Below are 72,089 nucleotides of genomic sequence, written 5' to 3'. Positions count from 1 at the left end.
AACACAATAAATATGTTATCTCGAAACTAACAACATTATGTGCAAAGACTGACCTACACGTACGTCATTACTGCCTAAAGTAGTCATATAACGCCACAAGGAATTTCTAGGGAAAAACGTTTTTCAGCATCAATTAAAATTTAATTTCATTCAGAAATACATGTTTACCAAAATCATTCAGAAAACAGCAATTGAATTAAATGGCTATCACTTAAAAGAAGGTTACTATAAACCGTCAATTAATACCGAATTGGTTTTAACAATCTCAAGACTATGTAATGTGACTCTAATTAATTTGAAAATGTTAAAATGTGTGTAGATGCTTATGGGACTAAACTGCTGAGGTCTTCGGTCCCTAGACTTACACACTTTTTAAACTAACTTACTTTAAGGACAACTCACACACCCATGCCCGAAGGAGGACTCGAACCTCCGGTGGGAGTTGCCGCTCGATTCGTGACATGGCGCCTCTAACCACGCGGCACTGCGTGCGGCCTCTAATTAATGTCATCTAAGTAAAAGTTCAAAGGTTCGCTAATGCTAGAAATTGACTGTAAATTATTTTCGTTTTCTTTTACAAAAGACAAATCATATTCATTTACCAATGGGACCAGCCCCTGAAGGACAGCTGACTGAATAAAACTTGATCAAATTACTGAATTTAAGTGGATCAAAAATACTAGAATAATAGATATTTTATCAATGATATTGCCTTAGTGGGAAAAGAGTCAAAACAAGACATAACTGAGAGAAGCTTAGGCGCGTAAACCTGTTCTTCTGCACACTAACACAGTACAGTAAACAACTTCGTGGTACATGGAAAACAAGTAAGTATCAGTTATTACAAGGGATATTAAAGGCTGAAGGCCTGTTTTCCAACAACATCGAGCAATAACTTAACTTTGCCATTTAACTGGTGGACTAGTTGCAGCAAGCACAGTATACAGACGAAGCTCCTCAGGAATTGTTACACATAAGGTGTTTCACGCGATGTTCCGTTATCCTTCCTGAATCTCAGGTGTGCCGAATAAGTAGTTTGGCCTTGTCAGAGACACAAGCGTGTGTGATTAACGCATTCAAGGTAGCATCAAACAAACTAGTATATAAGACTAAGATAGGAGGCAGACCTTGGATACAAAAACTTATTGTTGAAGATACAAGAGGGAGAACTCATATTAACTGCACAAATGCAATGGTCAACTTTGGAGTACAGTATAAACCTTGGACCAGGCCACCACGTTTGGGACTGACACAAATTTAATCAATCGCCTGAAATACCTGGGCCTTACTACCTTGACATCTCAAAAACATGAACATATTTACAAACACGATAAAATGCAATTAATCTACTGAGTAGACAGCACAAAAAATGGCAGAAATCTTAAATATGTCTCATACAGTAAACTAATAGCTAGGTCACAAATCTGCAACACCGTGTGCGGCATTGCTGCGCAGCATGCTACATACCAACTTTCAGAATTTTTAGCAAGGCATGTTAGGCTTCCACGGGCTACAGTTTGCCACAGTCTAGCAGTGAACCCACGAGTAGATAGCAGATGTATACACCCAGCAGAAAAACCGTACAGTGACATATCCGTAGTTTAAACTTAGTAGCCCAGGTTAGCAGTATAGGAACACACCAATATTTCCACCAATTTTCAACACAAAAAAATGAATGAATCTAAAGCAAGTTGTTCACTGTAATACAAATGGCAGAGGTAGAAGTTCGCGTAGTCTGGATCAGTAATGCTTCCAGACGATCAGCTTTGGTGTCTGCAAATGTGGCTTGAATTGACTAACCGAAAGGCCTCAAAATCAGTTCCGTCCGTTTGCCAAAGTTTAACAAAATACGACATTGTCACCAGGTCCAGGTCAGTGACAACTGAAAAATGCAGCAGCACCCCACATCTCTAGGAGATACCACCTATCTTCTGCACCATGCCCAATAACACACAATTACTCTTAAAATACCTTGCCAAGCTTGAGGCACTCGCTTCGTGACCTTTAACCAAGATTCTCTCGCTTTGCTTACCTCCCGGCCCCTGAACGGCACCTACCCACACGTTGCGGCAGAGAACGAGATACGCAAGCGGTGATGGATCGACTTCCACGAGCTGCCGTTGTTCACGTAATGAACTGTCGTAAAATTCATCGCGAGATCACAGATACACTTGGACAGATATGCAGTTGTAATGATGTAATGAACTGATTTATTAAGCGTATGGGTGAAGATAAGTTATTTAGTTATTTAAATCTCTCTCTCTCTCTCTCTCTCTCTCTCTCTCTCTCTCTCTCTGTCTCCGTCCTCGGAAGGTTCAACCGCAGCGTCCTCTTAGTGGCCGAAGCACAGTGACCAGTTTCCGTCCAAGGCACTCACTGGGCGAGTTCATTTGTTTGCTTGAAAGGCGAGGTCTTCAGTGTTTGCCACCTTTCGGTCTGTCGGCTATGACAGAATCGACACGTCCACCTTGCAACCTTTCTCGGACTTCATTACTGAAACTACTGGTTAAGACAAAAATCAGTTTTAGTTAATTACAGCTTTATATGTCAGATTCATGATGATTTGCCCATCATTTCGATAATGGTAATACTTACTGTGATATTTACGATGGAGAAAGACATTGCGTGAATTTCGAAGAAGTTTACAATGAAAAATACGGTTCGTTATTTTGGTTTTTGGTGCATACTATAAATATGTAGCTGCATATGGAATTTATCTAATACACTGAATTTTTCTTAAGACTTAGGTTGGGGTCACTGTCTGTGACCCTGTCGCCAATCTCGAGAAAACTGATCGGATGTAGCACACTCATTTACCATCGCGCCGCGCCAGCGATGAAGCCACGTGAAATATTCACAATATTCCTAATATTTCATAAATGGTTTGAGATGTTGAAATTAGATTTTAGCAAATGACAGCACTTTAAGTGGAGAGTATTGTGCCATGTGATTATTATGCAATAAAATTATCTACTGTGGTACTCCACCGGCTTTTGACTTTTTTGATGAAAGAATGTAATTTTTAAGGACCATCGATATACAGTCAAACGAGAAATGCTATGGATTTTGGAACAACGTAACTGAAGACCAACTCATTTAATTTCCACCGAGGATGTGCTTTTTCATAAGATTTTGACCTTACTTTCTCTCAGTTTCTCTCTTCATAAACTTAACGAGCCGCTGTTTCAGAATATTTTTGCAATTGCAATGCACATCATGTTAGTGACGTGACACTGGGTAAGCTTCCCTTGTTATGCCAAAAGAAGTAAATTTTAACATGACAACAAGAGAAACATGTAAGGGCTTACTCAAAATTCGCTACTTATGACGCTTCTCTGGAAGTTAAAAATGTTAATGAACTAGGCGAGAATAAATCGCTTCATTTTCAGCGGAATTCTTTTCAGATGCTAACCAAATCCAAGATGACACATCGTTTCAAATGACCACTACGACAGTGAGGGCGTAGAGGTGTCCACTTAATATTTAGAAAAAATGTGCGCGCAAGTTTCTGTTTAAATCGACACTTCCCCCACAGCGCCTGACGGTAACCGCATCAATACCTCTCTTCGCACGTGTGCCCTGCCAGCAACGGCTTTCTTCATGTAATACCGACCGACCGCCGTGTCATCCTCAGAAGACAGCCTGGGTATGGATGTGGAGGACAATGGGGTCAGCACACCACTCTCCCTGCCGTTGTCAGTTGTCATGACCAGAGCCGCTACTTCTCAATCAAATATTCCAGTTGTCCTCAAAAGGGCTGAGTGAAGCCTGCTCGCCAACAGCGCTTGGGAGACCCGTTCGGTTACCCATATAAGTGATAGCCAAGCCCGACGTTGCTTAACTTCTGTGATCTGACGGGAACCGTTGTAATCAATGAAGCAAGACTGTCGGCTACATTTATTTGTTCTAGTCACATTATAAAATACACCAACTACAAGGAAATTATGGAAAGAGAAGTTTCGTTGGAAGACTCGTAGACGGTAAGTTCAATCGAGATTGAGAACAATAACAGATCTGACAAGGCTGGGAGTGGAAAATGATGTCCAATTACAATAAAAACAATCGAATAAGGACATTTGTTCACAACAAACTCTTATTAATAGACCATTTAATATCATAAGAGCAATCTGTTCAAATAGACAACTGTGAGGTTTTAAAGAAAATTCATTTGGTTCATTACCATAAAAATTTCTAAAAATACGTTTGTCTTTACTCATTTCCATAAAATCTAATGACCATAAGAACAAGCCAATATACTAGACACAACTCACACAACGTCTGGTAGCGTAATTTTTTTAGATTATTCAGAATTAATCAACTGACAAATATACCACAAGAACATTCGCATATAAAATTAAGTCATTAATTCACACATAAGCAAGTTCCATAAATGTTATTAAGGCGGAGAGCCTCTAACAGTGTAAAGTAACGGAAGGTGTTTCCTGAAAATAATTTTAATGACAAGCTCAGTAAGGTATAATAATACAAATCTGGTTTACAACGAAAGATTGATCTATATTTTTCTCGCGCGAGAGAAGAACTATTGTAACGACAAGACCTAGGAGTAAAGAAGATGAATTTATCGGTGTAGCTGATTGCCGCGAACTTATGAATAGTCGGATACTAGAACGTGTATCAATAATAATGTTTCGAATCACCAAACCTGGCATGCATAAAAATGTATTCGTTAATGATGTAAAGACAATGGAGGAACATTCTTTAATTGATCATGCAAATTTGGAAATAGGCGGCTATAATGGTTGCAGATCAGTCGCATCATCGGAATAAGACTTTCACGTTGTCGCATGTTAAAAATACTGAAAGAGATAGGAATGGGTTAAGGAAATGTAAATGTAAGTATGTTAGTAGATGTTAGTACTCCCTTTATCGCATATATTGTCATAAAATGCAAAAACATGAAAAATACCGCATCTTCTAATTACAGTGTGCGTCTTCCGGACTACAGAAGAAGAGAGAGAGTGGAACTTTAAAGAAGACAAAATCCATCTCTAGAGAAATCAATGTCATCATTTGTCTCACGAAGTATAACGTTGCGTTATTAGATTCCGAGCCATGTTGTGTAGTGCCACTAATTCTGAGATAGGGATATTACACAGCTCCCTTGAATGACGTTGACATAAATCATTGCTTCACTTGGCGACACCGTTCAATATGTAGTGAGATGGTTGCTGTGAACTGTCTGTAACACTCACGCTCATTTACAACAAACAAATATTTACGCTAACAATTCAACAATTTAATTCACCAGCTATTGTACAGAATTCCATTCTACATATGTGTAAGGTGAACGATAACAAGTAGTAGGTTTTCTTTTCTTTACATTGGTATGGCCTTTTGCCCACACCAGATAGTCATTGTCTTTTTGATTCTAGTACAGCGTTTCATTGTTAACAAAATGAGCTTTTATATAAACAATAACGGCTGCAGTTTCCGATTTCTTAGTTATTCTGTGTTACAGTATATTATGTGAGTACACGTAGAAACATTGTCAACATAGAGACCACTTGTGGCGAGTGACTGCCCAGCATGAAGAATTGTACCAGTCCAGGAGGTGGGACCCAAGCAAGGAGTTGTGTATCTGAACCCAACGAGGCCTCAGGCGCTCAAAATGTTCATAAATCACGAAAGAATCAAACAAAAGAGGCAGTAATGCCTCGCAAGAAGGTACGATTATTGTGCTAAAAGAAAAGGATTAGACATAAAAATGCATTGTCGTTCGGGACATCAAGTTAAATACACGTAATTAAAACGTTTTTTATATGTATTTGTTTTGAGATCCGTTAAGTTTTCTGCCAAGTGACACCACCTTTCGTATTTTGTTTACTGTTTCTCGCTACGGCGTACATAAGCAAGTTCTGCGATTGCTGTACAGCACAAAGCAGTGTTCGTCATCTCAGTTCACTAAAAATATTCATAACGGGCACTATGAATTAGCGTCCATGTTATTCATTCTCTTTATTTTCATTGGTAACTCACATTATTTGACACTACAACTTGAGCTGCGCTGTAGCTCGACAGTCAAGTATGTAGCTACGACTGTCGCCCGGCGTCCAGGCGCACCGAACAGTTACGTATAGCCGCGAAATGAATAACGTGTTCCTGAGTGAGAAATGACAGATGATTCCACTACGAAGAGAACATTGGCACCCAACATTTAACATCATAGACGAGAACTAGCCAACTGCTCACCGGATATAGTTCACGTGAACAAAACGTTTGTTCTTTCTTTGAGTGTCCACTTAATAGTTCTTTCACTAGTAACTACTTACACTAAACACTCGACTCTGTCTAGGTTCTAATATTTATTTTCATGAACACGTTAAGCCAGACACTTCAGCTCACGTATAGTACTTTAACTTTGCAGCTTGTGCCTGGCACAATAACAGTTTATCTCTGTAAGGAACAGATTTACTTATTCTGCTAGTCCTACATTGGAAGTTTAACAGTTTTCCTTTACATTCATTACTCTACCCTTGTTCTTCACAGAAGCATTTAATTTGTACATAATTACATCAACTAAAGGTCAGTAAACAGTACTTAGGTCTCTACGCATTTCTGAATACTCATTACGATACCGGCACTACATAGTTTAAAATTCAGACGTAATGAAAATCTCATATCACGTAAGAAACATCTGGACACGGCAGAGCGAGAAAAACTGAAAACATGTTTATCACATGTAAGCTAACTCAAATCAAAGAAAAAAGCTGAAACATGGAGTGCAGATTCAATTAACTACACCAAAAATTTCGTATACAAGACACTATTAGCTTTTTATTCGATATGAAGCTATCACAATAGTACCTCTGTTGGACTTCGAAGCTTGCATGAATTACCATAAAAGCAACTATATAAACTTCAAGGACTGCTTCAGTGCAACATATGTACATTAAAAAAATATTTTCGGCCCCCACAGTAAAAATTCGTGCCACATGCATTCAAGGGCGTATAGCAGGTTAGTCACCATTACGTTGGATAGAAAAACTTACAAACTAATATGTACTATTAAATTCATACTACTTTTTAATATGAAAGCGTAATAATAAGTGAAGACTGTTAGTTCACACCTCCCCCTTGTCCATGGACACCAGTACTCTCCTATTATTCAGATAATTTTTTTGCTCAGAGTGTCCACATGTTTAACTCACATTAGTGTTATGGTGACAATAAACCATTTTATTATAGAAATCCCACTGCTTGCCACTGCTTGTACCTTGATAACCCAAACGAACAGTTAAAATGACGTTGCTACGTCAGCTCATAAGAGCATGTTCCTTTATGGTAAACAAAATAATTGAAACACAGACTGTATGTTTACACATCACATTACTCTTAAGCCTTTCGTACGACCAATATTTCAATCGACTTTACTAAATATTCCCTCATCATAACGATTTGTAGTATGTAGCTACATGTACAAAAACCTGAATCCGTCTTAACATTTCATGATATACAAATACGGTACACCCCCTGCAGTGCTCGGCAATCACCTACGGCGCCAGCCGGTAGGCGCCGTGATGGGCGCAATCTCATGTAATAGCCCGAGTCGTTAACTTCTTCTGATCTTAGGAAAGGCCGAAACATAACTGCCAGCGTTAGATACACTAATGATTCTACATCGATCAGTTTAAAGATACTGCCTTTTGATGTTGCTTTTCTTCTGTTCTTTCTGTAGTTTGGCGACAACGTATCGCCTCAACCCAGCTGGATCAGCCAATCGAGGTAGCAGCAAATGTCGTAGGTTTGGTACTTGTCCGTGGCTGTCTCCTAAATCTGGTATTTGTCTGTGGCTGCGCGCGGCACCATTTCACCAGAATGAAAAAAAAGTCAGCGAATGGTGATGAATTTGAATACGTTTTTCGAAAATCACAAAGAATTACTTCAAAACTAAATGTAACTAATGAAACGGTACTGAAAGCCGTAGATACATGCAAAAAATACATTCAGTCCTCCTCTATTTCTGAAAGCCACTCTGTACAAAACTAATTTTTTCGTATAATTCTCCTGATTATCTCAGAGAATAACTTATACTAACTGTGCTGCTCGAAGGACTTCAGACATGATCCTGCTGCTGATCCACAACAGAATCCTATTAACTGGAGAAATAATGGTTGTTGGGTGATTATAAGGAAAGACAGGAGGACTAAGAGGATCCCGTTTGTTCAGCTAAATGCAAGCTGCCTTCTCTTATGGCTCAGTGCAGTATATTTTCCATGAAAAAGACATTTAATTCGGTGGTAACCGATTATTTGATTGTTGGTTGATAATTTAAATATTTGAAATGGACTTCATTAAAACAAAGACCTTTTCGTTGGTGTGGAATCTTCTCACGAAATTTAAATCACTAACTTTCTCCTCCGAATGTGAAAGCTCTTTTTTGACGCAGACCTAGATAAGGAGTAACTATCACCATAATAAAATGACGGAAATAAGACGTCGCACAAAAAGATATACGTGTTCGTTTCTTCCACGCGCAGCACGAGATTGGAGTAATAGAGAATTATTGTGAAGGTGGTTCGACGAACCTTCTGCCAGGCAATTAAATCTGATTTGCGGAGTATCTATTTATATTTAGGTGTTGCAGTATTACTAACTGTTGGTATGAAGTTGAAAGAATAAGTGATCTTTGCAGAAAGAAGAAATAATCTAATAATTGTGGAAGAATTCTGTGAACGCACAGTGCAACTGTTTTACAATCACGACTTTATTTTCCAGTATCTGGCGTTCTTACCAAATAAATGTCACAAAAGGTATTGAAGCAAAACAGACGTGCCTCAATGATTGTATAGTCAGAACATAATTGTGCCCAGAATGAGATTTTCACTCTGCAGCGGAGTGTGCGCTGATATGAAACTTCCTGGCAGATTAAAACTGTGTGCGGGACCGCGACTTGAACTCGGGACACACTTTTACTCTGCCAGGAAGTTTCATATCAGCGCACACTGCGCTGCATAGTGAAAATCTCATTCTGAGCACAATTAAGTTCTGACTATACAATCTTTGAGGCACGTCTATGTTTTGCTTCAATACCTTTTGTGACATTTATTTGGTAAGAACGCCAGATACTGGAAAATAAAGTCGTGTTTGTAAAACAGTTGCACTGTGCGTTCACAGAATTCTTCCACAATTATTAGATTATTCCTTCTTCCTGCAAAGATCACTTATTCTTTTAACTTCCCCAGGCTGTGGCTAAGCCATGTCTCCGCAATATCCTTTCTTTCAGAAGTGCTAGTTCTGTAAGGTTCGCAGGAGAGCTTCTGTAAAGTTTAGAAGGTAGGAGGCGAGGTACTGGCAGAAGTAAAGCTGTGAGGACAGGGCGTGAGTAGTGCTTGGGTAGCTAAGTTTTTAGCGCACTTGCCCGCGAAAGGCAATGGTCCCGCACACAGTTGTAATCTGCCAGGAAGTTTCATAATTGTGCTCAGTTCACGTAAAGGAAAGTCACTGATTGAATGTCGGCCTTTCCGTTACATAAGCCTTTCGAATATCTTTTTTGAACCATTACACACCAGGCAACGCAAGGGAAATCAGCGATGTCTATCGTATGTATCTCTCACGTAAACAGGACGTACGCACATTCTTCTCTCAAGGATCACGAAGACACGGTAAGAGCCATGAGGGCTCGTATGGAGGTGGATAGACATTAGTTTTCCCCTTTCTCCCTTAATGAATGGAACAGAGAAGCGGGTGTAAAGTGAAGGTGTGTCATTACTGTCACGTGCATTGGAACATTAAGCGGAATCAGCGGCGACGAGCGAAAACGCGTACTGGTCCGGGATTCGAACCTGGGATCTCCTGCTTACTAGACTGGTGCGGTCACCACTGTGCCATCCGGGACAGAGTGTTAACGCACCTGCACGGACTGTCTGGGCACGGCTCACGGCCGATCCACATTCCCACGGAGCGCCTCAAATCCCCAGTCCCCGTCCGTTACACTCCCGTACGCTACTTCAGAGGTTCCCACAGGACATCGGACGTATTTGTCCATTCGCAGCGAAGAAAGTGAATCTATTAGCCAACCACGCTTATCAGTTATTTGAATGCGTGATGTCTGTCGCTTCGAAAGCACAGACACCACGCAGATCCTGCATACGCGAAACACTGTATGTAAATTGAAGGGGGATCACTTCTACCAGCTGCAGCGGGACATTAAGCGGATTCAGCGGTGACGAGCGAATTGTATGCTGGACGTACTGTGTTTCACTGCGGCTGGATCTGCGTGGTGTCTGTGCTTTCGAATAAACGGACAACACGCATTGAAATAATTAATAAGCCTGGCTGGGCCACGGATACACTTTCTTCTGTGAGAATGCACGAATACGTCCGACCTCCTGTGGGAATCTCGAAGTAGCGAACGGGAGTATAACGGACGGGGAAAGCGAATAGGTGACGCTCGGTGAGTGTGTGGAAGGGCCGTGGGGTGTACCGAGATGACTGGAGCGGCCCTAATGCGGTGTCCCGGTTGGCGCAGTGGTTACCGCACCAGCTTATTAAGCAGGAAATCTCGGGTTCCACTCCCGGTCGGGTACATATTTTTGCTCGCCGCCGCTGATTCCGCTTAATGCCCCACTGCAGCTGACAGCAGTGACCCCCTTCAATTTACATATAGTCTTTGACAGCTCCGGGATCTGCGTGATGTCTGTGCTTTCGAACGAACACACACCACACATTCATATAAGACAAGGGGGTGACTAGCCTTGGCAGAAGGTATCGTCCTCCAGGGACTGTATAGTGGCTCACGGGATGTACACAGCCGGGGGCGGTGGGATAAGTATGGAAACATCACGTAACCGTATCAAATAGCGTATAGGAAGACCGTTGGCTTTTAAAATAACTTACAGTCGTCTCGGAATGGAAAAATACAAGTTCTGTATGATGTTCAAGAGAATTTTATACCATTTTTCCCAAAAATTAGTGACACGTTTAGGTAACGATGATGGAGAGGGATAGCACGCTACCTTTCCATCAAAGTAGACCAAAAGGGCTCAATACTTTTGAGACTGGTGACAATAAATATCAGCGGAGGTGTGAATATGAATCCTCATGCTCATAAAACCAGTCCTGGATTCTACAAGCTACATGAACAGGGGCCCTGTCATCTTCGAACACAGTTCAAGTATTGGGGAACAAACATTGTACCATAGGATTGACCTAATGAGCCAAGATTGTCACATATTCCTTCCTAGTATTGCGACAATGGCACCCAATAAATACCACCATATGGCTGACCAAATAATCACCTAAACCGCACCATCTTACACTCTTGGAAGTTTAGCGCGGCCAGACGTCTGAAGCTATGTGAAACAATATACATCCTTCCTGTCTCTCTTCCATTGTTCCACATTCCAGGTTTCATGGCTTCGCCACCACGTTTCCCTGTTATAGGTATTTCAATCACTTATGATAGTAGCCGCTGTTACGGAGCAGAGAGGGTGCATGTACCAGTACGTTTGACCGATATACATTATTTTAGCTTAGTGTCTGTTTCCCATGTATTTCCAAAAGGAAAGCAGTTGTCTGCATTGTAATGTGTAGACTAGTGTTTACTAACTTAATCTTTTTTTTTTATTTTGCGTAAATTTTGGTTCACATCTGTGTGAGGCAACCACCGCCTAAAGAGCCTTGTCACGTTACTCCTTTTAAATACCGTGTTAGTGCACAGTGTATAGTCTAGATCACTACAATAAGGATAGCATATTTATTTCATGCAGTAACCTTTGCGTTTGACAAGTTTCTAGCAAAAACTAACTATTGATACCTTTTCTTTTTCAGCAGAGAAATTTATTTCAATTTCAAGAGCTAGCGGGTCTTGTAAATATAGGCTTTAGTAAGAACTCCGCACAGCAGAATTTAATGTTTTTATTCTCCTCCTTTATATTTTACGTAAATTCCAACCTCAGTAGAGCCACAGCCGGGTTATTTTCTCTTTAGCGGCCGTGTATTGCTCTGTCACCCCTCACAGCTTTCGTAGTATGTTTTATACAGTTTTTAACACTGTACGATACGGGTAAGCACTGTGAGTCTTGTGACAGGACACAAGGAGAATTGGCTATAGAGACTTGGAGACTGCATAAGCCATGGTCGACAGGCCTTTGGTCACTGCTCAAAGCTGCACTGAGTGCAAAGCGCCAGTGACGGGACCTGTGTCGGCCCTGGTAACTGAGTGGTACGTAAAAGAGGAAACAGGTGGTTTGGCTGGCTCCTTCCACTTTAGCAACAAATACAAATGCTGCCCAGTGTTCATAATAGACACATCAAAAAATGTGTCGCATCACCCCGGTTCCCAGAACTCCTGAAGACGGACGTGGAAATTGCATCGTAGACACAGTCCCTTTGACGGTCCAATCCTCGTCACTAAACCCACCCAAAGATGCAAACATCTATGCGTAAGCAGATCCAATTAGACGGAGGTCCAGTCATTCCACCAGGAATGAGGTACATCTCTCTTTTTGTCTGTAGGTCAACCATTCCTAAACGGTTAATAGCGCGGCTGTGTCACATTGTTACTTAGTGCGTGTATAACGCCGGAAATGCATATATTCCTATTTCCCTCCATTGGACTGCAAACGTTTTTCCTTAATTTGTTACCTGAAGATAGAACATTTCTGTGTCTTTGTATATTGTAATTGTTTTACTATTTGTATATATATGCATTTATGTCGATTTATAATTGGTTTGTTTTGTGAATATTATTTGCATTTATACGCTGGGTCTGGCCTAGGGAAAACTATGCTATCGAACGAATACATCGATAGGTCGTGTGGAGAACCAAAGTGTTTAGAATCTGTGGTAGTGTGAACTCGGTCGCTTGGAGCGCGGACAGAGAAGAGTCTGGCTGGAGGAGGGCAGTGGAGCAGCTGTATTGTGTGACTCTCCCGCGAGTTGCCGCGCTTTCGGGGTTTGGCAGCATGTAATTGCGCTCGACTTGCTATGATAGTTTCTGACATGGTGTCGCAGACGGGAAGCATTAGCTGACGCACATCAAGAGCCCGTTTCGCCTGGTGACAGTGTCGAGAAGCAGGCGCGCCAGAATCTAGTTTCTGCAACAGTGACGGTCGACAATGAGTGACTGTCGCCACCTCCTCGATCGACGGCTTCAAACCCTCAAACAACCAACAAGGAAGACTGGAAGCACGTAAAGTTTTAGAACTGTATGGCAGACCTCAGCTTTTCAAACTGTTCCATTTTCGTAACAATAATTACAGCAACTTAGCATAAACCTATTCCGGAATGAACCCGAGTGTCGTGGTAATTCAAACGCCAGCATTAAAGTAATATCATTCGACTTCACTGCTTTAATTTCTAAGTTCAGTTAAGGTACTCATAGCTGGCTACAGTATTTAAATTACAAAAGCACAAATTAAGATTGCGAGTTTTGTTACCGTATTTTAGCTTACCTGTGACTACAGCTCAGCTCGGTACGAGGTAAATTTTACTATTGTTAATTGTTCAGAATCATTTAATTCAAGTTCAACGTTAAGTCTCTTATTTCGAAATTGCGTAGATTCAAGTATCTTTTGAAATGATTGTTGATGTAGCCCAAGACTAACCGTATTTTACTGAATTTCGATGTGCTTCAGAAACAAAGCTCATTGTTAATTTCAGTCACTAAATTAACTTTCAATCTTCCGGCTTTATTAATTCTTTTGCTAAATTAAGTCAGAGTGTAGCGAAATTTATTACTTCTGACAAACATTCAGTTTTCACACTACACGTGTCAACCTTCAGTTGCCACGCTTCTAGTGCTAATTATATGTGTAATAACCTTTCTTTTTCAGTTACTATAGTAGTTGACCATAGGACTGGCGACCGTAGTTTCCCCCAAATTTCAAATATCTAATTAACGCCAATTAATTGTTCATGTAACGACCGCACATTTACTTTCTTCATTAACTTTACCCTTTTTCAAAATTAATTTCCACCAGTTTAATTTGCATTTTGCCTTTCACTTAGATGTAACCCCTACCTCCCTCTTTACCGACAGATTAACTTCGGTGACGATTGCTTTTCCCTAATTTCCATTAGGTACACGCGGTTTAATTTTTCACTGTCATTAAGGTCAATAAGTGAGGGGGAGGTTACACGTGGAAGGGCTCTTAACAAGGGAAGTGTCCAGGCGTTTCGGAGTGACCGTAAGCATGGCTGCTCAGACATGGAGGAGATACAGAGAGACAGGAATTGTCGATGATATGTCTCGCTCAGGCCGTCCAAGGGTTACTGCTGCAGTGGATGACCTCTACCTAAGGATTATGGCTCGAAGGAACTCTGACAGCAACGACATCATGTAAAATAATGATTTTCTTGTAGCCACAGGACGTCGTGTTACGACTCAAACTGTGCGCAATAGGCTACATGGTACGCAGCTTTACTCCCGACGTCCATGGTGAGGTTCATCTTTGCTACCACGACAACATGCAGCACGGTACAGGTAGGCTGAGCAACATGCCGAATCGGCTCGTCAGCATTGGCATCACGTTCTCTTCACCGATGAGTGTCGCTTATGCCTTCAAGCAGACAATCATCTTAGACAGGTTTGGAGGCAACCCTGTCACGCTGAACGCCTTAGACACACTATTCAGCAAGTGCAGCAAGGTAGAGGTTCCCTGATGTTTTGGGGTGGCATTATGTGCGATCGACGTACGCCGCTGGTGGTGACGGAAGTCGCGGCAACAGCTGTATGATACGTGTACGCCATCTTCCGACCGATAGTTCTATCATATCGGCAGCATATTGGTGAGGCAGTCATCCTCACGGACGACAACTGGCGCCCTCATCGTGCACATCTTGCGAATGAATTTCTTCAGGATAGTGACGTCGCTTGTATACAGTGGCCAACATTTTCTCCAGATATGAACCCTATCGAACAAGACAGGGATACGTTCAAAAGAGCTGTTTATGGACGACTTGACCCACTAACCACACTGACGGATCTACAACGAATTTCCGTTGAGGAGTAGGACTATCTGGACCAACAGTGGCTTCATGAACGTTTGGGTAGTATGTCAAGACGAATACAGGCATGCATTAATGCAAGACGACGTGCCGCAGGGTATTAGAAGTACCGGTGTGTACAGAAATCTGGAACACCACCACTGAAGATGTTCGGTGTATGGTGGTAGAACATGAAGTGTGTGCTTTTCATGAGCAGTAAAAACAGCGGAAATGATGTTTACGTTGATCTATATTCCAATTTTCTGTACAGGTTCCGGAACTCTCGGAACCGAGGTGAAGCCAAATTTATTTGATGCGTGTACCTCTGAGGCAGCACAGGATACCTCTCTTGTCGACCAGCGGCTAATTTTCCTGCCCAGTCTGTATAAGTGCAAATGGTATGTATAATGCTCATTCGGAGTTCCAACGTTGGGCGGTTAACGGAGCCCCTCAGGGAAAGAGTATGCAGGGCGATGAGAATGCAGTGCGCACTCAGTATGTTTGCCGGGGGGTCTCGTCTGTGACGGAGAGGAGGCTCTGGGGACGGCTCTCGAGTGCACTGGGTGCAAGCAGCTGCAAAGCGTGGCGCCTGTCGTCACCATCAACTCCTGCTGCTTCGATTATGAGACACTCATTGGGTCTTTTCAACGGGTGACTGGTCTGCTGAAGGCAAAAGCTGGGAACAGGCTAAGTCGACTACTCGTAGTTTTGTATCCAGGGTCGCATGTGGTCATCGGGGTTGGAGGGTTTAATTAGTTCTAGGCGGCTGATGACCTCAGAAGTTCAGTTGCATAGTGCTCAGAGCCATTTGAACAATTTTAAAGCACCTAGCAGTAACTATGGAAGGTCTAAAGAAGAGGCTCAAAGAACTCCGAACGGTATCGGATGTGAATTTATCTACCTCCGCTATTGGGTGTAAAACCGTAGGGTTCCCCATAGCAGGTCAGGAGTGCACGCCACACAGGAAGCGGTTGCTAGTATAGTACGTGTGGTGTACACATGGAGGTTACTGATCTTCCTCGTCCCCCTTGGGATGACAGACGAATTACTTTCCGAAATCTTAGTTACATCGACCACAATGTTCACAGATAATGCCCGTTGTCGCAGACCGAATACAGAAAGGGCTAATACGATATTAGGTATCAATAAACTACAGGATCATTTGATGATAGATACTTGAATGACTACCGCTTGCTGAAGGTTATTACGCCCATATAGTAGCAGGACCAAAAAATGGGTGGAAACCAGAAGTGAATAGTACAATAAAAGTTCAGATTGAAATATTTTTCGAAAGGATAGGTAATAGCCAACAGTTTCGACATATTTACTGCACTAAATAATTCTATAATTTTTAGTGAGTTTATCACGGATTACGAATGCGAATTTATCTAGGGGAACTTAAGCATCAAATATCGGTCAAAAGTGGTAATCGAATGCAGATATAGACCACCTAGGTCGGGCGCTACAATCGTAGAGCGCTTCAGAGAAACTTGGAAAATATCATTAATAATTTTCGTGGTCAGCCGTTTTAATAGGGGGTAACTTCCACTTACCAGGTATATACTGAGATAAACCATGGCATCAAAATTGGTGGCAAAGGCAGAGATTGGTGTGACATTATTATGAATGTCTTGTCGAAAAATTACTTCCATTAGATAACTGGTGAATCTACCAGTGAACGTAACACGTTAGACTCACTAACTACAAACAGAGCTGAAATTACCGCACCAGTCAACGAAATTCAGGGAATCATTTATTATAAACCTGAGGTAGCATGTATGGTTTTGACTTCTACTGTTAGGATACGTAGGGAAATATGGCTGCCTGGCAAGAGCTCCAGGATACGAATTCAGTGTATCTGAATAATCAGCATAAAATGTTTAGTATTGAGCATGACAATGTGGAGCACAAATGGAAAAAGAATGGAAGTGTTGTTCACTAGGCGTTAGATAAGAATATCTTAACGGATGGTGAAGACCCACTGTTGTTTAGGAGCGATAACAGAAAAATGCTGCGAAAACGAAGAGAACGTAACTACATATTCAATACAAGACAGAACCTAGCTGACAAACAAAAACTGAACGAAGCGAAAATGACCGTAAGGAAAGAAATGAAGAGGCGTTCAGTGTCTTTTAAAGTAAACTTCTCTCAATCCTTCTCAGTAAAAATCTAAGAGGTTCTTGCCTTACGTGAATTAAGCAAACGGTTCGAAATCCTCTGTTCATTCACTCAGTGACCATGCAAGCACTGAGACAGAAGACGACTGAGGGAAGGCAGGAATACTAAATTCGGTCTTCCGAAATTATTTCACAGGGTATATCGCACCACAACACCTCCTTACAGTCATCGTAAGAATGACGAAATGACAAGAGTGGACAATATCAGTCACGCAATAGAAAAAGAACGGCAATATCCTAGTAATAGAAAGACTTGAGAATCCTTTGAGATAACTATTGTGCGAAGGTAACGCGAAAGAGACTGATCGCCTCCTAGCAGCTGTTTATCGTAGGTCGCTGGAGCAACGTAGGGTACCTAGCAACTGAAAAAAAAGCGCTGATCATTACCGATTTCAAGAAGGGGTGTGGGACATAGGCACATAAATAGCTCTATATCGGTGACGTCGAGCGTCTTACCACAAGGAAGTGTGACGGGACCATTACTGCTTAAAGTGTATATGAATGATCCCGTAGAAGACGCCAGAAGCTCTTTAAGACTGTTCGCAAATATAGCGGTTGTCAACAACGGTGCCAACACCAGAGGATGGTATCGGTTTGTACAATGGCCTAAAGAGACTGTCGAATGTTACAGGCTTTAGCAGTTACCAGCGAAAGTAAATAAATGTAATATATTGCGCATTTGTCGGAAAAGAATTACATTACTCTACAAATAGTCTAATGAAGAGGAATTACTTGAAATAGTATCTATCGTAAAGCACCTAGCAAAGTGCGGTTCTGGGCGCTACGGTCTGGAGCCGAGCTACCGCTATTGCCGGAGGTTCGAATCCTGCCTCGGGCATGGAAGTGTGTGATATCCTTAGGTTAGTTAGGTTTAATTAGTTCTAGGCGGCTGATGACCTCAGAAGTTCAGTTGCATAGTGCTCAGAGCCATTTGAACCATTTTAAAGCACCTAGCAGTAACTATGGAGAGCTACTTTAAGTGATATCACAACACGAAACACAAGGTAGGAAAAACAGTTGCTGGACTGATATTAATTCATTGGAAGAATCTCAAAGAAATGTAGCGCGACCACGAAGAAAGTGGCTTACAAGGAGCTTGTTCGATCTGTTCTTGGTAAACTGTTCATAAATATCGTAATCTTACCAAACAGGGATCTGTTAGTCGACGTGATCTGTCACGGGATCTGTTAGTCGACGTGAGAGCGTTAGAGATGCTCAAGAAGCACCAGTTACAAACGATCCCAGAGATGCGTTATGCATGACGGAAAGTCTTACTGCCGCGCGGAGTGACCGGTCGGTTGAGGCGCCATGTCACGGACTGCGCTGCCCCTCCCGCCGGAGGTTCGAGTCCTCCCTCGGGCATGTGTATGTACGTTGTTCTTAGCATAGGTTTGTTTTAAGTGCTGTGTAAGACTAGGGACCGATGATCTAAGCAGTTTGGTCCCTGAGGAATTCACCAAAATTTGAACATTTGAGAGTTTTACTATTGATGTTTTTAGAGTACACTTTCCGAGACAGCCACACAAAACGACCGCAATGACAAATTATAACTGACACAGATCCTTACCGATAGTCATCCTTCCCGCGCGCCATTCACGAGTGGAAAAGGGGCATTAGTGATACCAGAAGAGCCCTCCGCCACACACTGTTAGGTGGCTTGCAGAGTATGATGTAAATGTAGATGAATGGTTTCCGAATTTCAGCTCGCCCTGCAATTCTCTGTTAATGAAAGCACCCACCATTCGTCCACTAATATTTACCCCCCTTTCGAAATCACTTGGTTCCGACATAATGCACTACCAATTAAACAGAACACCGTTTTGTATACCACAGACACTTTCTACATATTGAGGACATTAAACAGTTGCCATTCGTGATAAAATATTCTTGATAAAATACAACAGAGCAACCTGCAGTCATGGTGTTCTATAGATTTGTGTTGAAGCATTTATATCACATTTCATATTTTTGTTGAGTCCATGTATGTAGATGTAGATACACGAATGCAACAAGGTAGGTAGTGGCTAATAACACAGCTGTTCACTGCACTATGGTTTTCACACTTCCTATTTAGATCTACAGCATTTAAGTCACACAGTACTCTAACGCTACAAAGTCACATCATTCAACGAAGACATCAGCATTGCCGACATAGCGTACCAATAATGCAACTAAAATCTGAAACTGGAGGAAATCCCCTTGCACTCAGGCACAGGAGCGCTCACGTGCACACACATTAACGCTACGCTTTTGTGCATGAATGTGTGTGAGTGAGTTTGTGTGTGTGTGTATGTGTTTGAGTGTGTGTGTTTGAGTGCGTGCGTGCAAGTGTGTGCGCGTGGGCGTGTGCTCGGTCCCCCACATGCGCCTTCATGCACGCTTGTTTACGAAATAGATAGAAACGTTTAACAACGCAAAGGTTTACACCAGTACCGAAATGTAATGTCAACAAAATCCCCGTGGAAACCAGAATTCGGTATCTAAAGTAAAATACACAAGATGTGATGATCGAGTACACTGAATATATAAAAGTAGGCTTTCGCAGCCCGAATCCATTTGATTGAAACTCTTAGGGCTTAATCATCACGTCATGATACGATAAAAATGATACGATAAAGCTCCCAAATTATCGGGAAGTGTTGGATACCAGGTAGCCAGGCTATAAGCTGCCTACCTTCTACTACCGTACTTATTCGGATTTCATGCAAGTACCCGTCCAGAAACATACCCCGAGTAAAAACACTCTTCTAAATAAAGTTTAGACCCAATAAATAGTGTTATACACAAACGGACTTCATTTTTAAAATAAATAGAAAACACCAAGTGTGTTTACAACATACTTTGTACAACGAAAGAGTAGAGGACATTAATGAACAGCCGGTCGGAGTGGCCAAGAGGTTTTAGGCGCATCAGTCTGGAACCGCGCGACCGCTGTTGTCGCAGGTTCAAATCCTGCATCGGGCATGGATGTGTGTGATGTCCTTAGGTTAGTTACGTTTAAGTAGTTCTAAGTTCTAGGGGACTCATGACCACAGCTGTTAAGTCCCATAGTGCTCAGAGCCATTTGAACCATTTTTGAACTTACTACACACAAGCGTCGATCCACAAACATTTCCGAGACCGATCGCCACTCACGGTCAATTACAGCTGAACACCTATCCATATTACGATAAATTGGGTGGGGCACCGCAAACTTCAACACTCAGTAGTAAATTATATTTATGCTTCAAAATGAAACATAAATGGAAGAAAACCACAAACATCGCTTATAGCAGATAGTGCTGGGTATCTTTTATAGCAAGCACAGATGGCCAGTTTCCCAACGATTTTCCAAGGAATTATCCGTTCTGTTTCACGGCAGGCTGTTACTGCATGTTTAATTTTCAAAAAGCTGTAAAAAAAACATTGAAGGCGAAGCTTCGAGGAAAATTCGTATAACTCACGGTTCCAGGCACGGTAAGTTTGTTATATTTTAATTAAACAGCGAAATCTTGTTTTTTTTTAATTTTTTTGAGAGCCAAATAACCGTGGAATACCTACCTATTATCGAAAAAGCGTGCTGTAACCGAAATATACCGTCACAGTCGGGGCTTCTGTACACTAATAGCCCTAACGATCTTGCGTCGGACCGTGAAAACTGCATTAAAAATCGGATAATCGGCAACGCCGAGCTCTTTAAATAAATCACGGGGGCGCCAGGAATCTCGTTTGGATGGCGACTGGACAAAATCTGCCACCCGCCTCCAGCTGCACGCCAGATTAAAGTGGTAGACGCCCGAGCGCCGCACCGATCCCGCTGCGGCGGGTCGTAATTAACTCTGCTGCGCCTGGACCAGCAAACCCGCGATTCCTGACCTCTCTCCCAAATTAATAAGAGAGATCGCCTCCAAATCTCGAACCGACTATATGAAACTGAACCAATGAGTAACTGTTCGCGATATCGTGGTATTTATCATCCAGCAATTTACGGTAAACCGTGATCTGCACCACGAGTTCCAGACATTCATTGCCTATGAAATCCCATAACATAAGAGATACTTTAAAAATGCAGGAAATGAAGCAGTCTAAAGTGAGTACTCCGAAAGAAATGAGATTAACAGGAAATACAAAGCGGTGAAATAAGAATGGCTAGAGTAGTATTGTATATTTGTAGATGCATGCCATGTAGGGAAGCAGCCTACTCACGCCTTATAAAATTCACATCAGACTTTCCATTGTGTGCCAGCCAGTCCACTGTAACTTGCTCTGACGTCATAAATGTTCTGCAATACTTTAAAAATAACCTGTTGGATATCAGTTCAATAATTTTAACCATTTTCGAAATTTGGATGTTTTTCTGTAAAAATCATTGGCGCAACAGAAAAGAGCTAGAAACATAAAAATTTATATTTAGATTCCTTTTGCATGACAATTTAGTAGAAACAGTGTTCTGGATCTCTCAAATTAAAATATTAGTTGAAATTCATGATTTTATGGTTTTTATCTTAGAAATTAAGAAACCAAGATAGATTAAGTAGGCGAATAAATAAAGCTAGGATGTTTAAATTTAAATAGAAGGGAGATCCGCTATAATCATAAAAATGTGAGACGTTTCAACAGAATAACTATAAAACTATAGCTATAGCGTATCTCCAAATAGCAAGTTCAGAGCTCGTCTACTGTGTGTAGTGTAATTAAATTAATTCTCTCGTCCAAAATAATTGACATACTCATGTCAGACTTTTATTATGATTACTTACTTGTGTCCTGATTGCACAATTAAATTGAAAGCTTCATTGGCCGTCAGCAAAAGAAGTAATTATTTATTCGATAACTTAAAGTGGTGCATTACTATCCCAGCGGCTATTCGAGAGAGCAGATTTCATTAGGCGTTCCTTTAGCCGTCCGCACCGCGGCTTTATATGTAAGAACGCTGCGAGAGAGAGAAGAAGGCCCCAGTTCTCTCCAGACGCTGTTTAGCGCACCACCTGTGCCGGGACTCACGTCGCTTCGGTATCGTTGATGTAAACAGCCGCGGATGCAGTAATAAGTTAGTCGGGATACGCGTAACCATGAAATCGTTTTCGAGTGCAGTGTTAATTCTGGGATGACTTTAATGATCTATCTTCAGTTTGTGTATGTCGTATTTTCACGTGCCACCGCAGGACAGACATTCTACCATTATTTAGCGTGTCGTTTCGTGAACATTGTCATCAAACTATGGCGAGCATTTACTTGAGCATTTAATTTCAACAGTTATAGTTGCATCAGCGTATTAGACTCTGAACTGCTCTGGTAGTTGGATTGTGTGGATTCTTTTTGGTCTGTGACTTTAAGAATATAGGGAACATTGTAGAGAGAAAGGTTTTTGATTATGAATCCCAAACAATATCCTAATTTCTCAGAGCTATAAGCTGTAGCTATAAATGTATTTCTCAGATGAAGTGGGCACAAGGAATTCTAATTACAGGCTTCACGTTTTGCTAATCACTTTCTGGTTGCCAATATTGTAGTTAGAGCGCCAGTGTTGAGAACGGCAAACAACAGCATTAAATAAATAATACGAACATTAACAATTATTGCACCCGCCGCCCCACAGCATGACAACAGGAAAACTAGATGACGCTCACAGAAGACATAAAAAAATCTGTGCAGCAACTCATAGGCAACTATATTAGCATCAAGAGCTGGAAAGGAATCCCGGTAGTAGCAACAGAAGGAAGGCTAAAATGTGGAAGGATTGTATAGAAGAGCTTTTTAGAGAAATTAGGAAATATACAATGGATAAGGAAATGAAGAGGATGAAATTGGCAATGAGATGCTTTGAGATCAATTTGGCGGAGGGCAGAAATATCAACTGAAACAAGGCTACTGGAGCAGACAACAATCTGCTTAAGATCTTACTATTCTTGGGAGAACCCAGAACGATAGAACTGTTCTATCTAGTGTTTGGGATATATGATGCAGGAGAAATACTTTCGGACTTCTGGGAGAACTAAAGTGTGGAAGACCTAATTAAAAGAAACGAAGAGTTGAAGATCACATTGTGATGCGACGCTACGAGATGAATTTGACAATATTCTGAAATGCTACGTCAGTGATGGCTCATGAAATCGACGACACTAATTCAGTGCTTTTTGGATCCTTTGGAGAAAATTTCTCTGGGAAACTGTACCACATGTTTGTGGATTGATTGAACATTTACACTGCAGGTTGGAGGAGGTTATCTGGATTTTCTAGTTACCTTTCTGGAGCTTCTTTGCGGCTCCAAACATATCCTATTTGAATAATAATCACTGATCAAAATGTGCACTGAATGGTGAGGTTTTTTAAGTAGTTAAAAGAAATTTGAATGTGTGTGTGTGTGTGGGGGGGGGGGGGGGGGGGGTGGTGTAGGTAAAAACCGGTACTAATGCAGTTTTAGTTTATGTTGATTTTTATGCATGTACTCAGAGCAACCAAACGCATTCAACTGGAAATTGAAAGAATAATTAAATCTCCCGTGACGCTAGATGCCACATAATGTAATCACCCAGACAAAAGCTGCGTATTGTTATAATTACGATCGAAATTGAGTTAACAAACTACTAAAACTATGGCGCAATACAATCATCGATAGTAATAGTACCAAGGTATTATACAGTGTTTCCAGATAGCACACATTTTGATATAAAAATGCATACACATACTTCTTCACCTACGATTGGTTTATATTTAAAAATAACATATACAACATATTTTACCATAGTAGCCTATCTATTATAAAAGGAGAAATTTTTCGAATAACAGAATTTTTATTTGTTGGAAAAATGGTAGGTTCACCTGGCGAGAAACCAAAAAATCTTTCCGTGTCTGATCTCAAACATCTGCCTCTCACACTTTAATATAGTATTTACACCCATTTATTATCGCAATTTGTATTGTGAGAGAGCCGAAATTATTTTGATATTTACGATCTATTACGATAAACTGAAAACATCAATTTCACTAATCGACTATAAATTATACTTTAGGGCGTACTGAATGAGACAAAATGTTAGGACAGTTTACTAAGAAGCTGAATGAGAGTAAGAAATGACTGAAGCCGGGTCGACGATGTTCCTTGTTGGTGGGATTTGGCTTTACTCTAGTTTCGGCCTATTGTTCTCCTTGCAAGACGCTGAAAGTATTTGTAGTGTTTGCAACAGAAATATAATCACTTTATGGTAATCATTTAACATATAAATTATGAGTAGTTGCAACTAGAGGCACAGCCTGTGATATAAAAGGAGCTGCAGTGTTTTTCGCCGTCATTATAAAAGCACCAACAACAGAATTCGTCTGCCACAAGAGGGCAGTGGCTACAGACATGGACTATTCGTGGGGTGTCTTCTAAATCACACATCTCTCAGGGACGTTTCAACCGTTCAGAAGCAACCCAGGTCGACTGTTAGTGATCTCTCTGTAAAGTGAAAGGCGACGGAATCAGCACAGGTAAATCATCATCAGGCGCACCTCATGTGCTCATGGACAGTCTCCGTCGAGCACTGTACATGGTGGTGAAATCGGTGGAACGAATCATTCTTGGGTTCCAAAGTGCCACCAGCGTCCAGCTAGCTCAGCGTCAGTACCTTGTGAGTTCATAGGGTACAATGGCGTATTACCTCCTCACGTACCTCATTTTTGATATCATACACTCAACAACGTTTGAGGTCTGTATAGAGCGACGACAGTTGATGTGTAAACGTGAGACCTTCCTGAGACGTATAACCCACGAAGAGAAACCTCAACTTTTCGTCAGTCCAGTCTCATAAAAAGAAGGAGACTTTAATTACATAATAAATCCTGTTCCAGTCTTGGGTTCGTACAGTGTACGTAATCACAGTTTCAGCAACTGTAGTCAAGGGTCTGTTGTTTCGTTGACATACAAGTCGGCAAAATTAACCGGCCAATTTATCCAGTGATCCCAATTACCCAATTCATTTGAAATCACTTATGGGTTTAGTGATGGTGATGATTTTTTTCTTGGCCACTTATCAATGAAATTACAAAAACCGTAATATGGCTCAAATAAGAGAAATTCTAGGCCATCGAGCTCAGATTTGGATTGCAGATACACTATTGTGTAGGGATACTAGTTCCTCCCTCTCACGTATACCTGGCACCACAACAGGTTATCCAACTTTAATGCAGGAAGTGGGTCGGCCCGGCCGGCCAAAAGCCGCAGGAACTGTCTTCACTGCTAGCCCCTGTAAGGACACTTCTTTTCCTACGAGGATACACCCTGCTAAGCTGCTATGTCTCTGAATACCATTCTCAAGTGACTGGATGATTTGTAACTTGTGTTTCACAATATTTTCATGTGTTTTCCTATAGCAAAACTAATGCACACCAAGAAATCCAAAATTGCAGGTTTATTTCGTTGCATTTGTGTAACAAGACTGTCTCGCATTTACTCTGTTATTGACGAACATTATGCTATGACTTTTTAAATTAATGCTTGTTTTCTACCTGTACTTTATCCCTTGTGCCTTCAGTTCCTTATGTCAATAATTATGGTGGTCCAAACACTTGTAGTAAGAGAGGAGATCTCATGTCTCCGGGGTTATCGGACAGAAGGACGGTAGGTGAAAATTTATTTATCTGCCAAAAGGAAACAGTAACCAACAGGGCAGCTTTTCGTTTGTATAATTTTGTTTCAAAGTACATCTGATTTTTTTCGGATCGTCTGCAAGTGGATGGCTTGAAACGAGTGATTTGGAATAATGAAGCACACTGCATCCCGTGTCATTCCGATGGATGACCTAACATTATGTATACTGACAACAGTGAAGTATTGAGGAAATGGCGTTACGGCATAAGAGTATTTTTCCTGTTTGGGGTTTACTCCTCTAATAGCGCTTAGGATCCCATTCTCCTTTGTCACCCTATAAAATAAGTGACTTACGATTATTTAGGAAATAATAATGAAGCAATCAACGTAAATAATTTTGTACATTCTTTATTGACCCTTGGGAAATATTTTCTAAATTTTAAGGAGTTCAGTCAGCGTTAAAACCCTCATCCGAGGAATTATAGTAGTTCAAATGGTTCAAATGGCTCTGAGCACTATGGCACTCAACTGCTGTGGTCATTAGTCCCCTAGAACTTAGAACTACTTAAGCCTAACTAACCTAAGGACATCACACACATCCATGCCGGAGGCAGGATTCGAACCTGCGACCGTAGCAGTCGCACGGTTCCGGACTGCGCGCCCAGAACCGCGAGACCACCGCGGCCGGCCTATAGTAGTTCTCTCCAAAATGAGTTGTGTCCCTAATTCAGTTCCTGCAGTCTGTAAATCTTCTCTGAAATCAATAACAAACAATATTCTCAATATAACGAATCACTCCTTACTTATTTTTGATCCTGTGGAGTAGAGTTGGTGTTGTACAGATGTACCATAGTTCCAGAAGCGCGTTGGAGCGAGTATCTGGATTTAGCCAGCATGCAGAGGCAGTGTCGGGTGTCAGTGGTGGTCTCAGTCTCATGTAACTGTGAAGAAACTGAAGATCGTGGTTGATTTCGTAATTGTGCAAAGCATATATCAATAAAGAAGCTAACCGTAATGTACCAAACAGAAGAACTTCCCTAACGATCGACTGTGACTGAGAAGTGTCATTAGGACACATACGGACAAATTGCTTGTCCCTAAAGAACGGTAAAGTACTTTGTTATTTCAACAGTGTTGAGCTCATTTAAACTTGTTAGCACTATTTGGTCGTTTTGCTGGCGATTAAAGGACAGTAGAGAAAGTTTTGGTGGGGCACTTGTCAATAGGTGCACAGGTAAGAATTTCAATAGCTAGACATATGCATCTTGAGTGTAATCTTGCTGTCTGTGGTGTCATAACTGGCAAGTCAGATGTCGAATAAATTTTATACTAAAAATAGCTCAAACGTTTTTATAATCAAAATGAAGTTGCACCTTAGAGTATTCCCCGGTGACACTATCGTCTTCCAGTAAGACAGTACTCCGTCACAGGGCCACAACTGATTTGAGAAGCATGGCAGTGAACTTAAATTAATATATTAGATACTACATTCACCGGATCTGAGCCTGATAGAAAGAATTTCACAGTGCGATTCTATTCCCTCCGCTCTGTTGGTCGCACCACCACAGGTGTGCCTTGGAAGACTCACCAGCTGGCACGTGAGGCTTCCACTTTTTACTGGTTACTACCTCCCATGGAGACTTCATGGGATAACCTGGCTGTCACAAGTGATGCGTGGTCGGCAGGACATCCAGTACCTTACAATCTGTCAACTGCTGTCACCAGCAGCCATCGGCACTACATAAAGTCGAAACAGCTGTTCACCGCAGTGTCGCACTGCCCTAGAAACCTCGATGCAGTGTTGCCTTCATGGTTCAAAAAAAAAAAAATGGTTCAGATGGCCCTGAGCACTATGGGACTTAACATCTATGGTCATCGGTCCCATAGAACTTAGAACTACTCAAACCTAACTAACCTAAGGACATCACAGAACACGCAGTCATCACGAGACACAGAAAATCCCGGACCCCGCCGGGAATCGAACCCGGGAACCCGTTCGCGGGAAGCGAGAACGCTACCGCACGACCACAAGCTGCGGACGTTGCCTCCATGAACTCCCTTGCTACGCGTTGTGTCTGTCGAGACGCATACACTAGACACACAGTGCAGTAACCATTGAGGCTAGTTGGAATAGATTTTTCAACGAGATTTCAGTTGATCTCAGTTTTGCAGCACAAAGTATTTCTGCTCCCCCCCCCCCCCCCCCCCCCTCGCCCCCCTCCCCTTCCAGCGACAAAACTGAAAACTAGCCGCGGCCGACGTCAGAGACTGCGACCAAATCATATTGCTTGGTTGACTGAAGTCGGTGTCTGATCCTGAACGCCTTGTCCAGGGCAGCGACTGGGTAACACAACACACACTGCTTCTCCTGAGACTAAAGAAAGGTCAAGGATGGAAACAGTCTAAACAAGCCGTCCTGTGTGGGCGAGTGGTTCTAGGCATTACAGCCCGGAACCGCGCGATGGCTACTGTCGCAGGTTCAAATCCTGCCTCGAGCAAGGATGTGTGTGATGTCCTTAGGTTAGTTAGATTTACGTAGTACTAAGTCCTAGTAGTGCTCACAGCCATTTGAACCATTTAAGTCTACACAAATCACACAAATCAAGGTCAGCGCTTCTACCGTGCCCACCTGATTCACCAGTTCCACCAGCTGGCAAGAACGTTTATGATCAGTCATAGCACATAATGAAATCTACTCACGCCACCAGCCTTATCATTCATACAGTGCGTCCTTGCTTGCTCCTCTTAATATTTTACTTACTAACTATCCCTGCCGTGTAGCCCATATAATTCCACAGGACAGGGTGCTTCACTCTCGGAAAATTTAAATACCGACTCTACGTAATTCAGGATATTGTTAATCTACTTACACCTCGCAAGCCATCTCGCCCTTCTACAACGGTAACCGTACGTCCCTAGCGGCATACTTGATCTATGGAAAAGGAACCCAAGACAATACTTCCCGAAATATTATACGATGACTGCCCATGCAGCACATTGGACACCCATACCCTGCTATAAAATTGTGATGCCGGTTGCGAGTGGAATGAGACTGGCTGTGAGTCGTGCATGTGAAAGAGTGTAATTAATATTTCCCTTATTAAATAATTTATTATGTCACACAGTGCATTGATCCTTTGAAATGAACTTCAAACCAAAAATAATAATTTTGTGTGTATAATGGTACAACAGAACCCAATAAAATGATGCTCCAACAGAAATAGTATAAGTTTATCTCGCGGTAAGCAACAACACATAACATAACCTTCTCTGAAGTACGTCCATAGCAAAATAATCTTCCTTCAACCCAGAATTACAATAACAAACTGTTACACAGTTACATGAAAACTTTTCAGGTGTTCACTTTACAATCAGAAGCCAAGCAAAAGAATGAAATAGCATCTTCGCTTAAGTAACCTCAGAAGCACGCTCTAAAATTAACCAGCATAAGCGGCAAACTCACTACAATTATCCATATTGTTTTGCTACCAACACCTGAAACAAACAGTCACTACAAATGGAACTGCTTTATCAATTATAAGAACATGTAGGTAAGCAAATTACACAGAATCCTCTTTATAGTTGACAGTGACATCAAACAACGGCTTTGATGTACTTACAATTTCACAGTCAAAACTGATATACTCTATACTATCGTGGCCACTCACTGCAAAACACTTGACAACAGACACAATCAAATTTCTCACGGACTCGCTGTGCTTTAACACAGCAGCAACTAAATCAAACTGGATTTACCAATCGCAGTGCACACCACCACACCATTATCTAGTCGGTCAAACTTGGACAGCTACCACTGATTAATAATAGCTAATTTGACCTACAAAATGCCGTCAGTTTGTGCTTCCCACTATATTGCTATTACTAAAGTGCTCCACCATTCCTCTTCACTTTAAGCCGCCGCCCTCTCCTTTGACCCTGACAAGAAGACACAGTCTGCTACATCAGTTGAAACACTGTGTGCTTTACAGCTGGCAATGCTCCATGTTGATCGTTGCAGAAAGCAATTGCTGTTTTGAAGCTACACCCTGCTCTCCAGGGTTTGGTAGCCATTCACAAACTCCTTGCCTTCTCTGCCATATCTCCAACTGGCGAGAGAAGCCAAACCTCCAATCCATCCACGCTATAACTAAAACAAGGGAGACCAGTAAGCCAAAAAAGCACAGAAAAACACCACGACAAGTGTGCCGTTGCTCACAGCGGCCTCTGGTACTAACAGAAGGCGAAGTGTCACTTCCCGAGCCTTCTCGCTGACACCCGATATTTGCATGTGACTATTTCCCGCAACGACACCTTTGGCCAGCTATCACAACACAAATTTGAGCAATGTACCATACAAGAATTCAGCACTGCCCCGAACTTGTCATCCAGTCGCATCAATGGCTTCAGGCACGAAGTGGAATTCGGCACATCCTATTTGTACGCAGAGTACCAACCACCTTTTGGACTAGCAAAATGAAACGGTTTTTAGGTTTAAAATTCCCATTTATTGAAATTTAATTTGTTTTCAACAGTTACCCACTGGCAACTACTTCCACGCTAACATGGTGTGATTAAATGTGTTAATCTTCTTGATGAATCGTTAGTAAATAAAGTAAATTCTTAAGAAAAGGCTTTCACACTAAATTCACGGTTCACAACTGTTACTGGTTGACTCATCTTGTGCAAGAGTAATGTACGAGTAAGACGTGGCTCTTCCCACACTACTCCAGCAGCAGGACAAACTAAGTCACTAACGTGTGGTATAATCGAAAATCGTAGTGATAACATTTTTTGGGTGATCTGCAGACAATAACAACAGCTGCAGATGTAGATTGACGTGTTCGAGGACGTTGTTTCATAGGGCTGGTATATTTTATGACAGTTTAAGAGCTGTAAGTCCCCAACTGACGGGAAGCTTTATGACCTATAAAACTCCTCAACAAGCCGTCCAGAATGTTTACGACGTATTAAAGGCGACCTAGAGCGTTGCGTGCAGTATGAACGTCTCATAGAACTTAAATGAGTAGCCCGCCCTCTGTATACATTCGAAAATATTACTGGGTATTTCCGCTCTGCAACTGTTCTCTTTAGAACGCTGATATCTCAGGGATACCTTATTCCAAAGTAAATAATGTCATTGTAGACATTCGACTAACGTTCACGTTTCCACTGCAGTTGGTAATCTACGAGACGGGGATACCAGTACATTGAATGTCGAATCTTAAGGCATCTTTACCTCGAAGGCTGCATCCAGTGCTGCTAAGCGGATAACACTCTTGCTTACACGACCCTAAAATCTTAAAGAGTGCACCGTATTGTTAGCGTTCCAGAATTTCATTTAAGGCTTTCTTATGAGCAGAGGTCGGATGCTTCTTATTTTTTTCATACTTAGTTCTTGGATTCTTTATGGTCTAATCTAGGAGTCTGATGCTTACAGGACCTGCGGTGTCTGCAATAAGTTTGGAGCCAGTTTGCGGGAATATAAATCATCTTTAAAATTAAAATCGGAATATCCGCCTTTTTTAGTTTTACCAATCACATGTAGGTATCTTAGTGTGACTGGCGTCATGACTTAGTGTCATAATAAATTTTGAAATATCTGTCGTTAGATTCGTGATCACTCTGTTTATTGTTTGGAAAGCAGCCAAAATAAGTTACTGTCCCTTGCACTCAACATATAAACATTATTTGTTAAAACACACAATCACACAAGCAAAAATCTAAAGCTTTAAAGGTTTCAACGAAAGACCTCGTTTGATTTAATTTAGATCGACTTAAGTCCACATCGGAAATCCACGGTACAAGGCCTAAGAAAGGAATAGAGGAACAGGAGTTCTTCTGGAGGTTTCACTTCTTTTCTTGTTCCTTAAAAATAACAATTTTTTATCTTCAATATAAATAGGCAGAAAGCCTTATCTTGAATTTTTCCCATAGAACTTGGCTGAAGGCCACACATTAATCAAGAACAGTGTTACAGCTTAAGACAGAGACAAATATTTTCGATGCTTAATCTAAATAGGCTGAAAAATCGGCTGAAGGCCGCATATCTACAAAAAAATTTAACGACTTAGGGCTTGGGAAGTAAAGCTTTCAATTTGAAAACGCCGAAGGCCTTATTTTAAAATATTTAGTGTTACACTCGGCTAAAGGCCTCGTACTAAAGAACAACAATCTTATGACCTAAGGGCAAGACAAGGATTTTGAATATTTAATTTAAGAGAGATTAAAACTCGGCTGAAGGCCACACGCCATGCAGAAAACAGTTCTACTGTTTAAGTCCTAAAGGGTAGAGCTTCTAAATTTCAACTAAATTAGGCTTAAGGCATTAACCTAAAATGCTTCGCGTAAAACTCTTCTGAAGGCCACATACGAAACCCAAACAATATCACGGCTTAAAGCCCAGACAAAGAAACTTCCAACTTTGAATTTAAGCTGGAAAACTCGCTGAAAGTCACATACAAACTAGAAAATATTTCTAATGGCTTAAGGCCTAGAATACGTTTTCAACTTTTTATTTGAAAAGACTGAAAACTTGGCTGAAGACCACATACCAACTTTAAACAAATTTATGGCTTAAGGCCTAGGCACAAGGAATTTTCAAATTTAATTTTGAAATACTAAAACACGGCTGAAAGCCACACACAAAATTAGAAACATTAGTTTTATGGCTTAAGGTCTAAGAAGAAAAGCCTTGCAATTTTAATAAGCTAAAACTGGGCTGGAAGTCACACAGAGTACTTAAGGCTAAAAAGGAAGTCACTATATAAAACACAAGGAGCGGTGCTCAGAAGGTTCCAAGGATCGGTCTGGGAAGGTAACTCTAACGCACGTTTAGGTGAGACAGGCAGACAGACCAACAACCTCTTAATTGGAAGGCAACCCAACCGAAAGCCAGCTGACGAATTAATCACCAAGATCAGCTCTGCTCCACCCTAGCAGCTATGAGACAACAAGATGTCAATATCACAAGCTTCTGGATACTGGTGCCTAATAAATCGAAGTCAGAATAAACGCCCAAAAGTACCAACAGCCCCTCAGCTATCGAACTACACGCTGTGCTGGACAACATCAACACGACAAGGAAAATACACTGCCGAAAACTACGTCAACGACAAGGGCAGTTCACAAGGCAGAATATATCGCTCGTATTCTTCATGAATGAAGGAATGAATTAAATTAAACACGATACATGAAGACACCTGCAATTCTAGCCGACTTCAATGCACACAAGTGGTTTCTCGTGGGAATCTCCCAGAAAGGGACATCCATGATGAAACAATGAGATGTGATAGCCGTTGAGGCTTGATAGAAGGTTAAGTGAGCACTCAACTTTAGTGTCCAGGATCTGTGGGCGACGAACTCCGTAACCCTCGCAAGAAGCGCCTCAGAACTTCCACCCCGCGCGCACGCCGCCAACGGCTCTGTCCGGACTATGCGCACGGAGACTTCGTCGCTGCTCTGCCCCAACCGACCGACCACCTAGGCCCGGAAACGGTGAAAGGACCGAATACACCTCACCCAGTGAGACTACCAACCGAACGACCAACCGGCGATCGTTCCCGCTCCAATCTCCTCTCGTCGGACAGTTGGTGAGTGTAGTCAGCGGTCGGCGAGTACTGGTTGCCCGGGCCTCACTGGCCCTCGGTCACCGACTGCTGCTGCGTCAGGCCCGAACTCCCGACCCTCGACAACCCGGAAATACTCCACATATTGTACGACAGTGCACTTATCGAAAAGCACTGCTGCTGCCACTCACGGCAGTTGAGGCAGGAAGTTAGTGACGCCAGTAAACTGAGTAAGAAAACGAGGCGGCAGTACCGTAAGAGAAGATGACGAACAATAAACGGCATGAACATGAACCGCGCACGGCTTAGTTTGCTCTGATATAAGCTCCAAGTGTAATACAAGGGCGACCAAAATGTTGTCATTCGAAGGCCACACTGAACCATTGCTTACATGTCAGTGCTTATACGCTCCCATCGAAGTCGCGTTGTGCCGCGCTCAGGCGCTGTAGTCATGGACTGTGCTGCTGGTCCCAGGGGAGCTATATCCTAGGAGCTATATCCTAGAAAGTGCAGTCTCACGCCATCAGTTATTCGTCGGAGTAGTCTGGCTATCCTAAGCCTTCTTACCGTCGCCAGAATAATAACTCTCGAAAAATGCGTATTTCTCATTATTTTATTAATTTGTATACAAATATGAAAATATTATATGATGCGAAGAAAGATATTCATAATGTGTTAAACTTCTGTAATTCTTCCTAACAGAATTACTCTGAGGTAACTTACTGAATTAGCTTCTGATTTTGAATACAAATGTCGGAGGAACATGTTTCACTAGTGTAAAAGATGAACACTTGCATCAAATTACAGTTAAGTAGTACTGCTAAAAAGTAGGAAAATGTCGTAAGAAGTGAACTGTTTCCGTCAAGCTGTGCAGAGTGTAGGAAACGGTCTGATATTCATGGAATTTTATAATATTAGCGGTTTGTTAACTTTCCGAATTATGAAAACTGTGAGGGTATTACAAGGTCGAACCACGACGTGGCATATGAGACGTGACTGAGAGGGTAAACTTTGTATACAAGACGTAGTGTCCAGTTCACATACGGATACAAACGTTGGTCTACTGAACTGTTCTGAGAATGCAGTTTAACTTTTACCTCCACTACACATGTAACTGTATATATAAATATTTCTTGTGGTCATAATGGTATTGAGAAAAAGCTTCCGAGAAAAACGACACTAGCATTCCAACTAGGGGTAGATGTCCTCAACGTTTTTCGAACGGCTTATATGATAATTGAAATTTATCGTTTGCCGTACTTACACAAAACAAAAACGTATCATCGGAAGCAGACATTGAAAATTACGTCATATGCATGACAGTTGAAGACACCTTTACATTTTTTCTGAGTGATTAGAGTCTGCAGCACTGTCTGTCACTAGTTGCATTAAAGTAAGTTTTTATTTTGATGTGTTGGCCACTCTTCAGTTTCGACTGTGCAAACGTTTCCAAGTGTATAGACTGTTAAATGCCGTGGGTTGACGGGGATTTCGGGTACGCTGCTATACTTGCAACCTTCTATGTTACCTCACAGATTCTCAGTTAACAGTTGGTATTATTTTGCTAATTTTAAAATTTGTCCAGGTAATTATCATAAGGTATGAGTGTTACAGAAGTACATTCTAAGACAAATAAAGAGCGACACACTACGAAGGAATTAACCAAATGTGACGGGAACTGATAGATGTGGTGCACTTGCAGAGACAAAGAAGTGGTTAATTAGTGAAAACTTGTATGTTTATTCAAGAGAAACAGCTTTACCAACTGAGCAAATCAATAATGTGTTGTCAGTACTCATACTATCAACTGCCGTCAACTGCAGTTGGTGCTTGGAGTGCTGTCACCCAAGTTTACAAATAGTCTGCCTAGACCAGTTATGTTCTCCAGTGATGCGCTGTATACATGCGTGGTGTTAACCCATTTAGCATCAACTACGGCGTGAAGATGGCGCATTGATTAGCCGGAATCGGTACCTACAAATAAATAGGAACAGAAGGACGGCTGTAGGGGTTTCATTTTCTTACAATAGTGAACGGGCGTGGTAACAAAGACCTCCGCCTCCAGTCAAAAGGATGGACATACAGAAACTAACCTGATTGTCGCCTACCATACGACCCGATAGCCAGGATTCAAGGTCTGGCGTGATCACTATTATCATAGCAGGACGCCTGTGGTTGTCAGCCCCGTTACTCTTACATCTACATCTACACACACATAATACTCGGCAAGCCACCTAATGGTGTGTGGCGGAGAGTACTTTCGGTACCACTATGTGATCCCCCCAACCGTGTTCCACTTGTGAATAGTGCATGGGTAGAGTAATTGTCGGTAGGACTCTGTGCTGGCACTTATTTATCGAATTTTCTCCTCATGGTCAATACGTGAGATCTATGTGGAAGGGGGGGGGGGGGGGCGGGCTGCGGAACTAATATGTTGTCCGACACCTCCTCAAAAGTTTTGTCCCGAAATTTCAGTAGTAAATGTCTCCAGATGCACAACGCCTCTCTTGTAACGTCTGCCAGCGGAGTTTGTTTAGCATCTCCGTAACGCTCTCTCGCCAGCTAAATTATTCCGTGGCGAAACGCGCCGCTTTTCGTTGGATCATTTCTACCTCCTCTATCAGTCCCACCTGATAGGGATCCCAGGTAGACGAACAATATTCGAGAATCTAGCGAACAAGCACCTTTCAAGCTACCTCTTTCTTGGCTGAGCTACATTCCCTTAAGATTTTTCCGATGAATCTGAGCTTGGTATCTGCTTTTCTCACAATCTGTTTTATTCGTCATTCCACTTAAGGTCGCTCTGGATAGTTACGCCTATACACTTTATGGCAGACACTGTCTCCAGCTGTGTGTCATCAATAGTCTAGCTGTAACTAGTAGATTTCTTTTCTATGTATGCGCAATATCTTACATTTATTTACGTTAATGGTGAACTGCCGGAGCTTGCACCAATCATCATTCCTCTGCAGGTCGTTCTGCAAATTCTTACTTCCTTCTGGCCTTGCTGCTGCGGTATAGGTAACAGAATCATCTGCGAATAGCCTTAAAGAGCATCCGGCGCTTTCTACTGGATCATTTATATATGTATTACAAACAGAAACGGTCTTATCACTCTTACCTGTGGTACTTCGGATATTACCTTCACATCTTTCGATTTTGTGTCGTTAAGAGCAATGTGTTGAGTTCTACCTGCAAGAAATCCTTGAATTCAATCGCCAAGTCTGCTCCAAAATGGTTCAAACCGCTCTGAGAACTATGGAACTTAACATCTGAGGTCATCAGTCACCTAGAATTAGAACCACATAAACCTAGATAACCTAAGGACATCACACACATCCATACCCGAGGCAGGATTCGAACCTGCCACCGTAGCAGTCACGCGGTTCTGTACTGAAGCGCCTAGAACCGCTCGGCCACCGCGGCCTGCTCAAGTCTGCTCCGATGTTCCTTACCCTAGTATCTTTTCATTAAAGGTTAATACCGACGGTGTCAAATGCCTTACTGAAATCATGGAACCCGGCATCAACCTGAGTGCCGTTGTCCACTGCGCTCTGGATCTCATGGAGAAACAGAGCGAGCTTGCGAAATCCATGTTGAATTTTGTAGAGGAGATGTCCATTTTCCAATAAGGTCACAATTCTTGAGCATAAAATATGTTCCAAAAGTCTAAACCTGATGGACGTCAATGACATAGGTCTGTAATTGTGTGGGTCAGTCTTACGGCCGTTCTTAAAACGGGGAGTGACCTGCGTATTTTTCCTGTTGTTAGGTACCTTTGGTTGCTCAAGTAATCTAGGATAAATTACTCCTAGAAGCGGAGAAAGTGTTTTCATAATCTTTATAGAATCTTATAGGTATCTCATCTAGTCCTGACGCCTTTCTACTACGAAGCCATTGTAGCTGTTTTTGCCGGCCGCGGTGGCCATTGCGGTTCTGGCGCTGCAGTCCGGAACCGCGGGGCTGCTACGGTTGCAGGTTCGAATCCTGCCTCGGGCATGGGTGTGTGTGATGTCCTTAGGTTAGTTAGGTTTAAGTAGTTCTAATTTCTAGGGTACTTATGACCTAAGATGTTGAGTCCCATAGTGCTCAGAGCCATTTGTAGCTGCTTTTCAACTCCGCGATCGCTTATCTCAATATCTGCAATTTCGATGTTCGTACAACGATTGAAAGAAGGGACAGTGTTACGAACTTCATCGGTGAAACAACTTCGGAAAACCTAATTCTGTATTTCGGCCTTCTCCATATTCTCTTTTGTTTCGGTGCCGGTGTGGTCGCTGAAAGAATGAATAGATGATTTTATACCCACTGGCTGACTTCACATACATCCGAAATCTCAGGGCTTTTACTCAGCTGGTTGATAACGTCTTACTTTAAACATTATAGAACGCTTCTGTCATTGCTCTCCTTACACTCTTTTCCGATTCGTTCAGCTTTTCTTTGTTCGCTAAGTTTTTTCTTCTCTTGAATCCGAGTTGAAGTGCTCTTTGTTTACGTAGCGCTTTTGTAACATGGCTATTAAAAAATGGTGGATCCCTCCCATCCCTTAACATCTTACTCGGAACATACTTGTCTAGGACATATTGAACAATGCATCTAAATTTGTTCCATTTGTTCTCTACATCTTCGTGCTCTTCATCGAATATTTGATGTTGACTGCTGATATATTCTGAAATTTATATGCTGTCATTCTTGCTGAGCAAATATATCTGCCTATGGTTTTAACAGCCCTCGTAGGACCCATCGTCATAGATGCTGTCACAGCTTTATGATCACTGAAACCTTCCTCTACGCTAACTGGCTTGTTGCCAGGAGGTCTAAGACGTTACCCTCATGAGCTGGTTCCCTGACTCCTCAAAGTAATTTTCGGACAAGACGTACAGAAAAATTCCACATTATTCCCTGTCCCTGGCCCCAGTTTTGATAGCATAAAACTCCCAATCTATACCTGGAAAGTTGAAGTCACCCTGAGCCATGTGCGGCTCGCGTTGATACCGTTCGTAGCTTGGCATCTTGTAATAACGATAGTGGCGTCTCGTTTACTTGGTGTGTTCACTGGCGCCAGTACGTTTGCTAGCCTCGTCTGTTCGTGAGTAACAGCGCCAGCGCTTATCGATAGCGCGTACTGTCGTACCAACTTTGGCGCGGCCTCTAGTATATCCGGTTCGTCGTGTGTCGAGCGAGTTGAGTTGAGACGGAGCAGCAGTGAGGTCCGGGATAGCCAGTCCTCGTCCGACCGCTGGCGACACACATGCACTGTCCGACGGAAGGATGTGGTCGTGAGAGTGCAAGATCTCGTCAAGGACCGGATTCAGCTAGTTTTAGTTGAATGGACCATGATATTCGAATAGTGTAACTTTTACCGGTGTGTGTGTGTCCGCCCTTCGAAGTGCCCTCATGGCAATAAGTTGTCAGCCGCTGATTCATACTGGGATCTTTTCCGTGCCTGACTTGTGTGGGGACATCCGTTTTTTGGTCCTTCGGTCAGTGTCGCAGGGGACGACGTGCCTTTGATCTTCCGAAAGCTTCTACTTTCTGTGTGTTTGTGCCGACTTATAATTCGCCCGTGTTGTTTCATAGGGATTGGTTTTAGTATTGTGAGATGTGGGTGGAATTTTTTCCTGGATCCGCGTGTATCTTGTGGTTTTGAAGGAGGAGTTATTCTAATGCTGCCTGCGTACTGGATTTGGTAAGGAGTTGCGAACGGAAGTCAGGTCGGTTGGGGGCACAGCAGCGATCAGGTCCGTGCAGCGTAAGGGCACGCCGGGGCCGCTGGTGGCGTGCTACCACTGCCGGATCGAGGAGGGGTAGCTGCGAGAGCGACGGCCTCGTTGCATACCGAACCCTGGACGTTTAAACTGACTGAAGAGTTACTGCTAAGGCAACCTCGACTATTCTGAGATCTTGCCTTCGGTCGGCGGGTTGTTGCTCCCACTGAGCCTAGTGGCAACGAGTGAACTGTCTGAGGCGGTGAAATATTGCAGCCGTCTTCTCTATTTGTTATTCATTATGGAATTTAGTATTATTCTTATCAGTGAAGTGCAACAAGCGGTATTTTCTGCCTTGTGGCCGGTAGGTTAACGTACTTTTCCAGCAGTGTACCTTTCCTCGTCGCGTTAATGCTGTCCAACACGGCGTGTAGTTCGACATCCTCTTGTATTGTTCTGTGCATATTTTTTGGGGGAGGTCTACCTTGGTTCTACTGTTTCCTGCGGCCCTGGGTGTATTCTGAAGACGTAGTGCTGTCTATCTCTTCGCCCTTGCATAAATATTTGCATCGTTGTTCCGGTGATCGGACGTTAGGAGGATTGGTTAGTCTGTCGGTCGATCGGCGCTTAAGCTGCCCCTAGTATGAGTTGCCATCATGTTACGTGAGTACAGTTCTTACCTGTTTGTCTCAGCTTAACTTATGCTTGAGTTACCTTCCCAGGCCGACCCTTGGAACGCTTGCTGAGAACTACTTGCCCGATTTCTTAGATTGTGATGTGTGTTTTACGGATAATTGTAAATTTCTAATTATTGTTGGTGTGGCCTTCAGCTGAGCAATAATTTGTCTTCTTTGATAAGGCCTTAGGACGTGTTAGAGTAAGATTTTTGCCAAGCAAACTTGTTAGAAGTGGAAGGGATTTTTTTTAAGAAGTGCTATTTGGAATTGTTTTCCTGGCTGCTACTTCAGGCCTTCAGCCCTTTGTTATTTGAAATTGTGTGCGGCCATCAACCGAGTGATAATTTCATTTATTTTATAATAAGGCCTTCAGCCATATTACAGTTTGTTTTTAAACGAAGTATTTATCTTAATATGTGCTACTTGGAATTGTTCTCGTGACTTGTAATTCAGGCTTTCAGCCGTTGGTTGTTATTGTTGGTTATTGTTGGTGGCCTTCGGCCCTAAAATTGTAAAATTTGTTTCCTGTGATCAGGCCTTCAGCCGTTATATAGTCAATTGTGTTTTTTTAAGAAATTGTTTTAAAATTTTTAATTTCTTGAAATAAACTTTACATATCATAAAATGAAGGCTTTCACGGCAGGTGTTGTCATCACTTAACACTTCCGGCCTGAGATGCCGTGGTCCAGACATAAGACTGTTCCCTGACGTTTCGCCTTACACTGCGGAAGGCAAAACGTCAGGGGAGAGTCTTATGTCTGGACCACGGCATCGCAGCCCGGAAGTGTTAAGAGACGATGGTTTACATATTTGTTGTGCAACCGAGAGTAATTGATTACCGCTCCATATAGAAGCGTATCCTTACCCTGCTTCATCCTGCGAAATGAGTTTTTACACCCCTTATTACAACGACATGAGAAGGATAATTACTAATGAAATTCTGCAAGGTCTGTCTGAAGCTCTCTACAATTATACACCCTGACCTAGCATCCGATCACCTTTCCTGGCCGTTATTTGGTACTCAATTCACATTTGGAATCTGTGATAACATCACTAGATGTTATCGAATTTTTTAGTACAATGAACAACACACCCACTAGAGACTAACCTATTCTTACAATAAACGTTCCAATCTGAACTTAAGATTACGTTGTCATTGACAGCTCGTTTCAAACAGCTTTCTGTTCCCGATACTATCTGTGCATTATAAACTTAAGTAAGCGTACTAATCTGGGAGCTATCTTTGAAAGCTCCTGAAATTTACTAAGGTTATATTAATCTTTTATGTGTCTCATCTTCGAGGACCCAGATTCTCTCAGGTCACTGTGGCTGATTTAACAGGCAGATCGCCTTTAATCCCAAGGGAGGAGTTCTCTAACCTAAAAAAAGCCCCATGTGTACGCTACAAGTACTCCGCCACACAAGGAGCCGCTTCCTACTTGAAGTCCACGCCTGACCTATTAAAGGGAACCGTACAATTTTGCACTCGATAGCAGAGGTCGAGAAATTCGCATCTGATACCGTGGCATATTCGTCCGAGCTTCAGGTCTAGACCTTCCAGTACGTTCCAAACCAGAGGACTGCTATAAACTCCGGGTACGGTGTTACAAATTGACAGCGTATCCTGCACCCCGCGATCGTTGCTAGTTGCCTTCACCAAATCAGCCAGCCACCGAAAGGAGCCGAGGATGGCCTCATAATCCAAGAGCCAGGCGTCATTCGTGCCGACATGTGCCACTACATGCAGCCGGTTGCACCCAGTGCGCTCGATAGCAGCTGGCAGGGCCTGTTCCACATCACGGATGAGACCTCCCGGCAATCATACCGAATGCACACGATAATTCCTTCCAGCCTATCCGGCTATCTCCCTGAGGGGCTCCATCACGCCCCTAACATTGTAGATCGAGTGACAAGCATTGCCACCCTCTGTACTCGTCCGGACTGGGCAAGAAAATCTACCTCTGGCCCAACAGGGCCAGGTGTCCCTCGTTTCAGCGTTTTTCCCAGTATCAAGCCATCCTGGGATCACATTTCAGCAAGACAATGCCTGCCTCCTAATGGCGACATTTTCTACTGCTTGCCAGACTCTACCTCGCCAGCCAGATCGCCGGATGTCTCCTCAGTTGAGACCGTTTGGGGCATTGCTGGCAGGGTCTGAAACCGGCTCGGTATTTTATAACGCATTATTTGGACAGCATGCAGGACATCCAAAAACTGTCAGTGAATTCTAAACTGAATAGGTACCAAAGGTAGACCAACGCTATATTGAGCTGCTCAGTTTTATGAAGCTCTTTCTGATTAATAAATCATACAGCGTTTCTGAATTTGTAGTTGTCGTACTATAGATCGATACCAGCCTGACTGGCGTCTCACAGTTGGCAACGCAAACAAGCGTTTTTTGACAGCCACAGGTAGCACTCGAATGGGTACCAGCCGGATCTACTGATTCGGGCCAGTGACTCTGACTACAATCGCCATCTGTTGCTGCAATACAGAGTAGCCGGAGGCAGCTACACGGCCCAGTTTCGTTTGCAGTGTTCGAAAGACTCGAGTCTTAGTCAGCCTTAGACAGTTCACTAAAGCTTTGTTAGCAGGCTTCTCGCTCTGCACGACACTCTTTGTAATAGCTGGACTGTGTTGCTGTTTACTGTTTAGAAACTATTGAAGAAAACTGTAGTTTAAGTAAGTCTCCTGTTTACTCTATTTACATGTTGGCTAATCATTTATGCTCCTGTCCAGCGTTCCTACAACAGCTGCTACACCACTGTGTAGCGTACCTGTCCTTACTCTTGTGTACGAAGTAGTACTCAATAGTATAATTTGTCTGTACATGTACATCACGTGTACTGATTTCTGTCCAAGTTTGGTAAGTCCTTAGTGATGCGTCTCTCTTTTTATCATGGATTGCATGTCAGTTTGAGAGATGTACAATACACAGCAGTGGGCAGTCGAATGTAAGGGATATTTTCACCCAACTAATGGCAGCCAGTGTGAGAGATATCTGTACCACAGAATTCCTTCTTCTGGCTTTGGACCCTGTTGGTACTCAAATACTAAAAACTGCGTAGCTTGCAATTGTTTATGGCACCGAATGATGAGTATCAGATGAAAATAATGTAATTTTTGCACGACTCACAATGCCGTCAAATGTCCTCTCACTTCTACAAGGCACGCAAAACCGAATCAAATATAAAACACGCTTAAGACTGCACAATTACCTACGGTCACTGGTATTATTTTTTATCATCTTCATTGGTGTCAATTTAATATTCCTATAAAATGGGTCTTTCAATACTAAATTGCCTACGTTACGAGTCTGTTCCAGAAAAAAGGGTAGCGTAATATAACCCCCCCTCCCCCCCCCCCCCAAATCCCTTCCACTTTTTGAATTTAAGCTGACGCAGTTGTGGTCAAACCTTATTGAAACACAAGTGCATCAAGGAAATTTGTGTCCTATATGGCATTCTGATTGCGTCTTCATTCGAGACACTGTTGAGGATATCGATATTTTCAAAGTAGCATATTCCACATAAGGGATTTCTTTTTATAATTAGGCTCTGAGGAGTTGTGTTTTAACATCAATGAACAGTACGTTTTCAACTCTGAATACAGGTATGGCCTATTACCTTCTGTAGTACTAGGCATAGCTATTTTCAGTTAACATTACAACTATCACTGGGCACTTTACAGTTACAATTAATTCATCTATGCGATTATTAGCAACTGTACCCCAACACCTATGTCAGATAAAGCAGGGCATATTTATATTAATGAGGCCACAGTAAGTCATTTGCTATACATACTTGACAATTTAAAAAAACCAAAACACTCTGCATCTTTTGAGACACCTGCCTTGTATTCGTTGCTTTACTGTCTCCTGATGAAGCACTTAGATACGTGAAACTTAAAATTAACAGTAACATGCTAGCCGCTGCATCCAAAATAATTAAATTGGTTAGTTAAAAATAGTATTAAGTGCTGGCACATTACCATTTTTATATATTTACTATGTTGTCGAAATGAAGAATCATCTTTGGAATTTCGATGGAGTTTTTACTCCTTCTGTGTGTACGTGTGTAGCATGTTACGAGGGTGACGCATTTTAGTGGATGCACGACTACTGAGGAATTTCATGTTATGATGATCAGATTTTCTTTGAATGTCTGATAAGCGCAGAATTTAATATTGTGGTGTGGAATACTACATTTTTAAGACAGCAGTGGTGAGAAGTTTGGCACAAATGAATGAGATAGAGAGGAAATTCAGAGACACAAGTGCTCCAGGAACACTTTCAAGGAATACAAGACAGTGACAGTACGAAATAGCATCTCAAGACGAAATCAACACGATTAACAAAGGAGATTAGTAATAGGCTAGAGATGAGATGTCGGAGATAGTAATTAATGGACCAGAAGAGCATGAAACATCACCTGAAGCTGAAAGCGTAGAAATTTCTAGCCACAGAAGAGCACCGCAGACTGACACCAATCGCGAGTCCACGCCACTACCACCTGCGGCATTTCACATTTTGATCTTCTTACTCGAATACTGAAAAGAGAATGCTAATTTACTTAAGGAAAAGGAAGAAAAGGACGATGAATGTTTCTAGATAATTAGGCACAGTTCAAGCAACTAGGGGAGAGACTTGAGAAGAGGGAGAATTTCTTAGAGAAAAGCGAATAAGCGAGGAATGCACAGTTTGAGGAAGATAAGAAACAATTCAAAACTTTAAATTAAAAAATAGATGAAAAAATTAGATGAGCAGATAGGAGCTGTAAACCAGTAATTAGATTATCATATCGAGAGGTGATCATATGTAAAGAAAAACATTAAACGAGAAGGTAGTCGACAAGACTAAAGAAGGAATTTCAAGAGTGGAGACTTTAACGCAAGACACTGAAACTATGGCCGATGAATTGAGAAAACTTACGAAATGGAATCGTGATGAGAGGAACTGATAGAGGCAACAGAGAAGGTAGAAGAACAATTAGAAGTATTAACCGCAACCGTGATGAGGTAATCAAATGGTCAGGAAAGAGCATCTGGTATAACGGCATCGGCAAAATATATATTGATACTTAAAAAGCTTATTGAATCCGATGAGATAAGAGATTTGGTGTAGTTTAACAATGCCTAAGCAACCTTAAACCGACGGAACAAGGACACGTTGCACACACTCATCAAAGAGAAAGTCGGTAGTAGAATTTCATCAGCCATTAGCAGGATAGAGAACATGACAAGTCATAGGGAAACAGGATACAACACAGAAGATAACACATTCGCGATTTGACTGAAAGAATATGCCGCATTGAGGGTGAGCCGTCACGCTGTGATGCCCCTGTTACCACCGTGGCTACCGATATGTCTTTTTGCATCGTAAACGAAGAGAAGCATCGAGTGGGTATAGAAATTTTACTGTTTCCAAACGCGACGAACAGTATATATCAGAAGTTTTCGAGCGAAATATTGCATGAGGCATTACCTAAATTCTGGACTCTTGTTTTTAAAATTAGAATTCTTAGTGCTCACTTCAGCGAAGAAGCTGCGGCCAAAATACGAGAGGTCACAGGATGGTGTAAGAAAGACAATGAATTTACACGCGCGTTTTCGGGAAAATACTATTCCATGAGAAAACGAGAACGGGTAATCCTAGGAATCATAACAGAACTCAGAATCGTGACGGCAGGATTCACGGCAGGTGCGAACCGCACCCACACCAAAACTGGCTCAGCAGGCCTCATAACTCTGGAGCGTGAATACAATTATGGCGCGTCTCTCGGAGCTGCTGTGAGGGGAGGCCAGTGCACCAAAAGCTTAAGCCGACTACAATGGACAGGGGAAGCTCGGAATGCCTACGATGTCTGGCTTTGCAGAAGCCGCCAGGAGACCCTCACCTGCTGTTGACGCTGTGGTGGAGCCTTGACGCTTCAACACCACACATACTACCTAGCGACGACAATGTTATTTACTGACACTACAAGTACCGTGCTGGATATTTACTGAATGTTAGGCAGACGATGTGAGACTACACTTCTGCTTGCAAGGACAATATGACTCTGCAATGTCACATCAATGAACTTAAAAGCTGCAATTTGAGAACAACTGTCTTATCACTTTCCTTACATTAGCACGAGGTCATTGCCAGTAACATTAAGAGCAGAAAGATGCCCACCCTAAAAACTAACACAGTTTAATTCCATATTAAGAGGCACCACTTCATTCATTCAGAGCCTGCAACTACATATTTCAGGTTATGCCGCTGTGATCTGATCATAGATTTGAACTTACATAACCAGATCTTGATCATCTACATTATAGGCAACTGGAGTTTGTCTAGTGTGTGTGTGTGTGTGTGTGTGTGTGTGTGTGTGTGTGTGTGTGTGTGTGTGGTGTGTGTGTGTGTGTGTGTGGAAAAGTATTACATTGTGGACGACCATGTTTCGCAACCAGGTTCATTTACATCGAATTATGAATCATCTGCTGTCATACAAAGAACAGACTTCCAATGAAGAGTGGACATCGAAGTTAATCGTGTACCTCTCCTATGCAAACTGTAACATAGTCCCTCCAGTGACGAACTAACTGTGCCTCGAACGCACGTTATCTTCTTTTCTTTTGTGTGATGATTTTTTTTTGGATGGTAATGTTAGTATGATCGGTCAAATGTGTTATTCTTTTAATTTGACAAATCTAATATTTTACTTGATGAAATGAAGCTCCACCACACAGTAATGGCAAAATATGCACACTAATTGAAATCGAATTTACAGATTTGTAAAGTGGTTTGCATCCAGTGACACAAGGCTATTTTTCATTTAGCTATGATATAATTTTTATGCTTGAATACACATTATTTGTCATCAGTTACTACTTGACAAAACTTTCTGTGTACAAAGATTATCTTATAGGCCTGTTTAATAATGTGATTTTTTGTGACGATTTAAGTTTCAGCCTTAATGTATATTTCACTGCGACTTTTGTCCTGTGACTTTAATTTCTTTTGTCTTTCTGTAAAATTTTAAAGCCTGCCAAGTTGTGGACATTACAGGTTTTGCCAGAGTATGGATGGAGTACATTGTAAATCGTTTGGAGACTCAATGGAAACCAATCATTCATTAAAAAGATGTAATGATTAAATGTGTGTTTCAACCCCCGCCCCCCATGTGTGAGCGAGCAGTCAGAATGATGTCGTATAGTTTATAAAGTCTCTTGATGTGAATTTGGATTAATAAAGAACGAATTGTAACGTTTGATAACATATAAAAGTGTATATGTTGGTACGATGACGTAAAGTACAAGTTTCGCTCACCAGCGTAATTAATGCATTAATGAGGGATGTGAAAATCTGAGTGACGGGTGAGGGATGGTATTCATAGGTTAAGTAGGAATGAACTAATAAAATATGGAATATGTTACTTTGGATCTACGCATCATGTGAGGAGCAGCTAATCAAAACGTGTAATGTCCGTTGAGTCAAGTTTTTCAGGAAAGAGAAAAACTGACATCTACTAAACCATTCAATGGGTCATAATTCTGCTTTCTTAATTAATTCTGTGTTGGGATAGTAAAATCATTTTTACTTAGCAGTAAATAAAAATTTTATTGGTATGGCTACAAAATCAATTTATGTTTTGCACAATGTAAGTTTTCATTGTGCCTGTAGCACATTACGTATTTTGATGGCTTTTCAGTATTAAATCGTCATTAATTCACAAGAACTTTAGTACCTGAAAATAATTATTAACTGCTACAAAGCCTTAAATTACACAAAAACTGTTAAACACAATAATTTGTTTCAGGCAGAATCAACTACATTTTGTCAATTCCTGTTTCTTCTTGTAAGCATTCACATTCGTTATCTTTTGGAGTGAAGCTGGTGCATGGAATCTCTGAATAATGTGAAAAAAAATAAGTTGTTCTTCTTCTTTCCATTGTGTGCCGAATCATAAATGAGCAGTTTCTTCACATCTTTTCTTTTCTTTTACCATGTTTGACATTGCTAGTACAGGTTTTTCAGTAGCACAAGATATACTATGCCCTCGTTTTTCCTATGTTGTGAATGATTTAGAAGGGCCATCCTAGCAAAAATGACTTTCTGGTTGATATTTTATATCCTGATCACTCATACTTCCCAGTTTGCACTTTATCAAAATATTTTCTTGCATTTCACTGATACCATCTGTCTTTCTCCGTTTCCTTTGAGAATTCTTTATAGTTCTTAAGCTTCCAGACTTTTCCAGTTGACCATGTCTCCGCAACTTCATTACAGGTCTGTACCTACTTCACTCGATTCAAAATTTCTGTAATTTGGCACAATATTCTCTCTACTCGTCAAAAAACAATGCCTGCAGGTAAGTAGGAATACCCTAGAACTGCAAAATATAGAAAAACATCCCCTATATGCAAAGTATAGCTTTTTAGTAGGCAGAATCCAATAGCATGAATCAGATGTTGATTTTTATTCTGCCCACCATAACGACCACCAAAGAGAGTGTGAAATGTGGTGGTCCAGTGAAATCTATGATGGCTGTTGCAATATCTTGTGGCCCTCTTCCAGCATGAGCTTCATTCCATACACACGAAATAGAGTGCGTGGTTTCTATATTTGTTACACAGAAGCTACAAAGTGCAGTTGTCAGGCGTAATGTGCCTCTGCAATACTCAGTTTGGGCAGAGGCTGGACTTGACGTAAGTCAAATACAAGGGTTTTACTTCCATGTGGTGACTGTTTCACTAATTTATGAAATTCTCGAGCTTTCAGCCTATGAGTACGATGTTCAGTCATTAACTTCTTCTTTTGATTTGCATCTACAGCACTTTGAATTTCATGCCGCGATCTAAGGCAATAGCTGCATCTATCACTGGCAGGGGAGCCAAAACCAAAACTGAATTTGAAGCTGAAAATTCCGGTGAAGATGAATTTTTAACTTTGATATAAGTTGCAGCAGGCTTGGTGTATAATTTTAAAGGCTTGTTTATGTTTAATTCACACGAGAGATACAGTTTTTGTCTTTTGTTTCTATTTTAATGACTGTCAGTGGCTTTCAATTTTGATAAGAATTGTACGACATGCTTTCTTTTGGTTCCATACTTTGGCATTTTATGATTACCCCTCTTTTATCTATTAGTCCGCTACAAAGTGTAATTTCTTTCGCAATGGTATTTAGCCTTGTTTGTCCAATACCGAAGAGTATCTGAAAAGATGCAACACATACAAGATATTTCTCAGCCCCTGATTCCATCTGTAATTTACAAAAACGTATGTTGACATACGACAGTTACTTACTTAACTTTGTCAAATAATAATGTTCTTTGTTTAAATTAGCATTTTGGAACATTAACTGCAAGTGTCCCAGAGCCTGTTGGATCACTTGCTGTTTGGTAACGGTGCAAAGATACACTTCATTAAGAAGAAAAATTAAAATGAAAAACAGTGCGAATCTGTATTAAATACCCAACTGATGTGACATTTCACTGTGACATCTGTTTGTTTTACTTTGGCATTTTCCCGCAAATGCTTCGACGATTTGGGCCTCTTTCATCCAGAAGATACGATACTTTTTGATCTTCGTGTCTTACATTTGCTGTAGAAAACACATTTATTTTGGTTCTACATAGACCGTTTACTCTGATAGAGCTGACATTTTAAACGACAGTCTCTATTTAGGCAAGGAGGATCAAAATTCAATAATGAAGATTCTTATCACGATATCTAGGACAAAAAGAATCAGAAAGTGCTGTTTATCATGGTGTTAGTTACTGATGAAAGTTACGGAATCAAATTCTATTTGTGTAATAAGAAGGTAAAAACAGAAGATTCAGTTTCCACTTCCCTTTTAGATTTCTTCATCATTATTTTTCTTGTTCCACACAAAAGACAACAGAATACTGCTGCCATGTCGTACTAACAATAGCGATTTGGCTGAAAGGAGCTGGCCGAAGTGGCCGAGCGGTTCTAGGCGCTTCAGTCTGGAACCGGGCTAACGCTACGGTCGCAGGTTCGAATCCTGCTTCGGGCATGGATGTGTGATGTCCTTAGTTTAGTTAGGTTTAAGTAGTTCTAAGTTCTAGGAGACTGATGATCTCAGATGTTAAGTCCCATAGTGATCAGAGCTATTTCAACTATTTTAGCTGACACGATCTCAACCAATACCAGAAGGCAACAATACCGACTAAAACTTTGAACAGCTGCAAGCATTGACAAAAGTTAAACTCGACAGTACTGCCAAAGTAGATGAAATAAAAGCAAACTGAAACGTAAATGATGTGTATTAGGAATTTTGATTTATTCAGTCATGTGGACTACATACAATTTCAGTATTACAATGAACAGATAGATGCAGCATTATTGGTAGGTCATATAGAGCACGTAAAAAAACTGGAAGCCACATCAAACTCAGTTTAGTCCGCTAGTGGACGTATATGTTTTCATTGATTTCTCCTCAGGTCACAGTTGTGACTCGATCACACGACAGTACTCCAGGTGGAGGCAGAAGTAGCTGCAGAATCCGTTTTTGGCTGAACCAACGGCTCTTGCCATCGACTGAGTGCAGATTAGACCATTTTAACATCACTGAGCAGTACTCATTCAACTGCCAAGAGAGGTGCGGCGTATCTGTAGTAGTAGGCCTACCTGTTCTCAGTTAACGTCACAACCATCATTGGGCACTTTACTGTTAGGTTACTCCAAAATACATAGGCTCAGGTAGTATCCCAGGTTGACGGAGTCAATGTCGGATCCCAGCCTGAAAGTCAGGTGGCCGAGGGTCCCAAAGATTGAGTCATGTCTGATCTAATGTTAATTACAATGAAATCTAGCACAGACCCAGTTCTTCTCCTACTAAACTGAGAATGTTTGGGCTCTGGATCTTCTCTACAGTGATCGATAAAAATGCTTATCAGAAAACAACAATTCCCCTCCTCTAGCTGGTTAACTTATAACTTACATCCTCTATAGCTTACATCCCACAGTTTTCCACAGAGAAATGTATCATATTCTCACTCTCCGTGACCAATGAGGTGTTCTTCACTATCACTATCCATTTCTCCCTCCAACCTGTAGTTTATTATCATAAGCCATTGCAGGCGATTCTTACATTATGTAAATAACACTTTGTTGAAGAGTCTGTTCATTCGGCGGTGTCTTACGTTTTCAAAGGGCACAAACTGCAGGATTCCAGTACATCTTTGAGATGTTTATTTCTGGCGTCCAGTGCTTTCTGGAGAAATTACTGTTATTTGCTGTATTAGGAAACAATCGGACCTTCCGCAAAACACCGAAATTCTCACTCCATTCCGGTGCTGCAAAATCCTTCTGTCAGGAATTTATGTCAAGTGAGGTCTGTCAGTGTTCTTTCAGAAGAAAGCTGGGCGTCCTAGTGCGCCCCAGTTAAAGCATGGTCAATAGGGGTGAGCTATTTAAGACACTTCTCCCTTTGGAGGCCTTCTGTGAATAGGCTCAAGTTTGATGGCCGATTGTACTGTCCGTGGCGATCTGGGCGCTTTGTCCACCACTCACAATGCTGTCAGTGTTCCCTGACTTCTATAAGACATGCAGAATCGAATCAACAGTAAAAGAAGAGTAATGTTGCATGGTTACCAACAATCACTAGTGCTGCTGTTTACCTAATTCCTTGGTGTAAATTAAATAATCCGAGCAAATGGTCTTTCAAGATGAATTTTCATAATTTATTGTACTGTTTATTGGAAAACTGTCGTAAGTTGTTGGATTCTCCACACTGGCCATCTTTTCCACTGGCCCCACAGACGGAGATGCTTCAATGAACAGTGAATAATGGAATGACAAGTAGGAATATCACAATCCAACTACAGTGAATGTCATAGGGTAACAGAAAACATTCAGACTTTACTGTTGTCAATCAAGAAACTATATCGTCATAACATTAAACTATTTTAGAGTCCGTCTGACCTCCGTGTCTGCTAGGAGATAGAGGATTCTAGTTACCACTTTTCTAGCATCATGGAAGTCATGCAAATATCTCCACATGATTGTGATGACAGCTTAAACAGTAAATCTTGATAATCAGAGCTACGCTAAGCCAGTAGGTGAATCACCGTGCTCACCAGCATGACACTGGTTCTACTTACACCGGAGTTCCGAAGCTTCGTGACCATCTGCCATCCTTTGGGATGGGTAGCTTTGCCGATCTTGACTGATTGCAAAATGACAGCTGCTAGAACCTTCACATACGCTGTGACAAACGCTACTGACAGACGGGATAAAACGTGGTATAAACGCCACAACATTGACTGCACAATGAAGAAATATCGTTTTGGAAGAATGCTGGCGCAGGAGTGCATCCCGTCAGAACGACAGTATTAACAAACTAAGAACAAAATTACCCAATCTTTATTTTCACTATCGAATCATGATGACATACCCACTGCAATTACGGACATATCGAGAAACTGCATTCATCTTTATGGCTAGGTTGTGAAGATTTACGACAAATAGTAGTTTGTTTACTCACGAAAATTTAGTTCTCATGTACTACCTGTTGCATAGAGCACAGTTAAAAATGATAAATTCTAACCTTTTGATTCACTCATTAATGGTAGGGGAGTCTGATGTACATTGGAACAAGTTTTAGAGTCTCAGCCCTGGCCATCTATGTCATTGAATTTTAATATACTTTCTTCTTCCAATCTTAATAATGGCATTCACTGTTTGTGTCCTGCAGTCCATTTTTAGCAATTACAAAAATTACTCTGATAAAGTAAGGTTTTTCCAAATGCTGAAAACTGTTTCAAGGTACAGCACTGTCATATACCCAGAAATAAATATTCAACGGAAATTTAAATATCATCAGTAATATACATCGTAGTCTGTCAGTTACATTATTACTCAAATACTCACCAATAATCGTTAAGTTAAGCAAATTTAAGACCACAAGTTAAATACATTTTCAAATAGAAGGTATGAAAATATTACAGACATTTTCAACGTCCTTAAAGAAGCTGAGTTATTAAAGAAATTGAGTTCATTTGCCAATATCACGTGCCTCGTGGCAGTAGACCTTTTTCTGTTGCAGGGTACAGGCTGGTACACGAGGAAGGCAATATGGCTTAACTGTTCGCACATTATATAAATAGTTTTAGAAGTATGCTGAGTTCTTATAACCGTAAACACCTACACCTGAAGAAATAACAATGGATAATCCATGTAGGAATATCAACTGTGTAGCAGTCTGTCATTTCCTACGTTGTTGAAGAAGTAAAACTATATTTTAAATAACTTTAACATATTGTACGGCAATTACATTTTTAGAGCTCCAAATATTTACAAATGATCCACAAAACACAACCTCATGACTCATAACAACCGTAGAAAATAGCGAAAATTGCTTATGGTGGTCACCAATGCGCGTTGCTTCACGTTATTCAAGAGGCGGTCACTAGAGTAAGACACCGACGTTTTAAAATGATATGTTCGTAGGTACATCATTCTCAAGGCACAACGGTCTCCCTGATTGACAGTTGAACCGGGAGGCGAGGAAATATTTCGTACTGGGCGAAATCGGGCACCACATTTTGGGTTCCTGGGAACTGACGGAGGGTTGCGGGAGGTACAGCCGGGCGGAGGCGGCGTGGAGTGTTGGAGAGGATGGAGCACAAGACAGAGCGTACTTGTTTCTGGGTTAGCGTTCCTAGCTCTCACGGTGGGCGCATGTTCCAGCAGCGGGGTCCGTGTACTGGCATTGTTGGTGTAGAGCTCTCTGGCAGTTATTGCAGCGTGCCAGCCGTTTGATGAGCAGTTTGAGCGGACATTTACTCGGCTGGCTTGCCATACTTGGTTTGAAATAAGGCTCGGGATTTGCCGCTACCTGCTTTAATGGTGACTGTTCTTTGACATTCCAGTCACGTTTGTTCCGCCAGTGGCTGCTGTGTTGGCTGCATTGGTTTAGTGATTATTTGATGGTTGGTGCTAAACTCTCCGCCGTCCGTTTTGCAGCGCTACTTACGTAATGTCCTGTTTCTGAATATTCATCACGTATGCTAAGACCTAGGCAACCCGTAGACAAACTACTGAATTCTTTACGGCTAATTCCTCTTAAAATTAAAAAGCAAATACCGTAGGCAGACCACTTTAGCTTAAATATTTAAGTGTTATTCGTGTTTAATTCTTTTGAAAGGCCTTGTGACCTGTATGTGTTGCTCTATTGTAACTATTCAGCTATGTTTATGAAGAGGGGTAGTCCCCTTGCTAGTAGTAAGAACCATTGTGCTGTGTTATTAGAGGTCTGTAATTGCTGCCTGAGTAATCTTTCGGACGCCCTGAATTGCTTGTTAGTTGTTGGCGTATTCAACTCTGATTCTATAGCCGAGCATTTGTACTGTTCGGGAAATCGAACGTTGCAACCCGGAAGAAAACCTTGCATTGTTTGGCACACTTTATTAACTTTAGTATGACTTTTTTTGTGAAACTAATGTTTGTGTTCTAATGCAGTTATATTTCTCTTGTCGGCTTCTGCTCTAAACTTGAGTACAGTGCTTTTTAGCATGAGCAAATAATTAACCGTTTTATCACAAATATAATTAAGACAGGTTCCAGCTACTACAACAATCGTATTAAAACTGGACGCTTCACATAGTCACAGGTTTTATTGCATCTAACAGATCTGTGTTTCACAAGTTCAAAGCTTTGATTTAATGAAAGAAATAGCTGAAACAATGTATAAATGAAACGTATTAAGAGCTCTAGACTACCTCGTTCTCAAAAATCCACAAAGATCGTACAATCATTGAGAGAATTTTTCTCTTTCATAGTAGTGTTAATGCAATGGCGCCAGGAATAAACTCATTAAACTTTGACAAAACACAGTATCTACAGTTCCACCAGTAAATGGAATGACACCATTAAAAAATATAGATTTCGATCCGAATAGGTAGCTAAGGTAGAATATTCCAAATTTCTAGTTGTGTGTATTGATGAGGGGTTGAAACTGGAGAAAACATACTGACGATCTGCTGAAACGTTTGAGTTCAGCTACTTATGCTATTAGGGTCATTGCAAATTTTGGGAGATATACATCTGAGTAAATTAGCCCACCACGCCTATTATCATTCTATGGTTTCGTATGGCATCATATTCTGGGGTAACACATCATTGAGTAAAAGAGTATTCATTGCACAAAAGCGTGTAATCAGAATAATTGCTGTAGTTCATCCGAGATCATCCTGGAGATACTTATTTAAGGAGCTAGAGATCTTCACTGTAGCCTCACAATATATATATTAACTTATGAAATTTGTTATTAACAATCCTAACGAATTCAAAAGTAATAGCAGTGTACATGGCTACAATACTAGGAGAAAGGATGATCTTAACTGCTCAATGTTAAATCGAACTTTGGATCAGAAGGGGGTAAATTATGCTGCCACAAAAGTCTTTGGTCACGTAACTACCAGCATCAAATGTCTGACAGATAGCCATATGACATATAATTGGAAATTAAAAGAATTTCTTAATGGCAATTCCTTCTACTAATTAGATAAATTTTGGATTTAGTAAGTGGGTAATTTCCCCAACAACCACAAAAAACAAAAATTAAAAATATTGACTATCATGTAATATTTTGTGTAATGTAATATTTTGTACAGGCACCTTTTATTAACGTGACACGTTCCACATCATTACGAAGTGTCGTACTCATGATCTATGGAACAAGTACTAATCTAATGCTGCCACAAAAGTCTTTGGTCACGTAACTATCAGCATCAAATGTCTGACAGATAGCCATATGACATATAATTGGAAATTAAAAGAATTTCTTAATGGCAACTCCTTCTACTAATTAGATAAATTTGGGATTTAGTAAGTGGGTAATTTCCCCAACAACCACAAAAAACAAAAATTAAAAATATTGACTATCATGTAATATTTTGTGTAATGTAATATTTTGTACAGACACCTTTTTATTAACGTGACACGTTCCACATCATTACGAAGTGTCGTACTCATGATCTATGGAACAAGTACTAATCTAATCTAATCTAATCATATTCCTTTTCTAAATGAAACGTCTCGTGCCTATAATCAATTCATGCGACACACTAGAAGTCTCTGACTTCTGCCAATGTTAAGCCAGACCCCACTCCAGGTGGACGTCGTTTAGCAGACAGTGGAGCAGGCGCCGACAGTGGCTGAGATACGTGGCCGCGACGTAAGAAGTGCGACGGAGAGTTCTCTGGGGTGCCAGCGGCTGAGGCGGGGGCGGCAGGATTTATGACAGCGGCGCGGTCCTGGGGCGGAGATTGCGAACGAGGGAATCACGATGAATAGCGCAATCACGGGGTGCGGCCGGCGCGCTAATGCTGTTAGCTCTGACCCGTGCCGTACACACAAACAGACGCTGCACCTCGCCTCGGCGCGCTCTTCAGACTAAATTACTTCTCGGATTGGGCGCGACGCTTCTAGAGCCGAGGACGTGAGGCTCGCCAGCTGCCAGCGGGCCGACATGTAAAGAGAGCGTGTGTGCGAGCGGACAGGGTGTGCGCGTCTGCGGGGAGACCGACAGTTGACACTGCCCTCACCTGAACATCTGCTTCCGAAGTTACGAAGATCGCTGCATGCCGTAGATGTATGCACACGTAAGAAGAATCATTCTTTTGGCCACACGCGTGAAACACGTTCAACACCGTACACTTCACACCAAAGTTAATGGCAAATTCGCTACTGCAATTAGAGCGTGCTTTCTAGCAAATTGTATTTGCATGCTTGATTGATACTGCTCATAGTGAGTGCGTATCGGCAAACTACAGATACAGAATGTCATGGTACCCGTAAAGATAAAAAAGAAAACGTAACATCTCGACGCAACTATGAAACCTTGGTAATATTTCTGGCTGTTCAGCCACTATAGTCGGCCACAAGAAGCTCTTTTTACAGGAGTAGAGAAGGCAGCTGTGGCTAGATAACGTAAAGCTGTCTGAGGTACATATAACGATGGCTTGTTCGGTACGGGTATCGTGACAAAGACCGCCTAAATTGTGGTACTTCTCCGCGATTGGCTGCTGCGTTCGGAAGTAGCGCACCAAATTGGTATGTTCTATTTTTAATATCTGAAAACTTGAACATCGTATTTGCTTGTGTCTCATATTTACCTGTAAAATATCTCTCAACAGCGTGCTATCAGCACATTACTTCACAGCAGAATAATAAAGAACTGCAAAATGAAAAGGCAGACGAAGCTCTCCGGTGATCTTCGCATCGCGTCTAACTTGGATGGCTGGCGAAGTGGTTCGGTTATAAAATCACAGCTGGTTCGGCAGACTCCGAGGACTGACATGCTGTCCGCAACGGTATCAGTTAAGACTTTATTCGCAATGTCTAGTCTGTGTAGAACTGGTACGGCACTCTCAGAGGACACACGTGTTGTCTCCCACGATATAGCCACGATATAGCATCAATCTGAGAGCCGGTATCTAGAGCCTGTTGTATATTGTGCACAAAGAGGACTAGCTGTGTCTCGCATGACTGCTGTTTCGTAAAACCTTGCTGGTTTCTGCTGATGAGCTTCTCAGAGTCTAGAAAGGTTATCATGTCTGAAGACAAAATGTGTTCCATGATTCTACAACAAATCGATGTCAGTGAACCTGGCCTGTAATTATGTGAATACGATTTTCTACCCTTTTTATAAATTGCTATGACCGGGGCCTTCTTTCAGTCCCAGAAGATGGCTAATAATGGTGCTATATTTGTAGCGTAGTCAACATAAAAACTTACGGGGATAGCGTCTGGGCCAGAAGCTTTTCTGGCGTCTAATGACCTTAACTGTTTTACAATTCCAGATAGACTAAACACTATGTCAGCCATCCTCGGGTTTGTCGATGATTCAAAGGGGTAATGATGCTGCGGGCCTCTACCGTAAACGAGTTTTTGAAAGGTTGGTTTAGAATTTCAACCTTTGTTTTATCATCATCCGGTACTTTACCCGTACTGTCAGCAAGAGAAAGTATTGAATTATTTGTAGCGTTCATAGATTGTACGTACGACCAAAAGATTTTGGAATAATTTTTAGAATCTGCAGATAAAATATTGCTTTCAAATTCGTTAAAAGTATGTCCTATTGACCTTTTGACAGGTGCTTTCATTTCGCTTAATTTCTGTTTGCCAGCGGGAGAGTGACTACGTTTAAAACGACTGTATTCTCTGCTTTCTCAGCAACTTCCTAATACGTTTGCTGAAATAAGGTGGATCCTCTCCCTCCCCTATATTTTTGCTAGGCTCATATATCTCCAGTGCGCGGTAGACAGTATTTTTAAATTCCGACAAAACATGCTCAATATCTTTCTGTCCCGCGATGAATGCTATGAGCTGACTATGAAGATATTCTTTAATGACACTTCTACTTGCTTTCCCAAGCAAGAAATCTGTAGGCTGGATTTTTTTTTTTTTGTGCTACTTCCACTGACATAGAAGCCTCAACAACATTATGGTCACTAATACCTTCTTCTAGATTAACTTCCTCAAAAAGATCGGGCTTGTTTGTCGCCAAGATATCTAATATGTTACTATCTCGAGTTGATTTGCTGACCAATTGCTCAAGGTTGTATGTTGACAGCGCTCCTAGAATAACTTCACAAGAGTCTTTGCTTCCACCCCCAGCGTTAAACGTGTAATTTTCCCAGTCAACGGAGTCCAGATTAAAGTCTCCACCTATAACTAGTGGCTAATTAGGATATTTACGATTCATGTACTCAAGACTTGCTCTGAAACGTTTTGCAGCGTTTGTTTTGGATGCTCGTAGTCTATAAAAACATCCTCATACTGTGGTCGCTCCTTGTCTGATAAACAGTTTTATACAGACTATTTCACAGTCCGACACAGTACTGATCTCAACTGCGTTTAAACATCATCTATCTGTAATGAACACACCACCTCCCAAAGCATCAGTCCTCTCCTTCCTAAAGATTGTCCAATCCGAATTAAAATGTCACTGCAACTTATGTCTGGTTTCAACCAGCTTTCGATACCTAATACAGTGTAGGCTTTACCACTGTTTATTTCAGAGAGTAACACGGGAATCGTGCTATAGGCACTTAAACAATTTCCTAACGTGAAATTCAGCACATGTAAATCCTTTGGATTGACCTGTTTAGGCGAACTAACAATGTTGACAGTCAGAAGACTCATATCAGATCATGAAGTGGTAATTTTTCTGGCTCACGGTTTGTTTCCCATGGGGAAGAACCGAATCTGAAAAAACATCATGTACACACCACAAGCGTAGGTCGAAGAATCTACAACCATTTTCGTCACAGAGTCTACGTAGCCTCTGGTTTAGATTCTCCACTCTCCACCAAACCAGACGACCTCAGCCCACCATTGGTACGATGATGCAAATCGTCAGCTTGGCTTTCGGTCCTCGAGAAAAGGAGGCCGCCTTCTCCAATTTAGCCAGCCGTGAAAAGGACTCAAGCATTTCCTCGGAACCCCGATGACTGGCATCGTTGGTGCCGACATGTGTAATAGTCTGCAGCTTGCTACACCCCGGACCCTCGATAGCCGCCGGAAGAGCCTCTTCCACTTCCCGGACAAGTCACCCTAGCAAGTACACTGAGTGAACGTTGGACTTCTTCCCCGGCCTAGCCGTTATGTTTCTGAGGGGCTTCATGACACGCCTAACATTGGAGCACCCAATAACTAACAAACCTCTATTCCCACGTGCCCGTCGAGACCATGCTGAAGGAACGGCCTCTATCCTGGCAGTAGCATCCCGTAGAAACAAACTGATTGGAAATGTATTCATTTCTGAAATAACAGTTCCTCGCAAAGAGTTTCTTACAGCCTCAATATTACGGTTTCACGACCTACGTGTTCTTTTCTGTGCACGTGGCAACAACTATAGCAAACTTTAAGTTGGTGAACACTTATTAGAACTTAAGCATTGCACTCAGGGCGGTGGAAGGAAATAAGTACCTCGCGTATACTGCAATGTGATAGTGAGACGTCATCTGTGGTAATACAGCGGAGGTATGAAGAAGAGAAATATTTCTGAGGGAACGGATTTATCATACGCACGTATATCTCACACTTCACCCTCTCTCTTTCTTTTTCGACTTGCCGTATCTTACACATACCCAGGGAATTGAATCCTCGGTACTCAGTGTTGCACACGATGCCGTAGTGTGGCGAGCATTGTCTGGTGTGATTTAGGAGGTTACACACACACACACACAGACACACACACACACACACACACACACACAAACAGAAATGGAGGTAACGTCCAGGCTCAAGTAATTGGCATATTCGTTTCAACATGCGTGTGTTTCTCCATGTTTTTTACATCTTGTAGTGGGAACATATGTACCTACGAATTGCAAAACAGTGCTGTGTACATACAAGAAATGATTCACAATACGTCTATAAGAAAACTGGTACTGCTCGGATGCAGTGAATATTTGTGGATATTCTTAGCATTGTTTTGGATTTTGCAAATTCTTCACTTGCTTAGGTCGTTAGCTGACTATGGCAACCAGTACACTCAAGTGTATTAACAATCACTAGTTCGTCACAGTTCTTATGTACTTACCGTTGCTGTTCGATACTTTATGGTTGCCTACAAACCAGCGTTCATTCGTCAAACACTACATTAATATCGATCGTCACTTAAAACATACCTGTACACGATCGCGCACAACGCAGACACATGGCATATCGAGCAGCCTTGTTTAAATTCACGTTCCTCAAACTCGCACCTAAAGATCTACGTCTCGAATGTAGTATGAAGAATCCTCGCGACATTAGTGCTTCTCCAACCCAACATATATGACTAACCGTTAACTACAAGACCTATGTATTTACCCTTACATACCCCTGCCTACTGCTTCCGTAATCCGTATGAAACATGCATTTATGTAAATGAAAGGAGAGAGCAAATAATTAAATGTAAAATCCACCTAAATGTTAAAAAGCAGACAAAAACCTCCCAAAATATCATTCAAAAATCCCAGAAATGTTAAAATAATGGTAAAATGCTCCCTCATAATTGAAATTGAGATTAAAGAAATGTTAAAATTTTAAAGAATACTTATTTCTTCATCCATAATGATACAAAATTTTATAGATTTGTCAAAACATAGGGTAAGACGTAAGGTATGAAAGAAGAATATTACTTCGAAATATTGATCAAAAAATATATAAAACTAAAATATTTTATATAATGCTTTCATTAACTGCATAATGTTACTATAGAAACAGGTAGATCTATAACACTGAACCGTAAAAACAAACTCGTGTAGTCGGGTGTATTCAAATATAGATATGTAAACAGGCAGAGGATGGAGCTGCGGTTGGCACTCTCTATATAAGACAAGAAGAGTCTGGCGCAGTTGTTAGATTCATAACTGCTACTATAAAGGAAGGTTATAAAGATTTAAGTGAGTTTGAACGTTGTGTTTACGAGCGATAGGACACATCATTTCCGACTTAGGGATGTGGTGGGGATTTTTCCGTAAGACCATTCCACAAGTGTACCGATAATATCAGGAGTGCGGTAAAGCACCAAATCTCCGACATCGCTGCAGCCGAGAAACGTCCAGCAAGAACGGAACCAACGAACACTGAAGAGAATCGTTCAACGTGACACAAGTGCAACACATCCGCAAGTTGTTGCAGATTTCAATGCTGGGCCATCTACAAGTGTCGGTGTGCGAACCATTCAAAGAAATACCATCGACAAAGGCTTTCGGAGCTAAAGGCCCACTCGTGTTCCCTTGATGACTGCACGACACAAATCCTTACGTCTTTCCTGTGCCCGTCAACAAAGGCATTGGATTGTTGATGACTAGAAACATGTTTCCTGGTCGGATGAGTCTCGTTTCAAATTGTATCGAGTGGATGGACGTGTACGGGTAAGGAAACGACCTCCTAAATCCATGGACACTGCAGGTCAGCAGGGGACTTTTGAAGATGGTGGGGGCTCTGTAATGGTGTGGGGCGTGTGAAGTTGAAACGATACGGGACCCCTGAGAAGCCTAGATGAAACTCTGACAGGTGATACAAATGTAAGAATCCTGTTTCGTCACCTGCATCCCTTCATGTCTACTGTCCATTCCGACGGACTTCGGTAATTCCAGCAGAACAATGCGACACCCCATACGTCCGGAACTGCTACGTAGTGGCTCCGGGAACACTCTTCCGAGTTTAATCACTTCCGCTGGCAACCAATCTCTCCGGAAATGAACATTACTGAGCATATCTGTGATACGTTGCAACGTGCTCTTCAGAAGAGGTCTCCACACCTTCGTACTCTTACTGATTTACGGATAGCGCTGACGGAGTCATGGTGTCAGTTCCTTCCAGCAGTACTTTTGACATTAGTTGAGTCCACGCCACGTCGAGTTCTGGCACTTCTGCGTGCTCGCGGAGCCTTAAACGACATTAGATAGGTGGACCAATTTCTTTGGCTCTGTAGTGTATATGTTGCCGCAAAGGCCGTCCTATTTTATTGTAACTGCCTACCAACAATTACTGGGAATACCAGTATTACAAAATTCAGTGTGCTGAAAAGAAAGATAGAGATTAAAACTCACACCCTACACACACTCACTCACATACGCGCGGGTGGGCGACGTAATTTCGTGCATCCTTATCAATGGTGTAAATTTTAAGTTGACGAACCAGAATAACTCAAAAAATAAGCTTCTTAAGGAAAAATGTGGAGATTCAAAAGTCGATTATTTTCGAGGGGGACACCTGATGGTGCTAAAATTAGCCCGCCACCCCAGCACCTGGGGGTGGGGCGCGAGGCACATTTAAAATTTCATATGGGAACCCCCATTTTTTATTCCAAAATCAGCTTCTACATGAAAATTACGTACATTTTGTCTTAAAAATTTGTTTTTATTCTTGGTAGTTGGCGCTGTAGTTCAATAAAACCCATGTTCCCTTTTTACGTGGAAAATGGTTACGGATAAATAAGAAATACTTATTTACCCCGTAAATCTTGATTGGCTAAAACTAAAACTTTCCATCTCTTCCCATAGGGTGTGGTTTGAGAGAGAAGAATTTCAGTTTTACAAATGTTGACCCAAATATTAGTGTTTTATAAATGTTGACCCAATGTTTGGGTCTACATTTCTAAAACTGAAATTCCTCTCTCTCAAACCCCACCCATGGGGAGGGAGGGAGAATATTACCTTTAGCGAATCAAAATTTACTAATTAAATAAGTATTACTTATTTATCCGTAACCATTTTCCACGCAGAAATGAGAACATGGATTTTCTTGAATTATAGCGCCAACTACCAACAATAAAAACAAATTTTAAGGCAATATGTACGTAGTTTTTTATGTAGAATCTTATTCCGGTAAAAAATGGGGGTTCCGATTTGAAATACCTTTACTGTATGGGACAAAGATGAATGAGCGCGCTGCACGAGCAGTCAATAATGTCATTGACTCTGAGTTTATCTGTTTTACGCTTGTTCGGCTGTCAGATGTGCAGCGTTTGGAGATTTTTGTGTGAGGCGTAGCAACGAGCAGTTCAGTTTTTACAGAACGAGGCTTCATATTCATCTATCCGGGAGAAATTATCTGAAATATTTTATTATGGAGATGAAAATTTGTTTGTGTAAATACGACATTTATTTTGTGGATGCAGAATATTTTTGAAAGAATATTTCAAGATAACCAACGCATGCGCGAGAATGATATGTTCGTTTGTCATAAATATTAACTTAAGGAAATCTTTGTCCCTTAGATAACAAATAATATTCATGATCAGTGTCAATTTGATCACTTTGCACAATTACTTCAATTGTCTGTGACTTTTTAGTGATAGGAGAAATCTGTAATTGTTAGATTATTCTTACGTTGTCCAGTTTTTTTGACAACAATTTAATGTTTCAACTACGATTTTCTTTAAAGTAAAGCCCTTTCCCAAAGTTCCTAGACAAGTTTTGTATATTTTGTGGTGTGTGCACTGAACGTTTCGCCACTCGAAGCCATAGATTGTTTCTGACAAGCAGAAACCAAATTTTGTAGTCAACATATTAATATTCTTTAGCTGCTGCGTTTGCCGATTTCATTTTTCTTCCGAGAACGTCTGTACACCAACTTTCATTTCGGGGCAAATAACACTTTGCAGTTTAGCGAGATAACAATTCGTAGTAAGAATCATAAGGCATTGTACTAAGGGACCTCATGAACAGTCAAGGTAACCTCAAACAGTTATTTTCTTTTCAGTACAGCAGTATTGTATTTTTGTGGACATTTCAGGTCACAAACAGCACTTCATGTCTCATCTTTCATACTGTAATTTAATTGCTTTCACTGAATACACAATTAGTTATATGTGGTTTTTAATTACATCGGTTTCCATTATTTTAAATTCAGCGTTTCACGAAGATTAAGGGCAGTTAGAATGGAAATTTCTTCTCAGATTCTGGGATTTTACTCATAATAAAATCTGCAGTTTTCTGAATAGAATGATGTATATATGACTTATTTCATTTCATTTTTTAAATATAATCTACACTGGTTGAAAATATTTAAATTTTTACGTTCAATACTTCAAGATCTAATGAAATTGGTAATTTTTTACATACAAGGCGTGGATTGTTGTGTTATAAAGGTTAAATTACGTGTTTGTATGGGTAGCACTGTCAAAAACAGTATCGTATCGTTTCATAGTATAAACACAAATTTTATGTCGAACAGCTAACGTTCTTCCGAGAAAAAACTCTCAAAAAGTGAAGTATGACGCCAAAACGAGGTGTTTTTAAGTAACGTGGGTTTCATGGTAATAGATTTTCGAATAAAAAGAAACATTGTGTGAACATGTGGCGTGTGTAGTTACAGACAATGAAACACAGGCAAACGCGTCAGCATGTAGATTAACATCTATTACTACATCGAAGCTTAAAATAAAACGTTGTGATACATAGTTATCTTAAAACGAAAGTGACGTAAGTGGTAGGTTAGGTTATTTTCAGATAGATCTACACATTCTAACAAGGGTATTAGGTGAATGTGTATGTTGTAAATTATGTGGAGGGCCAGTTAGTTTACATGACAACAGATACATATCAAATTGACTATACTGGAAACTTATCATTAATTGTGCCAGCTGTAAATATACTCATTCATTTTAGAATTCTGAAAAGTGTAAAGATAATTATTTTTAAGTAAATGTTAGGTGGTTCTAGGAATTTAGAGCTAATGAAAGGACATACTGCTGCAAAAACAACGTGTGCCCTGAAAAATCTGCCATGCCCACCTCCTAAATTTGACAAGTATGCAGGATTAATTGGAGCTGCTGTGGAATCAGTTGCATGTGAGTCAATGAAGGGTGCTGTAAACGAAGCTGTTGAAATAAGTGATGGTATGACTGATATACCAGCAGCTTTTGATGGAATTTGGCAGAAGCGTGGCTACAGTTCTAAGAATTCTAATGCTACAGTGACCAATGTCGATACTGGAAAGGCATTAGGTTTCCATATATTAACCAAACATTATTACAAGTGTAAATCAACGAATGAAGAAGGGCACATCTGTGACAGAAATTATGAAGGAACAAGAGGTGGTATGGAGGCCTCTGCCGCTACCGAAATTTGTAGTCGATCTGTGAACGAAAGGGGACTGAGTTACACGAAATTCTTAGGTGATGGAAACTCAAAAGCATATAACAGTGAAGGAGTCGCTCAGCCTTATGGTGAGAATATTATCACAGAACTGGAATGTGTTCTTCATGTCCAGAAGAGGATGTGCACCAGGTTGAGGAACTTGTAACAAAGTTTGGGAGACAAGAAACTTTCTTATCGTAATAGAAAAAGAGCCAGACTGACCGACAAAATGTTTGATGAACTACAGAAGTATTATGGGATGTTTATCAGAAATAATTCTGGGGATTTGTTGAAAATGATGCAGGCAGTATGGGCTACCTTCTTCCACAGACTGTCAACTGATGAAAAACTAGTACACCACCTTTGCCCTATAGGACCTGATACATGGTGCAATTACCGCAATGCCCAGTACTCAGTTCACACAGCCATAAAAATTCCATCCCAGCAGCAGTCATGGTTATCATAAAACCTATTTACAGAGACCTGGCAAATCCTGAATTACTGAAAAAGTGTCTGCATAGTCAGGCTCAAAATCCCAATGAGTCGTTCAGTGTAAATGGAAATGAGCGTTTGGCTTCATTGGTCGGGAGGCCCGTTGCGGGGCAGGTCCGGCCTGCTCGGTGCACGTTTTATTACATTCGACGCCACATTGTTTGACCTGCGCTCCGCTTGGGGACAAAATTATGGTGAAGACAGCATAACACCCAGTCCCTGAGCGGAGAAAATCCCCGATACAGCGGGAAATCGAACCCTGGCCCGTAGAATGTCAATCCGTCAAACTGACCATTCAGCTATCGGAAGAGACCATTCGTTCAGTAATCTTATATGGACTCGCTTCGCAAAAAAGGTTTCTGTTGGAATAAACACACTAAAGTGGGGTGTCATTAACGGTGTTATTCCTTCTAATGATGGCAACGTTGGTAGGGTGAAAGTGCCACAGCATATGGGAATTAATCCTGGGGCAAAGTGCATCAGAGAACTTGAACGTAAGGACAAGGTTCGCATTGATAAAGCAGAGTATGCAGCACAGTTGTCCATTCAGGAGTCGAGAAAGAACCAAAGGAGAAAAAAAAAACTTGGAAAAGTATCAAGACGATGATATACAATATGATGCAGGGTGCTTGTGAGTGACGAAAAATAAAAAAATAAAAAATGAAACATATTAAGTGAGTTACAGTCTTTTGAAACTTTAGAAGCCGTTCCTGAAAATTTAGATATTCTGTTTAATTTTTCCGTAAATCTCAGAAACCACTTCGAGTCGAGTATTCAGTTTTTCCAAGAATAATAACATACATATCCTGAGTCCACTAAGCTAAAAGAAGAACATAATGTTGTGAATAATTAAAGTTATTTAGGTTCAATTACAAAAAGTAAGCAAAGTCTTTAGAGCGTAATTAATAAAAGGCATTTCCGAAAGCAGTGGCTGGAATACATTATTGTAATTCAATAGGCTCTGAACATATAGTTTTATATCCGGTAAATGTTTAGGCCAGTGGTTCCTGAAATACGAGGAAGCCAAGTCAGTAAATTTAACATTGTCTGTATGGGGTTTTCCTACTTCGCTTAAAGTTTTCTTTCACCACACTGTTCACATGAGCAACATAGGGCCAACCGTTTGTATTTCTCAGCAGTTGAACCGAGCGAGGTTAGACATTGGACTCGCATTCGGTAGGACGACGGTTCAATCCTGCGTCCGGCCATCCTGATTTAAGATTTCTGTGATTTCTCTAAATCGCTCCAAGCAAATGCCGGGATGGGCACGGCGAACTTCCGTCCACGTCCTTCCCTAATTCGATAAGACCGATGACCTCGCTGTCTGGTCTCCTTCCGCAAAAAACAACCAATCAATAACTTCGACGTTACTAGAGGGAGCTGTACAGGGTAAAAGTGTATGGGAAGGCAAGTAATTTTTCGTGGAAAATAGAGATTGGTGTACATCCAGCGAATTATTGCAGGTGCTAGTCTGAGATGGAAAGGTTGGTGCACGAGAGGAATTCGTGGTGGGGCGAGTCAGACCAGTCGGAACAGTGGTGACTCATTTCGAATAATATTTGTAGAGTTTTTAAGAAGCCTATGTTGCTTAAAGTAGGGAATATATAAAAACTAACAAATGCTCGTATTAATCTACGCAATTCTGTGTGGCGGAGTTAAGCTTCCTGAATAAGTTATTCATCTCATAATGTTGACACAGCGTACATAGTTAGTGGTGCATTTGACCTTCGGGACTGACAAGAAGCTACCCACGATTATACAGGTCTTAGTAGGAGAAGAGTACAAGAAATATTTCATGACATCGCAAAGGAAGACTGATTGTTAATTTATATAAATAAAGACAATTATGCAAATGAACTCAAACTTTTTAGGTACTTTGATACTACAAACTTGTTTGTGTGATGTATCGTAGACGAACGAATTTTGGCATAATATCAGTTTTCTACAGCTGTCGATCGCGTATTCGAACGCATTAGTCAGAATGCGCTATTTGTAGCATATCGGCTACAACAAAGTAAAGAAGTGAGGCTTCCCATGGTCCGAATAAAGTTTCGTAATTGAGAAACACATTCATCGATAATTTTGTGCACGACTTACTACAAGGTTTTCAACAGTTTTGCAAGAACTCTCAGGATACAGAGGAACTTTTATTTACGGAACTCTTGCAAAACCTCCCGGTTTCGCCACCCCCGACGTTTCCCGCTTTCAACGATGATGCTAAAGACTGCGGAACACGCTAGAAGTGGCTCCAGCACCATTTTCTAATCCATCAGGTTGTTCACGAGGCTGCTCGTCGTTTCTTTTTTTGTCCTAGAACCAGTCCAAGGTGAACGTTCTCTTGACGAAACTCTAACCTTAACCTGCGGATTCTTTGACATTCTGCCAGATTTGTGAGAGTCTCATGGCTTACTACCAACGACTGTTCGAGTTGTTGGCTACCCCTACAGAATTTTACCAAGTTCGCAGGAAGGCTGGCCAGTCGTATCGACAGTGGGCAGCGAAACTGCAAGGTGTCAGCCGGAAATTTCAGCTTCACCACACGAGTCTCCAAAGAATATTACGCGGACGAGATCTTCCGCGACCACCTTATCCAGGACGCCAGTGACCAGGCTCTCTGGCGTGACGCCCTCAGACTCAACGATCCTACTCTGGACCAGACCATTGATTTAGCCTTGAAGTACAAAGTCTCTACGGCGGCCGGCAAGTGTTTGGAATCGAGGAAGGGAGCGGCGGCCCTCCGCGACCACGACAGCTCGGATCCCGCCACATCGCTGGCGGAGGTCGCAGACGTTTCCGCCGTCCATTACGATGACCGGCGCCGGTCACCCACTTCTGCACAGCGTCAACAGGGCAGCCGCCCTGTCCAGGGATTTGCGCCCTCGAACGGCTCCACAGGTCCGGCGCAGACCGTCAGTTCATCGATGCCCCCGCGCCCTCGCCAGCGACGCCAGCCACTGTGGCTGCCGTCGTGCCCAGGATGGTTTAAGAACCATGCATGGGAAGACTGCCGTGACAGGTGGGCGTATTGTGCAGTGTGTACCCGTAGTGGACATGTCAGTTTAGCCTGCCGATCTCGGCAGCCCTCTCCTCATCCGGCCAATGACCGCCAGGTCTTCAGGATCTTCCAAGCTGATTATCGACGTTCAGGTGCAGATGCAGGTGGGTGCCGGAGCAGCGGTCTGACTGATCAATTATTCCTCTTATTCGAAGAACGGGGCACCCCACCTGACGCCCACACCTCGACACCTCCTTATTCATAATAAGCAATCGATCGCCCTCTAGGGTCAGTCCAGGGCTTCCGTCATGTATAGATCAGTTCGCCAGGAAGTTACCTTCCTTGTGGTCAAGAAAGCGACCATGGCTATTCTCTTTGGGTAGGATACCTTCCAGGCCTTCGGCTTCGAATTCGACGAAAATGTTCATCTGGTGTCTTACCACGTTCCATTCTGGATAGTCGAAACTTGTGCATGGAATTCTAGGACCGCTTCTCGCCGGGCATCCACTGTGCTCAAGAATTTCATGCATTGCTCCAGCTGAAACAGTCTGCCTGCCCGAAGTACTTCCGAGCCCAGCAGGTCCCCCACGCCCTCCAGCAGCCTCTTCAACAAGATAAGGGGGGAGTCGTCACTCCGGTCCATTACAGTTCGTGAGCGACACCCCTGGTCTTCCTCAAGAGACGAGATGGGCGTCTTCGAGTATGTGGCGACTTCAAAGCTACGTTTAACCCTCAACTACAGGCAAGACTATCCCCTCCCGCGTCCTCAGGACCTGTTCTCCAAGCTTGCCGCGGGACAATTTTTTTCGAAGATTGATCTTGCCGCGGCCTACCTCAAAATACCTTTAGATAAGCCTTCTACTCACTTGGCCATCGTCAACGTACCGTTTCGTCTGCTCCGGTTGAACTGCCTCATGTGTGGCATCGCTATTGCACTGGCCATCTTTCAGCATTACTGGGAACAACTTTTAAGGGGTGTGCCAAGTTGTATAAACTACCACGACGACATCGTCGTCACCGGCCATACCATGGATGAACATCTCAGTCATCTGCGACAGTTGTTCCTGCGCCTGCAGACTGCGGGCCTAAAATAAAACCTTGCTAAATTCTCATTTTTTTATTCCTGCTATCCGCTACCTGGGTCTTCCTGTGATGGCATATCGCCCACCTCCTCCCACATCGCTGCTACAACGGCGCGTCCTCGTCCGCGCGACGTCCACCAATTGTCGTCTTTCCTGGGTAAAATTGCTTACTATCGGAAGTTCATTCCCTCCGCCGCCCACATTGCGGTGCCCCTCCAACACCTATGCCGAAGGAACGTGCCTTTTCATTGGACTCCGTCTTGTGAATCGGCATTCCAAACCTTTAAGCTGCGTGTCTCATGCAATGTAACCCCTCTCTTCCTATCCTCTTGGCTATGGACACCCTAGACTATGGTGTTGGGCTGTCCTTTCGCACCGTCTACTAGATGTATTGGAATGCCCTGTGGCGTACATATCGAAATCCCTTACAGAGGCCCAATGCAAATAATCTCAAATTGAGAAGGAGGCCCTACTCATCGTGTTTGCCTGCACCAAATTCTTCCCATACCTTTATGGTAGGTCTTTTCATCTAATCACTGACCATAAGCCCCTCGTGTCTTTATTTGCCCTGTCAGCCCAGTTGCTCACAAAGACTACCCACCGCCTGCAGCAGTGGGCTCTATTCCTTTCACATTTCAGGTAGACCGTCCATATCTGGCCCCTCTTCCAGCAGGCCAACGCCGAGATCTTGGCTCCCCTCTGGCCAGGATTTGGCATTCGATTGGTAAGATCTCCAAATTTTTCCAGTCTATGACATAGAGGATGTGTTAGCTACATTCGCAGTCACAGCTGAGAGGGTGGCCGCAGTGACGACCGCAGATCAGCTTCTCCACCTGGTGCGCCGCTAAGTTCTCTGTGGCTGGCCTCCGCTTCCTCTGCCTTGCGCCCAGGCTAACCTCTGATTCTTCTTCTCCATTCGCCATGAACTGGTGGCCGTCAATGAGGTGTTCCTTCAAGCAGAAAATGTCGCCACTCTACGAGTCATTGTACCAACTTCCCTGCAGTCCCAGATTCTCCCTGTCTTATATCAGGGTCACTGGTGTATTTCCTGGATGAGAACCCTCGCATGTCGCCATGTCTTCTGGGTAGGCATGACAGCAGACATGACGTGCATGGTTCGGGGTTGTCAGCAGAGTACCCCTTCCTACACTGCGCAGGTATTTCAAATCCTGGCCAGCTGCTTCCCTCCCGTGTGAACGCATCGTGTGTATTTTGTGGGACCCTTTCACGGCACTTACTGGTTACTTGACACAGATGCCTATTCCCACTTCCCTTTCATTATCTGAGGCTCCTCTATCACCACAGAGAATACCATAATGGCCCAGTAAAAAATATTTTCCATTGGAGGCCTCCCTGTCACATTGGTATCTGACAATGGCCCACAATTTAGCAAATTCTGTCACGATAATGGTATCCACCACGTCTTTACCCCTCCTTTCCATCTCAAATCCAATGAAGAAGTACCAAGGCCAAGTTGGTGGGTGACATGAGTCCAGCCGAACTGCTCTATGGTCACCAACCTCGGACACTCTCCCTCTTACCCTGCTGCAGGTTAGACCTAGAGCCCTGCCAGGTGCTTTCTGATGTTCATCTGGCTTCACAGTGTGGGCTCGCGGTTTTGGACCACAGCCCAGCTGGCTTTTGGGGGTCGTTATCCAGCCCCATGTTCTACAACTATTCAACTTACCTGTAGGTCTGGACGACAAGGTGGTTTCGTGTAACTGCAACCAAGTGCATCCTCATTTCCTCGAGCAGCTGCAGACCCAAACGCCTGCTCCTCTCTCTCTCCCAACGCCTGTCCCTTCCTTGGGGCCTATGTTTACGCCCTCCCCTCAATAGGTGGATATTCTTTGTAGAGATAGCCAGCAGGTGCCTGCTACTAGCCCTGTGTCGCTACATACGTACTCCAGAGCCAGGAGCGCTTCGGGGCCTTCCCCTGAACCCTCTTCAGCGCCATCTCCGATGGATAACGTTGACTTCCGCATGCCTCTTGCCCAGCCCGACGTCGCCTTGCAACCACTACCTCTGTGATATTCCAGCTGCCTCATGTGGAAAGCGGCGCCCTACTCCCCAGCGGCCAGGTTCCACCACCTCCTTCAGGAGGACTTAGCTGCAGATCAGCCTACGGCACTGGGCTATATTGGTACTCTATCCCTTGCTGTCACCCGTTCTGCACCAGCTTCTCCGAGGCAGGAGGGGTCTTATACCGGAGCGAAGGTAGCCCCTGAGAGCAAGAAATCCATATTACACCACAGAGGAAGTGGTTGTCTATGCCTAAAGCGTACCAAAAGCACCATGGC

The sequence above is a fragment of the Schistocerca gregaria genome, chromosome 5 (assembly GCF_023897955.1).
Source record: "Schistocerca gregaria isolate iqSchGreg1 chromosome 5, iqSchGreg1.2, whole genome shotgun sequence".
NCBI lineage: Eukaryota > Metazoa > Arthropoda > Insecta > Orthoptera > Acrididae > Schistocerca > Schistocerca gregaria.
Note: the sequence above shows the minus strand (reverse complement) of the source record.